Consider the following 72,089-nt stretch of genomic DNA (forward strand, 5'->3'; position numbering starts at 1 on the left):
TTGGTACAGATAATTGCAGTCTCTTGACGGACTTAAGGAATCTGATAAACCAGGGATGATCAGCGATCTTCTGGCCAAACAATGCCCCTAAAGCTGATACATGAACTTTGAGAGTGGCCCTTTCAATCCCTTCTCCATACCTTTCTGCGGAAATTAAAGTAAATTTTAGACATCACATCTTTTCTACTGGCTTCTATAGTGGAGATAACCGCATCAGACAACCCTTTACCCCTTAAGGTCTGCCTCTCAAAAGCCAAGCAGTCAAATGGAGATTTCATACCTCTGGATGACATATTGGGCCCTGCATGAGTAGATTTGGAAGCTCCAGAAGGACCCAGGGATCCCCCAGAGACATGACCCCCAGACAGGAGAACCAAGCTCTCCGCGGCCAGAAGGGAGCCACCAGGATGACTTTTGCTCTCTCTTCCTTTATCTTCTTGATTACCCTGGGAATAAGTGCCAGCGGGGGGGAAAACGTATGCTAGGTCCCAATCCCAACTCTGAGATAGAGCGTCCACTGCTAGAGGTCTGTCTGCTGGCGATGGGGAGTAGAAATTGCTGACCTGTCAGTTTATCCTTGTTGCGAAGAGATCCACCTGAGGCCTGCCCCATAAGGCCGAGATCTTCCGGGACACTTCTGGATTTAACGGCCACTCTCCGAGATGGATCAGATGTCTGCTAAGATGGTCCGCCCTGAAGTTCAGATCTCCTTTTATGTGGGTCGCTGATATTGAATTTAGCTGGGATTCTGCCAGAGAGAAAAACTGAAAAGACAACGACATTAGAACTGGACATCTGGTAGTTCCTTGGATACATTATCTTCCTGTAACCACCAACCTAAGGACGAGATTACCTCATTAGACAATCTAATTTTCCTATCCAGGTCTAACCGAGTACCAACCCAGGTATTTAACTATTCCAATTGCAACCTCCTGGAATGCAGCTGACCCCATGGAAACACAGGGAAAGCGGCGGTAAAAAGACCCAACAGAGACATCCCTTTTTCTAATAAGAAAAAAGGGAACAGAGGAAACTTCCTGAACTAAAGAAAAAATCTTTTAAATTTTCTGCCTGGGAAGAAAGGACTTCTGAGCCGCAGAATCTAATAAGATTCCCCAAAAAACTTTTTGTTTTGTAGGGAGAGGAGAAGATTTTTCCCAGTTGATTACCCAACCCAGCTTTTCTACAATTCCCTGGGCATGAACTAGGAAATTTTGTACCTTTTCTTTGGATTCTGCCACCAGCAAAAAATCGTCCAAGTACGGGATAAAGATGCAGATTCCTTCTTTGATGTGAGCCGCCATCTCGGCTATGATTTTTGTGAACACTCTCGGAGCAACAGCAATCCCAAATGGCAGGGCACAAAATTGTAGATGCATCAGATGGGAATTTATCTCAACTGCTAACCTCAGGAACTTCTGGATGTCTTTCTGGATGGGTACATAGAAATAAGCGTCTCTTACGTCTAGAGACGCCATATAACAGTCCTTTGTCAATAGATTTATTGCTGACCTTAGAGACTCCATTTTGAACCGATGGTAAACAAGAAACTGATTCAGAGGCTTCAGGTTTATAATGACCCTGAACGTTCAATTTTTGTTTTTACAAGGAACAGAGTGGAATAAAACCCCTGACCTACTTCCTCTACTGGAACCGGAACCCCTTTTTCTATCAAGGACAAAACCTCAGAGTCCAGAAGAGACTGACCTGAGGGCCCTGAAGAGCACTTTGTGACTATGTAACGGGTAGGTGGCAGACTGATGAACTCGAGACGGAGACCCTCTTTTATGGTCTCTAGAACCCACGAACTTCCTGCTATCAACTGCCACTGCAAATAAGTTTTTCAGTCTGCCACCCACCCGCAAGACCCAGTCATTGTGAACTAGGTTTCTTGAAGGTGGAGGAGGGTTGGTTGAACATAAGGCCACTACCTTTATGGGGCCCTCTCCATCTGTTACCTGCTTGGCCTCTGCCTCTAACCTGACCCCCCCCCCCCCCCCACCTTCCCTTAGGACGAAAGGGCCAATACTGTCTAGAGGGCTGAGGAACAGGGAATCCCTTCTTTTTATCTCCTGCTTTCTCCACTAATTGAGAACGGATCCAAAAAGGAACTTGCCCTCACGTGGGATAGAGCATAATTTATTCTTGGAGTTGAGATCCCCTGACCAGCTCTTCACCCAGAGAGAGCTTGTCTAGCAGAGTTCGTTAAGGCCACAGCCCTAGCTGACAGTCTGAAGGTATCAGATGAGGAATCTGCCAGAAAAGCAGCTGCCTTCTTAATTGCAGGGAGGAAGGCCAGCAAGTGATCCCCAGGCACATTATTTTGGATGTCTGTTGAAAACTGATCAATCCCCATCATGGACCTAGCCACTGAGGTACCCGCTATGCTTGGTTTAAGCGCTGCCCCAGCAGTCTCCCAAGCTCTCTTAAGCAACCCTTCCGCCTTCTTATCCATGGGCTCTTTAAGAGTCCCCAAGTCTTCAAAAGGCAAGGAACCTCTTCTAGAAATTTTGGCTATAGCCACATGAATTTTAGGTGGATGATCCCAAGTTTTGGTCTCCATCTCATCAAAAGGGATACTTCCTTTTGATGGCCCTGGGGATAAACAACTTCCTGTCTGGGTTCTCCCATTCTGATTTAATAAGTTGGGACACAGTCCGGTGAATAGGAAAAACTTTTATTTTCTTTATCTCAAGTACTTCAAACATGATGTCCTGGATAGACTTCTGTTCCCTAGCCTCTTCTAGCCCCATAGCTGATCTTACTGCCTTGACCAACTGATCCGTATCTTCACACTGAAATAACAGTCTTCCTGATAAATCATCCTCAGACCCCTCTTCTGAGTCTGACTGAACCACATAATTAAATAGTCTTCTTCAACATCAGATGGTACTTGCGACCGAGGGAGCAACCGCCGGCTGAGGTATAGATGTTACAGGCGCTGACCGAAAACCTCTTAAGGAGGCCTCCACCTGATTTTTGACCATCTCCTGCATCTGCAGCAGCAGTGAAGGAGCTTCTTGTGCCATAAGCTTATTAGTACAACTGATACAATTAGGTTTGCTATAGTCAGCAAGACTGTCTCTGCACTCCTTACTTCTAGACCTTTTAGATCTTCTGAAACCCTCATCTGTAGATGGGACCTTGGAGGAAGATTCCGAACGAACCTTCTTGGAGCTCGTATCCTCGCTGGAAACACTCATTTTAGACACAGCGCACCCCTCTCCTGGAAGCAGATAACACCTAATGGCTGTTCCTTCACACACGGAGGCCGACTGCAGCAAAAGGCACTTACTTTTATATCTGCTGCTGAGAGCTCCAGGAGACACGGCGTCTGACGTCATGATTCTGCGCCATCATCCTCCCGGCTATCATGTGATTCAGACCCCGCCTCCAGATGGCCACACCGCCAGAGCTCCGGACCCTCTCCTAATTCCACCGGCCTCCAGCTTCTCACTGGAGACTCCCCAAAACAGGTGAGCTTACCTTAACTGCCGCTGTCTCCCGCGGAACCATGAGCGGGCCGCAGTGGTAGAAAGGAAGGGGCGGGAGGCAAGTACAAGAACCTGCTGCTGGGGGTGAAGGAGCCATACGGGGGGGACCCAGCCACCCTGAACCACAGGGATTTTTTCTGCCTCCCAGTTCCCCCAGCCATATATACAACACAGCCACCAGGCTATGGAACACTCCAGGCTTCCTAGGGACAGGAAACCACTGATATTAGGAGGGAAGTACTTCCTTTTTGTACTCTAGGTTTCCTGTCCCTAGGGGAGTAGTCCATCTCTCTGGTGGTGCTGTAGTGACATGGGGCAAAAAGTAGTTTGAACACATATGCAAATGTGTAGTCTGGAGCACTGAGGGTGGGCCTGTCCCCTGGGTGCAGCGTTGCTCCACTCATTAAGCCCCTTCTATCGCTTGGCAACTGACAGGGTCAGGCTTCTGAGAACTGTTCCCGTCTGACCCCTGATCTCACTTGCGCTCCATGCACAGTACATTATTACCACCTGCCCTGGAAAGTGCTATGCCATGCATGTTCTAATAACCTGGCACACATACGATATGCAGAGTGCCCCCTCCTCTGGGTTGGCCATCAATTACACTCAACGTGAATGATGAGGTGGTGTAAAAAGACCCTCCTCCATTTCTTCCTTGCCTCTTCTGACAGTTGCATCAGGTGAACCCCCATCTCGCTTCAAGCACTTGCTTGTTACAACAGTCACTGTGGTCACCTCAGGTCTGTCTCCTCTTATGTCTTAGACCTTCAGGCGAGCATCTTTGGTTTAAAGGGGTTTTCCATTTATTTATTAATTTTTATTTCCATCCCACCCTGCAGTACCGGTGGAAAAATCTATACTCACCTGCTCCCCCTACTTCATTCTGGCTCTCTTCCCTAAACTTCCAGATGGTCATGGCCACACGCCTCTGCAGCCACTGACTGGCCTCAGGGTGACATGTCTCCAAGCAGCATGTGACCCAGCAGTGAGGTGCCGCTTTTTAAGACAAATCACCACTGGGGTTAGTCATTGGCTGCAGCGGTCCACATTATCGCGCCCATCTGGACCCGGAAGACCAGTGATGAGAGCCAGAAGAGACTAGCAGGGAAAATAAAATAAAATTAAAATAAAATCATAATGATAATAATAAATATAAAAAAGGAAAAGCAGGTTACAGTGCAATCATTGGAGTTTATTCATAGAAGCACATATGAGATATACCAGATGTTTTACTAAACCTGTATGACTACATTAAATTGTACAATATGCACTTTTAGTAAAGTTATTTTTTTCTGCCCGACAATGTATTATGGTCATTAAATATTACTTCCCATGCAGGCAGAAGACAGTAATAAGTAGATTAATTCTTCTTGTGGCGGTCAGTTTTTGACAGGCTTTTCCCGGGAATACCTCCAGATGAAAGAAACTATAATGTTAACCTTACTGGCACCAGCTAACAGGTTTTGAGGAAAAAGTTGAATATTAAAAGGGGTTTTCCCCTCTCAGACAATGGGGGCATATCGCTAGGATATGTCCCCATTGTCTAATAGGTGCGGGTCCCACCGCTGGGACTCGCACCTACAAAGAGAACGGAGCAGGAAAATGGACGGAGGGCGCACTGCGCATGTGCAGCCGCCCTCCGTTCATTTCTATGGGGCTGCCGAAAATAGCCGAGCACTGGCTTGGCTATTGCCGTCTGCCCCATAGAAATGAATGGGAGCATGGGCCGTGCATGCGTGGTGCGCTCCCATTCATTTCTATGGAAGCAGCGCCTGGTGGTGGACGGACCCCAGGAAATCCGGGGTCCTCCAGCCACAGCGCTCCCCGCTTCGTTCTCGTAGGTGCGGGTCCCAGCGGTGGGTCCCGCACCTATCAGACAATGGGGGCATATCGCTGTCTGAGATGGGAATACCCCTTTAAGAGCTTTGATTTCTCAAAATCCAGTCATCTGAATGACAACTTCTGCCTCATGACGCGCTGCTCATTACATGACGTCTTCTGTGGATGCGTTAGACATTATCAGTTAAATAAAAAGGTAATAAATAATAAGGCCATATCTTCCCCATCATGTCCTCTATCCAGTATTGATCAGTCTGCTGTAAAAATACGAGAGGAGATATCATCCAGTAACCAGTCTATCCCTATGAGGAGGTTTTCTCCAGTCACTGCACTGCACCCTTGTAAGCACCAGTGATGTGTCTTGATGTTATCCAACTCCAACGCCTATGGAAAAATACAGACAAGTAAGAATTGTCCCCAGAGCCACACCGTACATGAAAAAGTGCCAGTAATACCTGTGTCTTTAGATTTCATACATACACATATGGTACGAAATTACAAGGGAATGTCTGGGAAGGGGGAATCAAAGCAGGCAAGAAAAAAAACAAAAAAAAACAAAAGAAAGGATACTGTCACAATCACCATTTCTCATGTTCTGACACTTACCGGGTCGCTGCTCCTCTCCGCTTCCTGATCTGCTCTCAACACACAGTAAATATCTGCTCAGTCAATCAGTCCCTGGCTGAGGCAGGTCACCACTGTGGCCAGTGACTGAACAGGCATCCACAGGTATTTCCTGTACATCAAAATGGGAGCTGTGGGCAGTCAGGGTATTCTTTCTTTTATTATTTACCCCATAAACACCTTTATGCCAGGTTTTAACATCACTGAAAATCCAGCGTAAAAATTGCGGTTTTGGGGGCGTTACCACTGCAAAAGCCAATGCATTGGGAAGATCTCTCCTACATATGCGTACATTGCTCATACAGCACATTTTATTTAAAAAAACAAAAACATTTGTATAGGAAAGCACAGACTGATGTGCTTTCCCAGACAGCTGTAAAAACCTTTTTTTATTAAAATGTTGTTATTTTAAATTGCAAATCGAGTTTTCATTTTTGTTTCCGTTGACGTGTACACTGTGCAGGAAAAATATTTTATACTTTAACAGTTCAGACTGCAATACCTGCTATGTTTATTATTTAAATGTTTATTTATTTTTATATGTAAAATTGAGAAAAGGGGGTGCCTTGAACTTTTAATATTTTAATGTTTTTTTTTTACATAATTTTTATCCCCCTTAGGCTACTTTCACACTAGCGGCAGGACGGATCCGACAGGCTGTTCACCCTGTCGGATCCGTCCTGCCGCTATTTCGCCAGACTGCCGCTCTGTCCCCATTGACTATAATGGGGACGGGGGCGGAGCTCCGGTACAGCACGGCGAAAGGCCGCCGGGCTAAAAGTACCGTATGTCTGACTTTTTAGTCAGGCGGCCTCTCACCGCGCCGGAGCTCCGCCCCATCCCTATTATAGTCAATAGGGACGGAGCGTCAGTCCAGAGGCACAGCGAAATAGCGGCAGGATGGATCCGACAGGGTGAACAGCCTGTCGGATCCGTCCTGCCGCTAGTGTTAGGGGGCTAGAACCTGGGATATTTTGATCCCTTGACCTGCGATCCCTGTGATAATAATTCATGTAGCAGCCGCCGGAAGTAGATGCACTGTGCGCTGTGAGCCGGCTGCTACATGAATTATTATCACAGGGATCGCAGGTTAGTGAATGTTACGGAGCATTAGATTGCATAGAAAGGGGCAATAGAAATGTAATTTTAACTCCTAAGACTCCTGTGCCCAGCCTTCTGTCTCCCAGGGAAGCACGAGTCAGAAGCACAGCGTCTGCACAGCCCGTCTTTTCTAATGGACGGATGGCCCTTAGCAACGCTCTTTTGAAGAGTGCTGCTAAGGGCCATTTCAGCCCCAGTTTTCTACCAAAAATAAACGTTTTGGCTAAATAAAGTCTATTGCAAAATTGTTACCCATCACTTGCCCTACACTTTAGCAAAAAAAAAAATTTGAAAAAAAATATGACAGTTATCCTTTAACAATTTTGAATTATGAATTGCTGAAATGTGAATAATTCGGACCAATTACATGACATTTGTCAAGGATATGAATCAATTGTACATTGGGGTGATGATCTGCGTCAGAACGCCACATGACAGAAGGATGAAGAACCCACCTCTCGGATCGCATCTTTGGACAGTGCACCAGGTAAATCTTGTTTATTGGCAAACACCAATAATGTTGCTCCAGACAACCTCTGAACAAAAAAGAAAAAAGACACAATGATAAGGAGTATCCTGTCAGAACATGGCCAATATGATCACTGCAGCCCATTTTGCATATGGCATCTGTCTACTAATCTGAATTACCTGCGTCTTCTCCACCCCCTATTCATTGGACAGTGGCAAAAACCTTGTTTTGGAACGTCTACCTCCAATATAGGGGTAAACTTCCCACAGCTCTTATATGATCAGGAGTAAGAAGTAACAGACATGGGTTCTTACCTCTTCCAACAAGAGCCCGGATAGTTCTTGAGCACAGTCTTGTAAGCGAGCGCGGTCTGCGCTGTCTACGACCCAAATGAGACCATCTGTGCTCTCAAAGTAATTCCTCCAATATGATCGCAAGGACTTCTGGCCGCCAACATCCCACATATTCAGTTTGAACCTACATGAACATATACATAAAGCACATAAATAAGCAATGGATAAAGTAAGATCAAAAAGGCCAGGCTGGAAAATGTGCGTATGGTCAGCATATGATGTAACAGTATTGATCCAGCAAGATCATTTCATAATGTTCCCCTTAGTTCACATGCTGCAGATTTGCAGTGGATTTCATGCCACAGAATTATAGTATAATACATGTAGAGGTGATTTTCAAAATCCCACCCACATTTATCAGTAAATCTCCCAGGGAAAAAACATGCATGCTGCAGATTTTCAAATCCATTAAATTCATTACACTGCCATGGATTTCACAGCTTCAATCCACAGGGGTGAGATCTGCGGTGAATCCAGAGCACAATCCGTGTGTAACACATGCAGGTTTTGCTGTGGTGTTGCCACGGATCTGTGGCTATATCTATATGGGTTTTCTACCACTATGTCTGGACGCAGCCTTAGTTTGATACTGCCTAGAACTTATACTGCACAAAGCTCACAATTTAATTAAAGTTGGACCACCAGTCGACATGGAGGAGAGAGTACAGTCCACCACCCCAAGAGAAACTTCTCCTCTCTGCATCCAAATGTATGTACAATATTATAGTTAATGCCAAAATGACGTGTATATGGCAGAACTGTTTATTGCTGTGCGTAAACCCCACATACATCCCAACTGTCCCGGATCTGGCGGCTGTCCCGTGGTATGCCCTGATTACAGGTGAATGCAATGGTGAAGCAAGGAACCATCAGCTCCCTGCTCCACTATTCACCGGCCTGTGCTCTCCATAGCAGCAGCTGCAATGTGGTGACAGGAAGAGCGTACAGGATCATTCCACAAGCTCAGCAGGCGCAATAATGTCACTGCATCGCACCTGCTGCTGGGGAGAGCAAGATGTGCTGTGATCCTGGAGGGAATGGGGCTAGGTGAGTATTACTTTTTTATTTTATTAACACAAAGGGGCAACACTGCTGTAAGGGGGAATTGAGGGGACAGCACTATGGTAAGGGGGGCATAACTACTGTGTGGGGGCACTTGGGGGTGCATAACTACTGTGATAGGGGCACTAAGGGGACATTCTTGTGTGTGGGGCACTAAGTGGGCATCAGTACTGTCAAGAGGGCAATAAGGGAGTACTTTAGCAGTGTGGGGGCACTAAGGGGGCATAACTACTCTGTGGGGGCACTACGAGGACATTCTACTGGTGTGACGCACTAAGTGGGCATAACTGCTGTCAAGAGGGCACTAAGGAGGCATAACTACTGTGAAGGGGACACTAAGAGTATTCTTCAGTTTGAGCGCACTAAGGGAGCATTCTGCAGTGTGGCGGCACAAAAGGTCATACCCATTATGTGGCGGCATAATTACTGTGTTAGGGCACAAAGGGGGCATAACTACTGTGTGGAGGCACTAAGGTGACTGGACGGGATTGGGCTTGCATGGATAAGTATTGGGAAGCGGTAGAGGCAATTGTGCTGCTGCTATAGTTCCTCTTTGGGATTTTCTAACGCTGGGAGGTATGCCACCATAGTAGATCTCGCCCTTCAACTTTCTTTATTGCATCATTCTCCAAAGTACAAGACCAGCCATATACAGGAAGCTTACCCTGCTATATTTGTATAGCCCTTATTCTCCCTATGTATTTCCCACTTTGATACTAAGAAGGATCTGCATAGCCACCAGGTATCATGAGAGATCCCTGATTGCCATTCCCATCCAGGTAGGATGGGAATGGCAATTAACGATAACTGATAATTATGTTCCATGATTAAAACCAGCTTAGGCTACTTGCCCATTTGCATTGTTGTTTTCCGGTATGGAGATCTGGCAGATCTCGCAATAACAGAGAAAAACGCTTCAGAACTGAACAGAACAAAATGCTCCAAAATGCATTCAGTTCCGTTTGGTTGCGTTCCCATACCGGTGAGCAAACTGCAGCAAGCAACGTTTTTTTCTGTCTGGCATGGGATGTGGAGCAAAATGGATCCGGCATGACACACAATGTAAGTCAATGGTGCAGGATCCGTTTTCTCGGACACAATAGAAAACGGATCCGTCCCCCATTGATTTTCAGTGGTGTTCATGCCGGATCCGTCTTGGCTATTTTAAAGATAATACAACCGGATCCATTCATAACGGATGCAGCCGGTTGCATTATCAGAAACTGAAGCGTTTTTGGTGATCCCTGCCGGATCAGGCAAAAACACAAGTGTGAAAATAGCCTTAGTGCCAAGCCATGGTAGCTGCCATGTGGCTGAGAACCATGTGCCAACAACCTGCAAGTGGTTTGCGAGAAGTTGCCAGGGTTTGGGACCAACTACCGATCATGCACATTTTCTTGGGTCTTTTTATGTTCTTCACTTGTACTTGGTGCCAAGTCATGGTAAACTGTGTGCAGTTTTTGCCAGACAGTTCTTGGCCGTGTGACAATCACCACAGAATCATACAAGATCCATTATGGCCGAATTCACACTGGCCTGTTTACAGCGAACGTCCCAGTACTCCTCCGATACCTAGAGCCACAAGCAGCTGTTAGATGTGTCCTGAGAAGGGGAGGCCACAAGAATGGGGGTAGGGAACACATTGATTTCAAGGGGAAAAATAATAAAAATCTGAGAATATAGAAAAAAGGGAAATACGTGGCTGAATCGTCTATGAATATATCACGGTACGTTACCCTCTGTGTTCCAAAGTTTTGATGTTGAATCCCAGAGTTGGAGAGATTGTGTTTATATCTTCACCATTAAATTTCTTCAGGATCGTGGTTTTGCCAGCGTTATCTAAGCCACTAACAATAAGTTAAGGAAAAAAAGAAAGAAATGCAGACTACTACTACAAAAGCCAGGAAAGTTACGACATCCAACCTCCCAATAGTTTTTTATCACCAGGACATTCAATATTTGGCCCATTCAAATGGTGCAGTACCAGGCAGTGGCTCACGTGTGTCCGTGTGCCCGAGCCCACCGGGGCTTTGTTCTGCTGATCAGTGGGTATAGTGGGTGATAGACCCTCACCAGCACACAATAATGGCCTCTTCCTGGAAAACTCCTTTAGGCCTCACAAACACGACTGTATCCGTTTTGCGGTCTTCAAATCGCGGATCTGCAAAACACAGATCCTATTCTTATCCGCAAAAATGAAAAAAAAATAGGATACTTTTTTTTGTGCAGGGCAGCGGAACGGACATACTGAAAGAAGAGGTCCACAAAAAACGCAGACTGGATGCGTGTAGTGGTGAGCAAACTTGTGGCTTCAAGTTCGGCGTACAAGGTTCGGGTTATCTAAGAATTCCGTTATGGATGCCGCAAACTTATGGTCCGTGCTAGCGGAATCCATAGCGGAATTGTTAGATAACCCGAACCTTGTACGCCGAACTTGAAGCCACAAGTTCGCGCAACCCTAGATGCGGGACAAAAATACGGTCGTGTGCATGAGGCCTTAATAGTACAGACAGATGTCAGGCACGGGAGCAAAGGAGTCATAACCCAGCGGTGGGGACCAGGTAAGTATGCTTCCCATCCCCAAGTCAGGCCATGTGGGGGTTCTGCCTGAAAGTGAACAATACTCCAATTCCCGCATGTCAACATCCGGATTGATGGCTGCTGCAGCCAATCATTGCCCACAGTGGTTACATGTCCCTTTTCCAACATGTGACCCACTGATTGGCTGCCGCCAAACTAGATGTTGACAAGCGGGGACTGGAGCGGGGAAGCAGTGATGAGAAGGAGCCAGACCACGGCGGCAGGGAGCAGGTAAGCATGCTTCACAATTCTAGCCATGTGGAAGAGGTCTGCCCGAAAGACCCTCAAGGATGGAAAATCCCTTTAAAAAGCGCCAGGACACCTGTACTCTGAATAAGCCCTTAGGCTGAGTTCACAAAGTTGTTTCATGTCTGAGCCGGACACAACTGATGACATTTTTGTGCACTGCTCCGGCGTCCATATAGCCAGACAGAAAACCGCTACAAGCTACGTTTTTCTGTCCGGCAGAAAGAAGACATCTGGCGTTATATCTGAGGCCCCACATGGCAGAAACGATCCCAAAGAAAACCATGGGATCCGTTCTGGCATCAGTCTCCCTCTGGTGTTTAGTGCCATGCCGAAGGGGAAACTACGACAGAAGGCTAAGTCATGGGGCCCCCATAGCAAATCTTGCAATGGGGCCCAACGCGATCACTAGCAAGTTCAGAACATGAGCAGCCTATAATTATGTTTTCCTGAAGTACAGGGTTAACGCACACAGTGATGTCACAGCAGTGGGAAAATCTGCCTGTGCTGTGACATCACTGTGCATAATGAGGTCACAGCAATAAGGCTCACAGTGATGTAACAGGATGATACACAAGGTGATGTCACAGCACAGAAAGAATGCAAACAGTAATGTGCTCTTCCATCGCCCCCATATATCATTACCTGCACATGGGTCTGACTGGAGATGGGCCCCTTGGGCTCCACAGCAGCTGCTATGCCTGTATTCCTGGCAGTAACGCCCATGGAGCCAGCCCGACTACACAGGGCCACATAACAGGAAATGCCTCCTGTATGTATCAGAGGGCCACCATAAGTTAGGTCTGTGTGCCTGGCCATACCCCGGATGTCACATCTATCCCCATTCATTCCTGGCCCAGGAGAAAACGCGGCCTCACACCTGGAAAGAAACGCAGCTTCCTATAAAGCCATTAACGCCCTCACAGCGCACGTCCAGGATACAGCATGAGCAGCCGCACCTCCCGCTCCTTCTGTTTCATCTTCTTCAGGATAGTTAGCAGCCCCATGTTGTCGAACGTTCACTTCCCCTGACGGATGATTGTGGAGCAATACCTAGCCAATCAGCTACAGCGTAGAGATCACATGACCAGCCGATCTTCAGCTTCCTGGACTGAGGGGTCCAATTGGACGCGCTGTTATCATGGAGACGGTGCGTTTTTTTTTTTTAACAACTTTATGTGTATTCTGCCATTTCGCTCCTGATGTTCAAAAGCAATAGAGAACGTAAAGATGAATTTATTATTAATTTGGTTCTGAACCAAATTAATAAATAATTCATCTTTACTAATTCATCAGTATCATTAACTCTTAGAGGATCGGGTGATTTTCCATTTTCTGACTCTGTGAGTCATAACTTATTTATTTTTCCGTTCACGTAACCTTATGAGGGCTTATTTTTTGCGGGACAAGTTGTACTTTCTAATGGCACCATTTATGGTTGCATACAATGTAGTGGGAAGCAGGAAAAAAACTCCAAATGGTGTAAAATTGGAAAAAAACGCAATTCAGTTTAGTTTTTTTATGGCGTTTACTATGCGGTAAAATTGACCTGTGACCTTCATTCTCCAAGTCAGTATGATTACAACAAGACCATACTTGTCTAGTTTTTCTTGCATTTTAATACTGAAAAAAAAAAAAATTCAATTTTTTTTTTCCATCACCACATTCTGACCACTATAACTTTTTGGTAGTTATGCATATGGTGCTGTGTGAGGGCTCATTTTTTGTAGGACGGTCTGTTCTTTTCAGTGATACAATTTTTAAATGTGTGTGACTTTTTGATCACTTTTTATAAAAAAAAATTGTGGGGTAGTTAAAGTGACAAATACAATAATAAGAGAAAGAAGATGCGGCACTCGCCAAGCTGCGACAACACTTTCAGGCTTACTTCCTTTATGTAAGGACAACAAACAGGCAGGGGAGCGGAGCAAGCCATTCACTGGGGATCGGCGGTGACGGCCGTTTCGCGATGAACTTGCGCTTCGTCGGACCACTATGACGTCTCTGCGCACCAGACGTGCTACAAATAGGCGTCGCCTCAAACCATCCCCATAGTGACGGCAGGACGCTCCATATACAAACAGAAACAAAGTAAGACCACATCGCTGGGAAGGACACAAATGTAACAGAGCTTGCTCCCCTGCCTGTTTGTTGTCTTTACATGAAGGAATTTTAATGAGCCCAAGAACCAATAATAAAGATTTACACCCCTACAAAAAGAGGGGACACCCCCCAGCCCATTGTGTCTTTAGCAAGAATAACCTTACTAGGGTGGGATATTTGTGTGCTGCTGTTAGGACTAAGGGAAAACAAATTATCGTTAGAAATTAACGATTCTCTTACGTCCTACCAGCAGCACAGATGGGGAGATAGCAAGAAGAACCCCTAGGGAGGGCCTTTATGCCTGGCAGAGCTAAGAATAGTCTGCCCAAAGGCCGAAAACTCAGCTACCCTGGCGTCAAGTCTGTAGTGGGAGATGAAAGTGGAGTCAGAGCTCCAGGAGGCAGCTTTACAAATCATCTCCAGAGGAAGGAGGCTTCTTTCAGCGAAAGAAGTGGAAATGGCCCTAGTTAAATGGGCCTTCACAAACTCTGGAGGATCTAAAGCCTGGGAGACAAAAGATTCTCTGATGGCCTCCTTAATCCAGCGACCAATCAACGCCTTGGACGCCTTGCGGCCTTTAGACTTACCGGCAAACAGGATAAAGAGATTCTTATCTATCCTGAACTCATTGGATCTATCCACATAGATATGGAGGCATCTCGAGATATCCAACAGATGCTTGACAGGATCCCTGGAGGAGGTAGAAGGAGAAAGTAAAACTGTTAAAGAAATCACCTAATTGATGTTGTGAAATGAAGGGACCTTAGGCCTGAAATATGGAAGGAATCTCAGGAGAACCCGGTCTTGAAGAAAAATAGTATAGGGTTCTAAGGCCAAGAAGGCTTGAAGTTCTGAGATTCTCTTGGCCGAAGTTACTGCCAGTAGGAAAACTAACTTCACAGTCATGAACTTGAAATCCACCTCCTCCAAAGGCTCGAAGGGGGGAGATGCTAGACCCCTGAGCACGACTGATAAGTCCCACTGAGGGATGGGCTTCAGTACTGTAGGCTTCATCCTTTCGGCTCCTTTAAGGAAGCGTTTGACGAGTGGGTTCTGAGAATAGGGTCTGTTGATACAGGCCGAGATGGCAGAAATCTGGACCCTCAGCGTAGATGGAGCAAGGCCTCTGTCTAGGCCGTCCTGTAGAAATTGAAGAATCGCAGAGAGGGGCGGATCTGCAGACGCCACCTGCTTAGAAGCACACCATAACGAAAAAATCTTCATAATTCTGGAGTAGGCTTTCTTAGTAGATTCTACTCTTGAATGTGATAACGTTCTCAGGACCGACTCTGAAAGCCCTTCTATTCTGGGAAGGAACTGGTCAACCTCCAGGCTGTCAGGTTGAACCTGTGCAGATCTGGACAGAGGTGAGTGTCCCATGACACCAGGGTCTGTCGTGGGGGGAGCCTCCAATAATGTCCCCGACTCATGTGAATGAGCTGGGTAAACCAGGATCTCTTGGGCCAAAACGGTATGATGGCAATCACCGAGGCCTGATCCTGACGGATTTTCATGAATACCCTCGGTATCATGGAAAAAGGAGGGAAGATGTAAGCCGTAAGCCAGCCTGAACCTCCACGGTATCAACAGAGCATCTATCGCCAGGAGGTTGTCCTCCCTGTAAAGGGAGCAGAACCTCTCCACCTTGGCATTGAACCTTGTTGCCATGAGGTCTACTTCTGGCAACCCCCACCTGAGGATTATCTGCCTGAAAATCTCTGGATGCAGAGACCATTCCATTGTCGGCAGACCGCGACTCAGACGATCCGCAATTAGGTTGCAGGAACCACGGATGTGGATGGCAGACAGGTGGGAAAGGTTCAACTCTGCCCACCGAAGAATTACCCCGATCTCTGAAAGGAGGGGTAGAGATCTTGTGCCTCCCTGCTTGTTGATGTACAGGACCGCAGTCATGTTGTCTGACTGTACTCTCACCGCCCTACCCCGAATTCGGGGGGCAAAATGAAGGAGGGCTAGCCGGATGGCTCGAATCTTGCGGAGATTGGAAGAAAGTAGCCGCTCCTGAGGAGACCAAGTCCCTTGGACAGGGGAATTGTCTAGGTGCGTGCCCCAGCCTACTTGGGACGCATCCGTAGTCAATATGACCCAGAATGGCTGGGTTATAGACTTTCCCTCCGGGAGATGGAGCCACCATCTCAGGGAGGTTCGAGTTTGACAAGACAGGGAGCACAGGCAGTTTAGCCCGGCAGGGCTGCCATCCCACCTGGCAAGGACCTCTGACTGAAGGGGGCGGAGGTGCCACAAAGCCCAAGGGACTGCATACGCAGCCGCTGACATGAGCCCCAACATCTTCATGAGAGTCCTGATAGAGACTTGATGAGGAATAAATAGGAACCTTGCCAGGTCCCGAATCCGAGTTCTTCTTTCTAGAGTCAACTGGAGTGACATCCCAACTGAGTCTACTATGAAGCCTAGATTGGTCATGGTCGTGACTCCTGTAACTGCATGCAGTTGCCTGCGGTCTTGGTGTTGTTGTCAATCACAGGTGAGGGCTGTAGTATGTTGCCTCACCTGTGGTTGCTGCTGGAAACATTGTGTATGTGGCAGCAGAGCAGCCTGAGCGGTGCTAGGCAGCTTGCTGCAGTAGGCATGCGGTTGCACCTGGCAACCTCTCTTTATAGGTGTGCCTTTTATCGGTGTGCACGGGGTGTTATACATGTTGTGTGCACTTCCCCTTTAAGTTGTTGTTTTCCCCTCCCTGGTGTTGGAAGGGTTAACTTCCTTCCTAGTGTGTGTGTGCACTGGGTGTGTCTGACTGTGGGTGTGGCTACTTGGCCCTATAAAGCCTCAGTGGAAGGCAGTAGTCAGAGAGGGTGCTTCAGCCATGCTTGCTGGAGACATCCTCCTGCTTATTTACCATCTGCCAGTGAGGGCCACCCTGGTTGTCATAAACGTTATGTCTGGTGTTAGTTTATGGTTTATCTGTTATTGCAGCATATGGTTTACTGGGTTCCCGTGTGATGTCTGTTGTGTGCTGTGTCCTTTATGTTGGTTGTGGATAGCAGCACTTGCACGTGGGTTCCAGGTTGTGTGTCTGTGGCAGGTAAGTGTGGAACTAGTCTCACTTACCTGTCATTGCCATATGTCTGTTTATGTTCCCCCTTTCTATGTAGCTTGGCCAGTGAGACTCCTGTTCCTCCGTGTCTAGGAGGAACGGGTCGTCTTACCCTGCTCCTAGTCTAGGGCCACCCTGAGGGCGAGCAGGAATATCAGGTTCCCGAGTATGAGCCCTCCTACCTTCAGGGTTGGCTCATACGGATACGAGACAGGGTCAGAGTTAGGGATGTGTAGGAGGTGACCAGCTCCCTAATTCTCTCTCCTGGCCTTGCAGCGACTCCATCTGCTGATACCGCACGGCTGAGGGTTTTCCCCATCCTCAGCCGTGACAATAGGTTACTGAAGTCGACGGGCTCACATTCGACTTCTGCCAGTTGATGATCCACCCTAGGCGGAGCAGAAAAGAGATCGCTACATGAAGATGGCGAGAAAGAACTGGAACCGAGGAGGCTATTAAGAGCCAATCGTCCAGATAAGGAATTACAGTCAGCCCTTGAATCCTCAAAGCTGCCACCACCGAAACCACCACCTTGGTGAAGGTAATCGGAGCAGAGGAAATCCCGAAGGGTAAGGCAGCAAACTGAAGATGCCTGAGGACCCCCGAGACCTGGATCGCGATCCTGAGATACCTCTGGGAGGCAGGATGGATGGGGATGTGAAGATAGGCATCCTTGAGGTCCAGGGTAGCCATCACGTCCCCGGGGTTGAGGACGTGGATGACTGACTTGATAGTTTCTGTACAAAACTTTACCTTCCTTATAAATCGATTGAAAAATCTCAAATCGATAATCATCCGGAGGTCTCCGGATTTCTTGGGAACAAAAAAAAATGGACAATAGATCCCTAAGCCCCGTTCTCCTGCCGGAACATCCTTCAGAGCGCCCTTGAGGATATAGTCCTGAATATAGGCCTCCAAAACTGCCTGTTTGGCAGGCAGGAGGCGCTGATTGACAATAAATCTGTCCGGAGGAGGTGACTTGAGGTTTATTAAGTAGCCCTCGGAAATAACTTTTAGGACCCAAGGGTCCGGAATCTCCTGAGCCCGGACATCCTTGAACTGGGCGACACAAGGAATGGGAAAATTTTCGGGAAGGATGGCAGGAGTAATGGGGGTTAACCGAGAGCCTGCGAGAGGCCCATAGTCAGGAGGGCTTAGCCTCTTTAGCTCCTCTGCAAGGGCGCGTCGAAAATTGACCTAGACTGTTGGCCGGATCTACCGCCACGCTCCTGTCTGGCCCGACCCCGAAAGGGCTGCTGGGGAAGACTCTTCCCCTTTTTGTCAGAGAGATCTTCCATAATTTTATCCAGCTGAGCGCCGAACAGGCGGTCAGGCTCAAAAGGCAAACCACATAGATTGTATTTGGACGCATTATTCGCGACCCATTGTTTAAGCCATAAGGGCCTGTGGGCCTCGGAAACTAAGGCCATCGACTTGGCTGCCATCTTCAGCTGCAACTGTGCCGTACCGCACAAAAAGATACTGATATTAAAAGTTACTTGCATATCTCTTTCCCACTGTAAAATAAATGTTGGTTTATCAAGATTGTGTGACTCTAGTAATTTATTGTAGAAATGCAAGATCAGTTTTTCCTGGGAGTGGCAGAGTGTAAAATGGTATCGTACCATGTCGGTATGTAGTTGTTATGGACCATATCTAAGTATTGTCGGCAGATAGAGCTGAAATGAGAGAAATGGATATGAGACCACTTCGATACCTGGAACGACGCCCAGAGATCACAGACAGGGGGGGCCACTTTATTCTTGAGTATATCACCCACAGTACTATCACCAAAGGAAGACCAGAGGTTCCATGTGTCAACATGGTTATTAAATATGTAGAAAGGAAGAAATCTGATAGGCATAAAAGGAGAGGGACCTCTAGGGAAGTTAAAAAGGGAGGACAATCTAGCCCATGAGGCGTGTAGACTCCTGTATGATAGGGAGAGATTGCGTCCTGAGTCTGGGCCAATAGGAACCCTCCATAGGTTTGCCATATCAGAAGGGTATATTACCCTGCAAGCAATTTGGCAGCCTAACTTACTATTGTTAGGGCTTAATATCTCGGAGTAAAGGCAGAGTAGGATAGACCAGTAGTATGTTTTAACATCTTGTAAGCCGAATCCACCTTTGCCCTTGGGTTGCGCTAATGTGGCGTAAGCTATTCTGGGTCTAGATTGCTTCCAAACAAAGGAGGAGAAGAGTCTGCGAATAGATAATAAATATGAGTCAGGTAATGTTTGCATTATATAAAGAAATTTGGGGAGTAAGTATGTCTCGACCAGATTCTTCCTACCTATCCAAGACATAAATGGAATATGTAAGTCCCTTATCTGTTGCTTAATATCGGACAACAGTTTGGGGTACTTCAGGCTGAACAACAGAGAACCGTCGCGAGGGATGTTAACTCCGAGATAGTTAACATGAGAGGCTGCCCATTGAAAAGGATAGTCGTCTGTCAGTTTAGATATGATGCTTGAGAATACATTTATTCCCAATGCAGTGCATTTGGAAAGGTTAATCTTGAAATTTGATAAATGCCCAAATGAGTCTAATAGATTGAGAATGGCCGGAAACGCCTCCACAGGGTCAGACAGAAATAAGAGCATGTTGTCTGCAAAGGCTGCTACAGTGTGGGTAAATGGCCCCACTGCAAGGCCTTTCGTTTCATCATCCTGTCTGATGGCCTGAATAAGCGTCTCTAGACACAAAATAAATAAAGAAGTATGAAAGGAATAGCTCACTCCTATGCAAAATAAGGACCAGGTGCTCTAGGCCAGAAAAACTGTATCACCCATACAGACAAGTATTAAAAAATAGATGAATAAATTGGACTGGCACTCTGTATGTGTGGTAATATGGAAAAGATTAAAATGCAATAAAAGTGATCACAATTTAATTCAAAATCAAAATACAATAAAATACACAATGGAATAAAAACATATATGGACACTAAAAATTAATGGATAGCAGCACTGATATGTATTAGTTCTTTTGGTATTTCATGATATAAAGTTTGTATCATATAAAGAACCAGGATTAAATGGATAGGGTAATTGTCCTTTTGCTCACAAGGTTATATGGAGGATGCAAAAAACGTGAAGTCTAATAGTTATGCGTCTTGTGCGCAAGTTCAACACAGATGTATTATCTCTTGAATAGCGACTTCCTTCAGTCAATATAATACTGTATACTCCGAGGTAAGAAAAGATTTTTGTCGGGTCTTACCTTAAACCAGCTAAGGTGAAAAACAAAGTCACTCACGCTTGCTTGGCTTCTGTAGTGCGCGTGGTCCCGCGTTTGGAAGTGGACGCCGGAGTAGTGCGGTCTATGGCGTACTGCTGACTTGGTTGTCTGTATCGCAGAGTACGCTGCGTCTCACGTGGTCTGTGACGTACCTCCGGTCCGGGACTCTGACAAGGTATCGCGAGACCTGGTGTACTTCTGATCTGCTGTTAGTAACGAGAGCTGTGCTCAGCAGATCTTGAATGAACAAAGTTTTCACTGGAGCGCTCCAGATTTTAGGACAGATTATTCACAGATTATTGTATCATCTGTGTTTTCTAAGAAGGCCTTGGTCACGATGGGAGTATGTCAGCTGGTTACGCCAGACGCGTTTCGGGGACCTCTTCCCCTTCCTCAGTGGCAGCTGATCTCCCAAAGTTTAGACTGACTTTATATAGACCGCATAGAGAGACCCAAAAAGCGGTTTGGATTACCAATTCCAGTTTGGATTACCAACTCCAAACTAATCAAGTTTTTAATCAAGTTCTAACTAAACATTACATTGGATGTAACGAAAAAAGTCCGAATGTGTAAACTAACGCATTAAAACCGCACAGAGGAGCACCTATGGTAAATGGAATAAAGAACAAAAAACTGGAATTGGTAATCCAAACCGCTTTTTGGGTCTCTCTATGCGGTCTATATAAAGTCAGTCTAAACTTTGGGAGATCAGCTGCCACTGAGGAAGGGGAAGAGGTCCCCGAAACGCGTCTGGCGTAACCAGCTGACATACTCCCATCGTGACCAAGGCCTTCTTAGAAAACACAGATGATACAATAATCTGTGAATAATCTGTCCTAAAATCTGGAGCGCTCCAGTGAAAACTTTGTTCATTCAAGATCTGCTGAGCACAGCTCTCGTTACTAACAGCAGATCAGAAGTACACCAGGTCTCGCGATACCTTGTCAGAGTCCCGGACCGGAGGTACGTCACAGACCACGTGAGACGCAGCGTACTCTGCGATACAGACAACCAAGTCAGCAGTACGCCATAGACCGCACTACTCCAGCGTCCACTTCCATTACGCGGGACCACGCGCACTACAGAAGCCAAGCAAGCGTGAGTGACTTTGTTTTTCACCTTAGCTGGTTTAAGGTAAGACCCGACAAAAATCTTTTCTTACCTCGGAGTATACAGTATTATATTGACTGAAGGAAGTCGCTATTCAAGAGATAATACATCTGTGTTGAACTTGCGCACAAGACGCATAACTATTAGACTTCACGTTTTTTGCATCCTCCATATAACCTTGTGAGCAAAAGGACAATTACCCTATCCATTTAATCCTGGTTCTTTATATGATACAAACTTTATATCATGAAATACCAAAAGAACTAATACATATCAGTGCTGCTATCCATTAATTTTTAGTGTCCATATATGTTTTTATTCCATTGTGTATTTTATTGTATTTTGATTTTGAATTAAATTGTGATCACTTTTATTGCATTTTAATCTTTTCCATATTACCACACATACAGAATGCCAGTCCAATTTATTCATCTACAAAATAAATAAAGACGGGGACAACGGGCACCCTTGGTGTGTGCCATTGGAAATCTGAAATGAAGGGGACAGAACGCCATTAACCCTAATTCTAGCGTGTGGGGAAGAGTACAGGGACATGATTGCGGCAATAAAATGGGGAGGGAAGCCAAACTTATCAAGAGTGGCTTGCATAAAATTCCAATCAACTCTGTCAAATGCATTTTCAGCATCTGTACTGAGGAGTGTGAGCTGTGAGTTTTTCTGTATAGCATATTCAATCGCCTGCTGTACACGGAATGTACTGTCCCTGCATTCTGCCCCCCCCCCCCCCCCCCCCCACGAATCCTATTTGTTCAGGAGAGACTAATTTCGGAAGGAGGGGAGCAATTCTGTGTGCAAGTAGTTTTGCCCATAATTTTATATCCGCATTTAGGAGTGAAATAGGCCTATAACTAGATGGGAGTTCAGGGTCTTTGTTTTAGGAAGCAGCGCTATGTGGGCCTCTAGGGTTTGTTTTGCAGGCAGGACACCAGAAAGTAACGTATTAAAATAGTTAACCAATTGAGGACCCACTATTGGAAAAACCTTTTTGTAATATGAAATTGGCAGTCCATCTGGGCCAGGACTTTTGCCCTTAGGAATCGTGGAAAGGACTTTGCTGATTTCTTCTGCAGTGACTGGAGTCGTTAGTGGTGCGCCTTCCTCTCTAGAGATGGTGGGCAAGGTAATATTGGTAAGGAAACATTTTATTTTCTCCAATCTAGAAGTCAAGGCGCCCGGGGGTTCATGAGAACGAATGTTATATAACGTTTGATAGTAGGAGGAAAAGATCCTCGCTATTTCTGGAGTGATATTATAGGTCTTACCATCGTGTGATCTCATCTGAATGATATGAGAGCGTTTAGTTCGTTGTTTAACCAACGCGGTCATAATTTTATTACCCTTGTCACCGTGCGCATAATGTTTGTGCTTAATTCTTAGGTAAGAACGTGCTGCCTTAGCGTTCAATACGTTTTTAAGCTAATTTCTCAGTTCAGTGAGAGCTGCATGGCTGTTTAGGGCTAACGGCCGCTTATGTACGCTTTCTAAGGCAGAAATGCGTGTGATTAAATCTGTAATCTGAGTTTGGCATTTCTTTTTTAAAAAGGAGCCCAAAGAGATAAATTTTCCTCGGATGACGGACTTGTGGGCTTCCCAAACGGAAGCTGGTGAGGCCTCAGATGAGGAATTTAGTTCAAAGTAATTTTGAAGTTTCTTACTTAAGGAGGTTATGTGTGCAGAAGTGTTAAGGATAGTAGGATTAAGTTGCCACGACCATTCTCTGCCGCACATTTCTGGGAAATCTAGTGAAAGAAAAACAGGGGCATGGTCAGAGACGGTTATGCCATGTATGACAGCTCTGCTCATCAGGTTAAGATATATGTCTTGGATAAAAAAGTAGTCCAACCTCTGGTATGACCTATAGGGATTCGAGTAAAAGGTATAGTCTTTACTATCTCCGTGATGTGACCTCCAGCCGTCACTCAGGCCCAGCTCTCTCAACTTGCCGTGCAAACTCCTAAGAGTCCTGTAAGAAATAGCAGACCCCCCAGTGGAAGAGTCTAAGGTGGGGTGTGTTGTGCATTTTCATACGTATACAATATTATCTAATGACATTATAATCAAAATGAATGCTCATCTCATTGCCTTTAAGAATAAGATCAGCCTGAACCAAAGTTGAGCCAAAGCTGAGCAGCTCCTCCAGAATTGCCACTTCATTTCTGTGTTTTTGTCTTGTTAGATTTGGGTGTGTTTGGACACTCTGTTGCACCTGGTAACCTCCATCACATGGTCTGGTATAGGTGTGGCTCACGGCCTGGCCTCATTCACATTGCACTGCCACAGTATTCATGCTGGGCCTTTGTGTGGAGGCTTGGCTGTGTGCTGAATTACAACACCCCCAGACTGTGTTCACACCATAGTTAGAGCAGCGGCTAGGACCCTCTGCCATGCTGAGTGACTGTGACGTGGTGCAGTGATGGGCTCTGATATCTTCCTTACTGGAACATATTGGCGGAAGTCTCAGCTTTTAATACCTGCATGTATGACTCCCCTGTTTAGTCAGTAGCATTTCTTGTTGGTGCAAATCCTCTCTTTGTTTCCTATGTTTATTTACTACATTCTGTGTAGTTTGCTCTTGTGGTGCATGTGGACCGCGTCGACGTCCTCCATTGTATGCATATTTTGCTGGGGTTAGTCGATTATTGCGGTCCACATGCGGTGGGGCTGCTCCTCCATTAAATAGACACGCCACAGTGTCAGGGGCTGAGCAGCTCCTCCAGAATTGCCACTTCATTTCTGTGTTTTTGTCTTGTTAGATTTGGGTGTGTTTGGACACTCTGTTGCACCTGGTAACCTCCATCACATGGTCTGGTATAGGTGTGGCTCACGGCCTGGCCTCATTCACATTGCACTGCCACAGTATTCATGCTGGGCCTTTGTGTGGAGGCTTGGCTGTGTGCTGAATTACAACACCCCCAGACTGTGTTCACACCATAGTTAGAGCAGCGGCTAGGACCCTCTGCCATGCTGAGTGACCGTGACGTGGTGCAGTGATGGGCTCTGATATCTTCCTTACTGGAACATATTGGCGGAAGTCTCAGCTTTTAATACCTGCATGTATGACTCCCCTGTTTAGTCAGTAGCATTTCTTGTTGGTGCAAATCCTCTCTTTGTTTCCAAAGTTATATTATATGGCTGAGGAAGCCAAGATGAGTTCATGGCAAGTTCAGTTTATATTAAAAAAATAATAATTGTGAACATAAACAGACATTGTATTAAAAGTTATTGCTAAAGATATGAGACCATCTGTAAAGAGTATGCCAATTCCCTAAAACATGTCTGTCTGGAGGGAACAAGGTTACTTGATAAGGACTCATGTCCGTATCACACACCTGCTGTATGAGGTTCAATTTATATATTCATAATTATATTATATATATCTTTGCATGGTATATTTAGTTTACAACATATGTTAATCAATAATTCATATAATGTGTTATCTATGTGTAATAATGTATCGATTTATATATATGTTATACCATGTATTTACCATTTAGAAGGTACAGAAACAAGTAAGTTTAAGTTAATTGGATTTCAAAACAATAGTCATTCATGGATGTAGATAAATAAAATGTACAAGTTCCAATGCCAAGCATCAAAGCCGCTCAACCTATATTTCAAAAAGATAGGAGAAGACAGTCAACTCCAACAAGTCCAGGATATAGGTAATTAAAAGTGTCAGGAAAAGACCTTCCTCAATGATTTATATAGAAAGGTCAACGAAGTCATGAGAACGTATTATTAAATATTTAATTTTAATGCTTAAAAGTTGTTATGTTCATCTACAATACCGCAGTGCCATCTGGAGGCAGATGGACAATATTATATTATTTCATTATTTGTTCTATACCATATTAGGAGTTGATACAACGTCATGATGTTATTAGCATGCAAATACACCCACCTTACCTGATTGGGAATCCCTAACCTAAAGGGGATGATTCTTAGATAAGGGGGGAAATAATTACTCGTGTGCGGAGTAGCATGAAAGTTAGCAAGAGGAAAAAGAGAGCTAGAGGAAAAGATCCATATATCCATTGATCCATCCATTCATTCAATCAAAAAGAAAAACTTTACCAGAAGAAACTTGGATTATTCTTTTTGGATTACTAGGAAAGTTCTTCAGAACTGGTCCCATCCGAACTCTGTCTACCTTTGACCCGGTAACGTGTATTTTGTTTACTACTCGTGATATTAATAAGATATTTCTCTCGGTATATAACCAAGAGTTCCCATATTGTGGGAATATATAGTGTTAGGTGCCTCCATAATGCTGATTATTCTCTTAGCAAAGATGCATATTGTTAATGGAAGATCTGACATTATTTAAAAAGAGGACTAAACCCTTGGAAAGTTATTTTCCCTAGTCTGATTGCCGAGTTGAATATTTTATCATATTAATATCATATATTTTTGATTGGTCGTAGGAAAACAGAGTCAAGGGATAACAGTAAATTTTCCTGTAAATCCGTGTTTTATTGTTATAGCCTGTTTGATAACAGAAGATCCTAGGTTTCTCTTGGTATTTTGAGTCCGTTTGTTAAAAGTATGACACTGGTAGTCATAAATCATTAAATCATACTGTGCTGATCAGATAGGGGTGTGTTAACACCACCGTGTGGTACATTTTGGATGTTACGTTGTAACTTCATCATTTGTTTTGCAGTTGTATTGTTTTTATATTCTTTGTTTTTCTAATAAACGATTATATATTTTTGCATATACAATTATTCCTTTGTTTCACTGCTTGCACAAATCAAATTAAGATACTTGATAAAAAGAACTTAGAGGCGTTTTTTATGTCCGCCTGAAGGATAATATATTTTAATTTTTTTTTATCCTCTCTTTTATATGAAGATTCTTTTTCATATAGAAGATATATGACAGGTGTAAAACCAGGTTAAAGTCACCCCCGATGATCAGCAAGCCAGAGGAGATTTTGGAGATAGTGGTAAGTACATTACACAGCCACTTGACCGTACCTGTGTTGGGAGCATATATGTTACAGAGAGTAATCTCCATATTAAACAACTTGCCTTTTAAAATCAAGAATGTACCCTCGGGATCAGCCACTTCCGACAGAAAGGTAAAGGGCGTATTTTTGTGGAGCCCTATACTGACTCCTCTAGATGGACGGTCATAGCAGGCATGAAACCATGTCTGATAACAAGAGTTAGACAAGGAAGGAATACACCCTTTTTTTAAAATGGGCTTCTTGTAACATAAGTATATCAGCTGACTCTCTTCTAAGTATCTGAAAGACTCGACTCCTCTTAACAGGGTTATCACAACCCTTTACGTTAAAGGAGGCTAGCTTCAAGTTTAAAGGGGCCATTTCAAACACCCAGATGAGTAACAAAGGCCATGTAGTCTATCTGCTAGTATAGCGACCCAACTAAGTGAATAAACAAAAAACGGAGAAATAACAGAAATAAGGTGTAGGGCTCCAAAAGGAGCTCGGTGGAGGGTGGTAGACACAAACATACGTGTAGCTTGATCTGCCCAAGCTCCTAATAATTAAGCCTACAGAAATAAAATAAGGATAAACTATCTCTGATGGTGAATTGCTATGGGTAAAAAGAATCCAGACATATTGCACTCTCTGGGGGAGAGGGGGAAGGGGGGGGGGGGGGCAGGATGCAGTCCTGACTACAGAATGTGATTAATGCCGTCCTGACAACAGCACAGCCATGTAAGCAAAATAGTGGAAGGGGGGATTAAGTAACATTTTACTGTATTGATTAAATCAGAGCAAAGTGAGACCTAGGAGAAAAATCTACTTATATAACACATTAGCAGAGACACTAGTACCGCCAACAGAAATGAACTCCTCAGTCATTGGCATCTACTCTGGAGGCCCTCTTGCTTCTAGCCGATCTCTGTTTCTTGAAAGTAGACCATGAGGGCGGAATCTTCATAGCAGGTAAGTCTCCGTCTAGTGGGATTGGCATCCAAGAGGGGACTTTTATAGGTGTGAGGTCCAGGGGTTCCCATAGTTGTTGCAAGTCCTCTGGAAAGAGCTATCTATAAGGAATTTTTGCCTTGTGAAGTGCCTCGGTGAGGGGCTTCATTATTCTCCTCTTCTGAAGTGTGGAAGGCGAAATATCCTGGAATACTTGAATATTGGAACCGGCCAAGGTAATTTCTTTCATGTTCCTGGCTTTGTATAATAGGGCTTCGGTGACCTGTAACTCAACAGGCTGCAAATGATGTCTCTAGGATTCTCTGAGGGAGGCGGTTTGGGATGCAGGGCCCTGTGTACACGCTCCACAACTGTGGCGGAAGCACATTCAGAGCCCAGAAGGAAAGTAAAGAGATCTTATATAACCCCGAACAGATTTTCTTTGTCGGCAACTTCAGGAAGACCGCGTATTCTAATATTCTTCCTGCGATTTCTTTTCTCCTTATCTTTTATTAGCATAAGGGAGTTATTTATGGCTTCTTGATAACTGCCCAGAGTATTATTTACTGCAGTGTTAAAGGAGCATATATCATTGTGGGCCTGCTCCAGCGCGTCCACTCTGGTACCAATATGGCGAATGTCCGCCTTAATGACCGTGAGGTCTGCAGCAATGGGGGCCAAAGCTCTATGCAAGACCCTATCAAAATAGGTTGTGGTGAGGGGTGTATCGTGACGCACCGATTGTTTAGCAGGGGGAGCCTCCGTTTCTATGTCGGATCCCTCGTATGAATCAGCAGCCACCAGGCCCGTTGTTTCAAGATCTGCCGGCGCCATCTTGCCCAAGCCAGCAGACGGCCAGGACCACGATTTACTGAGGTATTTCTCCATGTTTTTGCTCTATTTCGCAGGTTTCCCGGCTCCAGACATTTCCACCTGGTGGGACTTAGGTTGGATTTTCACCATCACAAGGAGAAGTTTGCTTAAATAAGGCTTAAGAGCAGCTTGGTGGCGGGAGCGCTACTCTGAAGCAGCCGCCATCCAGCGAGGTCCATACTGGGTTCATTCTAATGGTAATAGGGCCAGTTATCTCGTCATCTGGTCCCACCATGTGATCCCCTGCCTGCACTATACTGTACACCCTCAGCGCATGCGCAGTAGTCTTCTATGTGGTGTACATAAAGAAGTCCGGTATTTGTGGACTTCCTGAGTACAGCGGACGCAATAGCCACTTGTTTCTACTGTTTCATACTGCAGGCACCCAGGGCTTATGTCTGAGATCGCGAGAATGATGATCGCAGACATTTAAGCCCTTAGATGCCGTGATCCTTGTGACCACTGCATCTGAGGCAGCTTTCCCCAGGAGCGCTGCACTCCTGGGGCCATAACGGCAGGTTGCAGGGCTCCATAGTAAAATAACGAATTTTCAACACATTACAATGTTAATTCATTGCAATGTATTGGAGAAGCCTTCCGAAGATCGCATAATCAAAGTGTAATGACCCCGAGTGCCATTACCACTCCTTTTGCACCTCACTACGACTTTTTATTAGCTAATTTATATCATCAAAGCTATTTGATTCCATCTGTGTATTGTGCATATTTATTCCTATGCAACTGTATGGTTCAAGTGTATTAACCTGGTCTACCACTGGGTGGCAGATACACTTGGCAGAGCTAGTTACAGGGGATGGACTGGTTTGTCCATTCTCTCTCACTAGAGGCAGTTAAAAGAGAGGAGGGGTTAGCTCGGTAGCTAAGTTAGTCTAGCCTTTCCCCTCCTGGGGAGAGGTTGTGTGAGGAGTCCGTCTGACCTAACCCCTGTTAGGGGAAGGCAGCAGGCCTCGTCCTGTCTGGACAGGTTTTGTTAGTTCTACACCAGCCTTATCACTGGAGGTTGGGCAAACCCAAGCATAAGTGAGCTTGAGGTACTCCTAACTAGGACAAGAAGTTCCTAGAGTTTTCCACAGCGAGACTATTGCGACTAAACATAGCCTAGCTCCTCACCATCGCGATCCTCTTCATCCTGCTGTCGGCTGTGCTCTGTGAAGCGGCGTGCACAGTGTGAGGTCACAGAGCGCCTTCACGCTGTGTGCGGCCCTGCACAGACGACAGCCAAGGACCAGGAAGCAGTGAGTACAGAGCATTCTTCAGTTTTACCATATAGGGAACTTCATAAAAATGAAAAAATTTCATTTTTTTACTATTGTATCCCGTTACCATCCCACTACATTGCATGCAATAATAAATGGTGCCATTAGAAAGTACAACTTGTTCCCCCAAAAAACAAGCCCTCATATGGAAGTTCATGGAACTATACAGTCTGCTGATAATGTGTCTAGGCCCTGGCTCTTTTTCTGCATAAACCGTGGATATCCATAGATATAGAGGCAAATATATTCTGGAGACAAGGCTTCCAATGTAGGAAATATTTGTTGATGTAGCTCTCATCATGCCAACGTTCCTCAAAATTATTTTCCTTGTTTGCTAAAATGGCATGGGCAACATGATTATCTTTCGCATGGATGGATTGGCCATGGACCTTTCACTGAAATTTCCTGGTGGGCTGACGCCCAGGGGGCTGCCCAAGCCCTCCTCATGGCCACCAGCCAGCTACATAAAGATCTGATGCTCTCAGCATTAAGGTAGAAGCCTCAGGCACTTATGTGCTTGGCCAGCACCCGCAGGTGCCCTCCTGAATTCAACTGTATTACTGTCCTCTGGACGAGGACACAGTTTCATACTGTGGGGCGGGCGGCAGAATTTTTTGCTGCACTGTGGTATCTGGTTCTGCTGGGGTGTTATTTTGTTCTGCGCTGTGGTACTGCTGACCCTGCCTACTTCTGTTATCACTGCCTACATGTGTTGACCCCTCCTTCTTGTGTTGTCCCGCCTTCTGTCAATTTGACCCACCTACAACATGGGACCACTTTTTTTTCTTTTTTTTCCAGGGCCAGTTAAAATTCCCAGTCTATCCCTGTGTGGTTTTTGTGGCACAATATGTCCCAGCTAGGGTTACCACCAATCTCAACACATGGTCATCAAAGGGAGGAATTATTTAGGGTGTGTGGCTTAATCGGAGGTGTAACGTAACGTGAATTCAAAAGATTTGAGAATGAATACGCTTACGCAGGCTAAGTGAATAAATATATTTACTAAGTGTGATTAAATATACGATGACACAAACAAATCACATACTGAATAATAAAAAGTAAATACATCACTAGCCTAAATATGGAACATGCAATATGGGGTGAAACTATGGGGTGAGACTTCGTCGGTCATGCTATAACACATCGCTGTCTACCACGTTATAACACATGACCGACACCCCAGGGTGTACAAAAGATAGGGCAAATTAATACTTACATCCTACCTAGGATGCAGTCCAAGCTGGAGTCCCCATTAATTGTTAGTGCAGGCCACAGTTATTCCCATCAGCCCATCCTCCAGTTTGCATCACGCATGTCTCTGAGATCACTCAGGAATGTGTTCTTATCAGCACAATGGGTGATGGGTACTAAATTATAAGACACATCATTACACAGAATGGTAATAATAAAAGGGAACAAATTTAAAGGGACAGAATCAATCCGTACTTAAAAAATACCCTTACAATACAGGGGGTAAACATCAATGATGGGGGGTCCCAGCGGTTAGACCCCCTACTGTGGATGGATGATGATAAAAGTTATTTTGGAAAAACCTCTTTACAGGCCCATTCACACAGCGGATTTTTGAAGCGGATTCCGTACAAAAATTCCACCGGAGGCCACAAGGTGTTAGAATCTCATTTTTTGCAAAGGGGAGGCAGCGCTGCTGCTCACTTGGTGCAGTGTCTAGGGCAGGCAGTGTCCTTAGTGGTAATGTCCAAGAGATTCTCTTGGACATTACCATTAAAATGGCATCCAGTGTAATAGCAATCTCCATCATCATTGGGAATAAAAGCTTAGGACCAAGCTCCACACTCATAAAGATATTGGGGCACATTTATCAAACCCTTTATGCCACTTTTATGGTGTAAAAAATTCAGAATTGATGGCACATGCCCTATTTGCACCATAATTTGTGGCTTTTTGACCCCCTAGTAGCCTCATATAGGACAGCTGTACAGACATCCAAGCCAGCAATTTCAGTCAGTATGTAAGAACCTAAAAACATATGTGTCCATCTCTTCTCAGCTACAAAGGAACCCATAGAGGGTGGATGGAGTAGGCCCCAAGCCAAATGACTAAAGTGACCTCCATATACTGGTGGCATGAGATGGCGCTATGTGCTGTCATTACATATTTCATACGGAACATAAATGGATACAGAAGTTTTTTTTCTCATACATCCGTCATGTGGGTGCTGGTTTCAGTCCTGCCCACATTTTAAAGAAGGACTAGTTACGACGAATGCTGCAGATGGGGGTCTAATCTGAGGCTGATGGGGGTCTGATCTGAGGCTGATGGGGGTCTGATCTGGAGCTGATGGAGGCTGGAGGGTCTGATCTGAGGTCTAATGAAGAATGGAAGTCTGCTCTGCTCTTATTTTCCTCTTCCACATCCTTGGGGTGTCTTGTAGTCCGGTGCTTCTTATAGTCCTACCCCTACCTCCCATCTAGAGAATTATTTAAGAGCTTTTTTTTGTGGAGCTGTCTTTTTTTGGGGAGTTCATATGACTTTTTGGTCATTTTTTATTCTGGTTTGTTCTGGGATCAAAGTGACCAAAAACAGAGATTCAGGCGTTTTGATTTTTTCCTGTTACCTAATAGTTCGGACATTTTTGGATGCAGCAATGTCAGTTATGTTTATTTTTTTATTATTTATTTTTATATGTATATTTGGGAAAGGGAGGATTTTTTTGTTTATAAAGACATTTTTCTTTACTTTAAGTTTTTCCAAGAGACTTGAGTGTTCAATAACTTATACTATAGATTAATTCTTTAGTATAAGGCTTTGAGAACACGACCATGTTCTTATTTCAGTCCACAAACAAAATATGCATTCCTTCCGTGCACATTCCACATTTTCCCCACTCCATTTTTTAGAAATGACTTCCCGTCTTGCAATACAGACAAGAGCAGGAAATGTTCTATAATTTGCGGAACAGCCACAAGGATTTGCAAAAATATGGATGTGTGCATGGCTTCATAGAAATGAATGGGTCAGTGTACTGTCTGGAAACAATTTGAATAGCACACAAATATAAAATATGGTCATGTGCATGAGACATTACAGGCAGGGCTTAATAGGAAGATTACCATAACAGGCCTCGGAGCCTTAAAAAGGTCCCAGTTTTCCATAATAACTGACTGTCATCCAGCGATTTCAATGTTGGTGAAGAGGGATCAGAGACCTCTTCCTTTGACTAAGTACTCAGATACCATGGTTGCTATTAGAGCTATCTCCAATCCCTGTTACTGTGGGCGGGTGTCAGCTGTATTACACAGCTGGCATCCACCTTATATGGGCCAGCTTCTGAGCCCAGTCCATACTCCCCTTCCGCTAGTATGCCATAAATATAGGAAAATGTTGGTAAAGGGTTAAGGGGGAAAAAATTGACAGCAAAAAAATTATAAATGGCTTAAAAATAAAATACCGGTATTTGCCAAGATAACTTACATTTGCACAGAATTGGCAGTGCCCCTAGTTTTTCTAATACAGTATGTCCTGAATTCTGCGTACACCTTTACCGGCAGGCACAGGAGGACATGCATTCACTGTGCCACCAGTAGATCTTAGAGCTGAACAGGTAGACCTCTATTTGAGATGTCAAGATGTCCCTGACTGAACTGTGCATGTAGTCTGATGGTGCACATGCAGACACCCAGGAGGAGCGCATGGAGGTGGATGGGTGTGGTGGTAGTTGTACTCACACTTCACAGTGGCATTGGGATTGGATCCTAGAGGTATCAGCCTCCAACCTGTTTATATTTCTTTACAGACACCATATTTAAAGGTATATAAATATCAGCATGACATCATATGGCCTTTGGCACCACTGCACCCCCCCCCCTTCATCAATCAGCAAGCATAATTGTCCTCTGCCACATATGCGGATCTTTTTTCCTGATAAAGGCATAAGGGTATGACCACACAGCATGATCGTGTTGTGGTTACGAAGCAACTGTGGTCGAGTACAGCGTGGCCATTAACAATACAGACCGACTAAATAGTGTGGTCCTCATTAGTTTGACAGTAGTTTCATACCCTGAGAAGATAAGCAATTTCTATCTGCAAAAGACATTTTTGCTGACTGTCACCATAAATACCATATTTTTCGCTCTATAAAATGCACCTATGTTTTAGAGGAGGAAAATAAGAAAAAGAAAAAAATTTGACCTCAGATCAGACCCCAGTATTATTCAGACGTCAGATAAGACCCCCAATCATCATCATAACTCAGATCAGATCCCCAATCCTCATCAGACCTCATATTAGACCACCAATCCTCATCAGACTTCAGACCAGACCCCCAATCCTCATCAGACCTCAGATGAAACCCCCAATCCTCATCAGACCTCAGATCAGACCCCCAATCTTCATCAGACCTCAGATAAGACCCTTAATCCTCATCAGACCTCAGATCAGACCCCCGATCCTCATAACTCAGATCAGAGCCCCCAATCTTCATCAGACCTCAAATCAGACCCCCCAATCTTCATCAGACCTCAGATTAGACCCCCAATCCTCATCAGACTTTAAACCAGACCCCCAATCCACATCAGACTTCAGATGAAACTCCCAATCCTCATCATAACTCAGATCAGACCCCCCAATCTTCATCAGACCTCCCCAATCCTCATCAGACCCCCAATCCTCATCAGACCTCAGATGAAACCCCCAATCCTCATCATAACTCAGATCAGACCCACAATCTTCATCATACCTCAGATCAGACACCCCCAATCTTCATCAGACCTCAGATCAGAGCCCCCAATCTTCATCAGACCTCAGATCAGACCCAATCTTCATTAGACCCCCAATCCTCATCAGACTTCAAACCAGACCCCTAATCCTCATCAGACCTCAGATGAAACTCCCAATCCTCATCATAACTCAGAACAGACCCCCCCAATCCTCATCAGACCTCAGATCAGACCCGCCAATCCTCATCATACCTCAGATGAAACCCCCAATCCTTATCATAACTCAGATCAGACCCCCCAATCTTTATCAGACCTCCCAAAATCTTCATCAGACCTCAGATAAGACCCTCAATCCTCATAAGACCTCAGATCAGACCCCCGATCCTCATCATAACTCAGATCAGAGGCCCCAATCTTCATCAGACCTCAGATCAGACCCCCCAATCTTCATCAGACCTCAGATCAGAGCCCCCAATCTTCATCAGACCTCAGATCAGACCCCCCCAATCTTCATCAGACCTCCCCAATCCTCATCAGACCTCAGATCAGACCCCCAATCTTCATCAGACCTCAGATGAAACCCCCAATCCTAATCATAACTCAGATCAGACCCCCCAATGTTCATAAGACCTCAGATTAGACCCCCAATCCTCATCAGACTTCAAACCAGACCCCCAATCAGATCTCAGATGAAACTCCCAATCCTCATCATAACTCAGATCAGACCCCCCAATCTTCATCAGACCTCCCCAATCCTCATCAGACCCCCAATCCTCATCAGACCTCAGATGAAACCCCCAATCCTCATCATAACTCAGATCAGACCCCCAATCTTCATCATACCTCAGATCAGACACCCCCAATCTTCATCAGACCTCAGATCAGAGCCCCCAATCTTCATCAGACCTCAGATCAGACCCAATCTTTATTAGATCCCCAATCCTCATCAGACTTCAAACCAGACCCCTAATCCTCATCAGACCTCAGATGAAACTCCCAATCCTCATCATAACTCAGAACAGACCCCCCCAATACTCATCAGACCTCAGATCAGACCCCCCAATCCTCATCAGACCTCAGATGAAACCCCCAATCCTTATCATAACTCAGATCAGACCCCCCAATCTTTATCAGACCTCCCAAAATCTTCATCAGACCTCAGATAAGACCCTCAATCCTCATAAGACCTCAGATCAGACCCCCGATCCTCATCATAACTCAGATCAGAGGCCGCAATCTTCATCAGACCTCAGATCAGACCCCCCCAATCTTCATCAGACCTCCCCAGATCAGAGCCCCTAATCTTTAATAGACCTCAGATCAGACCCCCCAATCCTCATCAGACCTCAGATCAGAGCCCCCAATCTTCATTAGACCTCAATCCTCATCAGACTTCAAACCAGACACCCAATCCTCATCAGACCTCAGATGAAACTCCCAATCCTCATCATAACTCAGATCAGACCCCCCAATCTTCATCAGACCTCCCCAATCCTCATCAGACCTCAGATCAGACCCCCAATCCTCATCAGACCTCAGATGAAACCCCCAATCCTCATCATAACTCAGATCAGACCCCCCAATCTTCATCAGACCTCCCCAATCCTCATCATACCTCAGATCAGACACCCCCAATCTTTATCAGACCTCAGATCAGAGCCCCCAATCTTCATCAGACCTCAGATCAGACCCAATCTTCATCAGACCTCCCCAATCCTCATCAGACCTCAGATCAGACCCCCAATCTTCATCAGACCTCAGATAAGACCCTCAATCCTCATCAGACCTCAGATCAGAGCCCCCAATCTTCATCAGACCTCAGATCAGAGCCCCCAATCTTCATCAGACCTCAGATCAGAGCCCTCAATCTTAATTAGACCTCAGATTAGACCCCCAATCCTCATCAGACCTCAGATGAAACCCCCAATCCTCATCATAACTCAGATCAGACCCCCCCAACTTCATCAGACCTCAAATCAGAGCCCCCAATCTTCATCAGACCTCAGATCAGAGCCCCCAATCTTCATCAGACCTCAGATCAGAGCCCCCAATCTTCATCAGACCTCAGATCAGAGCCCCCAATCTTAATTAGACCTCAGATTAGACCCCCAATCCTCATCAGACCTCAGATGAAACTCCCAATCCTCATCATAACTCAGATCAGACCCCCCAATCTTCATCAGACCTCCCCAATCCTCATCAGACCTCAGATCAGACCCCCAATCCTCATCAGACCTCAGATGAAACCCCCAATCCTCATCATAACTCAGATCAGACCCCCAATCTTCATCAGACCTCCCCAATCCTCATCATACCTCAGATCAGACACCCCCAATCTTTATCAGACCTCAGATCAGAGCCCCCAATCTTCATCAGACCTCAGATCAGACCCAATCTTCATCAGACCTCCCCAATCCTCATCAGACCTCAGATCAGACCCCCAATCTTCATCAGACCTCAGATAAGACCCTCAATCCTCATCAGACCTCAGATCAGAGCCCCCAATCTTCATCAGACCTCAGATCAGAGCCCCCAATCTTCATCAGACCTCAGATCAGAGCCCTCAATCTTAATTAGACCTCAGATTAGACCCCCAATCCTCATCAGACCTCAGATAAAACCCCCAATCCTCATCATAACTCAGATCAGACCCCCCTAACTTCATCAGACCTCAAATCAGAGCCCCCAATCTTCATCAGACCTCAGATGAGAGCCCCCAATCTTCATCAGACCTCAGATCAGAGCCCCCAATCTTCATCAGACCTCAGATCAGAGCCCCCAATCTTAATTAGACCTCAGATTAGACCCCCAATCCTCATCAGACCTCAGATGAAACCCCCAATCCTCATCATAACTCAGATCAGACTCCCCCCCAATCTTCATCAGACCTCAGATCAGAGACTCCAATCTTTATCGGACCTCAGATCAGACCAAAACAATAATCAAAATAACTCACCTTTCCTGCTGCAGACGGCGCTGCCACTTGGGATATCCAGCATGCTCTTCTTGCAGTGCTGCACTGCGACTTGACGTCGCCCAGCGTCAGGCCATAGTGTGCATCTACGGGGCCTACGTCCTGACGCTGTGTGCCGTCAGGATACAGCACAGTGGGTGCCCAGAAGAAGACCAGGGAGCGGTGAGTAAAGCCAGCACCAGAGGTGCTATATTCACCACTCCCCGGTCCTACTGTGTACTTGTGAGCACTTCCATATCGGAGTTGCCCATTTAGTAACAGCTAGATGTTAAAATTCTGGCCCTGGACTGCTCTGTTCTCTTTATAAAGACGCACGGCCATTTCCCCCTAATTTTGGGCGTCTTATAAAGCGAAGAATATGGTAATTGTTTTCAATTAGTTTAAAAAAAAAACAATAGGGCAAACTGGGCTCCAGCATAGGGCTCAACGGTACAAGGGCTGCATCAAAATAGGTTTAGGGAATGTATATTTCCTGGCTTTGTGATTATTTGCTTCTTTATACGCTCACCTGTTCACACATTTACATAATTTTTGGCTGTTCTTTATTTTAATAATTTTTTTAATTAAGATATCATAAAACTCAAAGCACAAACAAAGCATTGGTAGCAAATAACAAATCTCCCCTCAACCCACACCCGTGTAAATTTGGCTGGTATTTTTTGTCAGGAAATGTGGCGCCCCTAGGAAGGTGCCCTTTGACCGAGGGGCAATTAACCGCTTTTCATGAGCCTAGGTGTTTAGATACAGAACCAAACCTTGCCCCAGGTGAAGGAGAGCCTAGCCAGGGCTCTGGGGGCCCCGCACCTGTCACACATTTATGGTACATATGGTTGGTGTGCCATAACAGTAATGCCTTCAAGGGGTTTTCCACCTTCAACCCCAATTCTTGCTGGGGCCAGGACAGCATTGTAACTAGGGTGGAGCCAACCCAGTAATATATGTTGTATAACTGCTCAGAGTGAATTCTGCAGAAGCAGAGAACTCCTTTATTCTTTCTGATGAAGGCAATAGCGGCAGATAACAGAATGTGGCAGAAGCGTTTTCCCGCCGGCGGCCCCCCGGTCACGTGACCTCGACAGAAGAATGCGGTTTGGCTCGACGCCTCGCGCTGCTGGTAAGGTAAATAGAGGAATCAATGAGGTCGTGCAGCGTCCATCAGCCGGGTACCGGCAGGCCGTGATTGGCTGAGCGTTGCCATGGCGATGCAGCGTTGCCGGCGTGTGACCAGGCTGGCCGGCCATCTTTTGTGTGTCGGATTGTGTGGAAAGCATTGAGTGGAAGAGAGCGGAGGAGCGGGTGAGTGATCCTGGGGGGGGAGGAGGACGCGTCCCCGTGACGGAGCCGCGGTTATAGCCAGGACATAGCAGGTGTGAACCGGAGGCCGGCGGGGAGGGTCGTGTCCTGGCGAAACGCACCAGACACAAAGAAGGCGCGGACCGGAGGGGCTGGGGGGATCCGGGCAGCAGAAGAAAACTTAAGATCCAGCGCTGAGAGAACAAAGGAGGGCGGGGAGATGCCAGCTACCTGAATGGCTGGGGAGGGAGGTGGGCACAGGAGGAGAGGGCACCGACATGGAGGAGGAGATGGTGGTGGCAGTAGTAGGGGCGCTCACCATAGGGATGGAGAGACATGAAAAGGTTATAGTGCAGGAGATGATGGGGGCAGTAGTAGGGGAGCTCACCATGGGGATGGAGAGACATGAAAAGGTTATAGTGCAGGAGATGATGGGGGCAGTAGTAGGGGAGCTCACCATGGGGATGGAGAGACATGAAAAGGTTATAGTGAAGAAGATGATGGGGGCAGTAGTAGGGGAGCTCACCATAGGGATGGAGAGACATGAAGAGGTTATAGTGCAGGAGATGATGGGGGCAGTAGTAGGGGAGCTCACCATAGGGATAGAGAGACATGAAAAGGTTATAGTGAAGAAGATGATGGGGGCAGTAGTGGGGGCGCTCACCATAGGGATGGAGAGACATGAAAAGGTTATAGTGCAGGAGATGATGGGGGCAGTAGTAGGGGAGCTCACCATGGGGATGGAGAGACATGAAGAGGTTATAGTGCAGGAGATGATGGGGGCAGTAGTGGGGGCGCTCACCATGGGGATGGAGAGACATGAAGAGGTTATAGTGCAGGAGATGATGGGGGCAGTAGTAGGGGAGCTCACCATAGGGATAGAGAGACATGAAAAGGTTATAGTGAAGAAGATGATGGGGGCAGTAGTGGGGGCGCTCACCATAGGGATGGAGAGACATGAAGAGGTTATAGTGAAGAAGATGATGGGGGCAGTAGTGGGGGCGCTCACCATAGGGATGGAGAGACATGAAGAGGTTATAGTGCAGGAGATGATGGGGGCAGTAGTGGGGGCGCTCACCATAGGGATGGAGAGACATGAAAAGGTTATAGTGAAGAAGATGATGGGGGCAGTAGTAGGGGCGCTCACCATAGGGATGGAGAGACATGAAGAGGTTATAGTGAAGAAGATGATGGGGGCAGTAGTGGGGGCGCTCACCATAGGGATGGAGAGACATGAAGAGGTTATAGTGCAGGAGATGATGGGGGCAGTAGTAGGGGCGCTCACCGCGACTTGGTAGTGTCCATTGTTTCAGTATGAAAAGGCAGAAGGCGCCCGGTCCTCTGACCACCTGGATTCTCGCTTCCATCTATTACTGTTTGGTTTATATAGGAAAAGTAGTTCGTAACCAGCGGATGTCTGTCCGCCATTCCTCCGGTGCAGCCTGGGAATCTGCATAGGAAATAAGCATGCGCTCTCCAGGAATGCGTCTCATGTGCCTCCCCGGAGGACCGCGACCACCCTGCCCGGAGGACTCTTCTGCTGGGTCCTGTGTAGCCGCTGACCAGCTTCTCACTATGGCCATCCATGTGACACAGTCTAGTGTACGTTTCCTCACCGGATGCCTCTGCTTAGAAAGATGTAGTCAGCTATGCTTTCCTATCTAGTAAAAAAGAGGGAGTGCCAGCCTGATGAGGTGAAGGGCACCCTCCTCTCAGGGGTCTATGGGTGCATTCGGCATATGCGGTGGGAGCTTTCTTTTACAGTTCTTCTACCAAATGTGGACATAGCCCGTAGGCCTAACCCCAGCTGATCACTAGGGCGGATGCGCGTGCATTACAGGCCCTTTGCAGGGAATCCGAGATTTCCAAATCTAGTCACTTGGAAGAAAGCGGTCGTCCTTCCATTCTAGAGATCGCTAGGGGTTAGAGGTCAGGCAGCTGTTTAAAGGGGTCCTGCCTCTGGAGAGTAAACCTGTCTCGAGAACTCCTCCCCAAACCCAATCCAGTGAGTCGGCCGGTGGCCGGAATTAGGGAAACGGCAGAGCTTGGTGTGGTAACCCGCTTCCCGACCTTGGGTGTAGGTTTGGGCCATTTTGGCCAAAAAAAATCATCTCAAATTTTCAGTTTAAGAACAATTATTGATTTTAATCTTCTTTTTTTTTTTTTTTTCCTTGTGATAATGTTTGTTTTGCACTTTAATTAGACTTCACAGTGACTGCAGTATATTTAGCGTGTTCTTTATATTCTATAGGTCAGTGTGATTACGGCGACACCAAATATGTGTTGTTTTTTACTACTTCTCATGCAAAAAAAAGTCGGCACATTCCAAGAGTCATCATTTATTCATTTTTCCGTATGTGGCTTCTTTTTTCAGCGATGGGATGTAGTTTTGATTGGTACCGTTTTGGGGTCCATGAGACTTATTGATTAAAATGTATTAATTCTTTTGGGGGGCAGGAAAACACAATTCCATGTTTTTATTTTTTTCCTATTTTTAAGATGTTCATGGGGTGGTTTATTCTTTTTATTGCGATATGTACGTCAGAAGCGTTAAGGGGAAGTATAAGGCAGGCTCCGTACTCTGTGTGATACAGCAGACACTCCACGACTGACAGGGAATGGAGATGACTCTGATCTTGGTCATTTAACCCCTTAGATGCTGCTGTTAGTAGCCACTAGGGATGAGCGAATCGACTTCGGATGTTTCACATTCGCATAAAACTTTGTTTCAATATTATTAGAATGTATTGGCTCCGATGAGCCGAAGTTATTACTACGTGAAGTCTCGCCAGACTTCGCATAATAACTTCAGAAATTGACGTATACTGTAAAAAACCATTTCCCGAACTCGGGTTCGGTTCCAAGGTACCAGTTCTGGAAATGTTTTCTTTTTTACAGTATAAATCAATTTCTGAAGTTCGTTATGTGAAGTCTCGCGAGACTTCTCGTATTAATAACTTCAGCTCATCGGAGCCAATACATTCTAATACTGTACAGTATTGAAACGAAGTTCTATGCGAATCGACTTCGGATGTTTCACCCGAAGCTGATTCGATCACCCTAGTAGCGACCATGACATCTGTGGGATTAGACAGAGGGACGGGGCTCTCTGAGTGGAGCCCCAGTGGCAAAATCACTGGGCTCTGATAGGTTGCTATGATAGCCTGGGGCCTTGTGACGTCTCCCAGCCCTGTCATAGCAAGCTGCCTGCAAAGCCATACCCAAGACGTGGCCTTACAGACAGACGGTGAAAATCCCATAGACTGTAATGGATTACAGTCTATGGTACAAATGATAAGCAGAATGCAAGTACAAGTTCCCTAAGGCCTAAGACGACTAAAAAAATACTTTTGGAAAAAAAGTGAAAAATTCCAATCGCCCCCTTTCCCAATTTTACATATAAAACTAAATAAACAATGAACATCAATATTATCGTCATGTGCGGTGAATGCTCTAACGCAGTGTTTCCCAACCAGTGTGCCTCCAGCTGTTGCAAAACTAAGGCTGTCCGGGCATGCTGGGAGTTGTAGTTTTGCAACAGCTGGAGGCACACTGGTTGGGAAACACTGCTCTAACGGAAAAAAAGAAATAGTACATATACGATCTGTTTATGTGACTAAAACATCATAATAAAAAAAATTGTATGTACCTGAAAATTTCACCCTTAATAAAACTCGCCTTGCAAAAATTTAACCCTCACAGCTCTGTAGGCGGGAAAAAAAAGGTCACGGGTGTCAGAATATGGCGACACAAAGAAAATTACATGGTATTGCTGTAAACGGACTGACCTGCAGAATAAGGTTGATTGGCGGGGGTCCCGGGTGTCGGACCCCCAACCAGTCAGGTACCGATGACCTATCCAGAGAATAGGTCATCAGTTTAAAAGTCTCAGAAAACACTTCCAAGCTCCTGACATTTTCTCCCACCTTTGGGCCGGTGTGGTTCCTTCCCTTAGTGTCGATCCTGGAGACCATACAGACATGTGTCCAGTAGGGCTGGATGTTTGGGTCTTGTTCAGACAGACTCCTTGATTCTGTGTACCTGCAGAGCAGGATCGTTCACTTAGATGGCTATCGCTCATGGAGCCTAGCAGCTTGGGATCCTTTTGGTTTTTGGATGTCATGATTCCTTCAGCATTCATTTCTATGTAGGGTTTGGATATATAATCTATAGGAGCAATTGTGAAAAAAAAGTTCAGCTTAAAAAATTGAGCATTGGTCATTGTTGGGAAATTGGTGAGGAATAATGAAACTGGGTTAAAAGATAAACCGCTACCAACCTGTTATCCTGGATGGCGGCAGCTCCACGAAGATGTTCTTCTTCTTAGCGATTTGACATAAGTAAGAAAAAGCACTTTGGTTGCTGTATTGTAATCCATTCAGGAGTCCTGGGAGAAGAGCCGCTATTTGGAAGAGTCATGCCTGCCGGTCCCCGTCCTGGCTCGAATGATATTTCTCAGATGGGGTATGTCATCACAAGCATAGTGAAGCGAGGGGCACTACCCCGGCTCCGTACGTGCACTGTGCATGTGCCGGATGCCACCGGAGGTCGATTTGTGATGACATATCTGGCCTTCCTGGTCAAACAAGCCAGGAGGGTGACCGAATCACTAAGAAGATAAAAGATCTTCATTATGAAGCTGCCGCCATCCTAGATAACAGGTAGGTGGCAGTTTAGGAGCCTGAATCCTGATGAATAGAAAATTAGTCAGTGTAAATGCAAATTGTCTATTTCTCGGTAATGTCATTGGGGGACACAGAACCATGGTATATGCCCGCTACCACTAGGAGGCGACACTAGATATCTATATGGCTATACCCTGTCCACAGCCACTAGGCTATTCAGTTTTAGTGTAGTGTCTGTAGGAGGCAGACATGACCTGCTCTGTTTTTTGCAGGTCTTGCTGCTTTTTATTTTTTATTTTATTATTTTTTCCTTTCTTCTGCAGGTCTCGGCCTGCTGCAGGATGGGGCTCCATCGTGGATTACCACTTTAGTTGCACCCTCTGCGGGCGCGTACTTGAAGTACCTACGCCGGTCACCCAGTCCCCCATTACTGCATCTGCAGTGGCATGCCGGCAATCCCACGTAAGTGTTGAGTTTGCCGAAGGGGTGACCCTGCGGCGCCTGAAGACGCCGGACAGTAAGTATTCTCCCCTGCGTCCCTGCCCCAAGAGGTCCCCCTGGCCAAGGGATGGGATTCATTTTATTTGTGGGGCCTGGTTAGGTCCGTCCTTTCCCCATTTTCTTTCCTCCCTTGGGTATCCTTCACCTCCCTGGCGGCCTCTTCCCCGGCCTGTTCTCAGGTCCCTGGTGCTCCTTTTGCCACGGTTTTACCCTCCCTGAGCATCGCTCCTCACCCGTTTTTTTTTTCATTCCGGGGGGCCTCAGGTCTCCCAGGGTTCCAATTCGCCAATGGCGCACCTTTTCCGGCCTCCTCATTAATCAAGGCCCCGGCTTCTTTCTCGCCTAGGCTGCGTCTACTCCCCCCCCCCCCCCCCCTCGCTTCCCGGGCTATTTCTTGGCCCCTTCTCGTTCCTCTCAGCTTATAGGAGGGGTTGTCTTCCCCTCCTATCCAAGCGCAAGTTTTAACCCTGTGGGGGGAGGTTTCCACTTTACCTCTTTTTTTCAAGAAGAAAGAGCCTCCATCTTGCCAGCAAACCTCCTTGCATGTTTCTGCAGCTGCTGCAGCACCTCTTCGGGGACACGGCACCGGGGGTCCGGTAGGACAGCCTCTGCCTGGCTGTTTTTCTTTTTTAGGCTCCCTATCCTCCTCCAGAGAGGACTCTCATTCCCAGCCCCCGCTTCTGGTCGCCATGTATTTTACATGCGCCCATTGAGATAAAAAGTTGCCATGCGGTCAGCCTTCCCTGTTTGTGCGCAGTACCTTGCTCCCAGGCCCTTCATGTCTCCCTGACCACCCCTTCTGTGTCGCTCCCTCCTGAATGGGCCTCTTCCCTGTCACAAGCCATAGAGAATCTTGTCCGACTCTCCCAATCCATGGTGGAGTGGCTGGACCGCTTGCCTGCCCAAATTGCGGCCGCCTCTGCCCCTCCCAGGGACTCCTCCGCGGACGGGGCACATTCGGACACCAGGTCCCTCAAACGACCTCGGGTTGTCACAACTAAGTCCCGCTTTTCCTCGGCATCCTCGGGTCACCCCCAGGACAGGTCTGAGGCTGGTGATGTATTCTTCCCTGGCGCATCTTATGCCTCCTCGGGGGACACCTCTGCACCGATTCTGACTCTGAACAGAGCACCAGGCGGTCTTCCACAATACAGAATCTCTCTGGGTGGTCAAAGACAAATGTCCACTGAGGAACCTCTCCTCTCCAGGGTTGGTATCCCCTTTAGTGGATTTTCAGATGGCACTCCCCTGACTGCACAGGATATTATCCACACAGGTAAGTCAGCTTGCCGCCTCTCCAGTATGTGGCGCTTTACCCGTCACTGTGTTTAGCATGCCAACACACCTATGTGGTGTCCCAGGTACGTACGCCTTCCCCTTCACAGGGGGGTACTCGTACCACTGCCAAATGCTGTATTCGGCAGACTTTCCTCGTTCCAAGGTATCTCCTTTTCAGCTGGAGTAAATTCTCTATTCCAGGGGCTATATTCAACACACTCTCCTAGTCTGAGAGTGTTCCAGGCCACCGTATTACTTCTCCAGACGCTGTAGCCAGTACATCATCCTGGGGCTGGTGTGCACCACGCAACATATTACTGGGGGAGCCCTGGTTTACCATATTACTCCTTTATTAGGTGAAGTACCTGTATCATCTCCAGAGGCTGTAGCCATTACACCTGTTGGTTCTATTCTGCACCACAGGCGAAGTATGCATGCCATGTTCAGTTGCTATAGCCATGGCACCTGTCTGGCTCTAGTGTGCACCATGCAGCCACCTTGCTTCCTTCTTCAGTGGAGTACCTGTACCATCTCCAGATGCTGTAGCCTTCACATCTGTTTGGTTTTTGGTCTGCATTACACAGCCGTTTTTCTCGCCATTACACATGTCTGGTTCTAGTACACATCACGCAGTCATTCTACTGTATCAGCGCAGTACCTATGCCATTTCCAGATGCTGTAGCTATGTCTCCACTCATTATCGTGTGCACCATGCAATCAGATTACTCCCATTCAGACAGAGTTTTTATAGTATCTCCAAGTGCTGTGCCCTATTGGTACAATCTGTGGCCCATACGGCTCCTGCATTAATGGGTGTATTTTCCTGGCTCTAATGTGTGCTAGGCAATCATGGGGCCCCTCTTCATGCTGCGTGATGGTCCCATCCCCAGACGCTGTATTCATCACCCTTTTCTGGTTCTAGTATGCATCTGGCACCTGATTACCGCCGACAACGACGGTGTACTTGTACTATCTCAAGGCGCTATATCCGACAGGCCATCGTGGTTGGAGTATGCACCTGGCAACCATATGTTCTTCCCCCCCCTTTTTGGACGGAGTAGAGTTGCAATTCTTAGATCCGGTATATGGCTGGCCTCTTCAGATCGGACACCCCGTGCAGTACTTCCACATCTTCTCATTGCCGCTGTACTAGGCATTATTTTTACTTTATTGCTTGCACCAGACAACCACACTCCCCTCGCGTGCGCAGGTTGTTGGCTGTCATGCTAGATTTTCAACCCTATAAAGTACTACTGTATTCCGCACAGTCGCGTTATCTCATTTCATGATGGAGTACTTGCGTTGTTTTTACTGCTTTTCTGCTTTGTTTTCACAGAGTTACTTGGTCCAGTCCTGACATTGTTCCTGGATCTCCACTGAATGCTCTATCCTGCAGGGATACGAAGCATTGTGAGCACTAGCCGCTACTGCAGTTTTCGGGTCATCGCTGGACGTCCTCGCTGAGATGGCTGTGACGGGACTAGTGAGCGCCACACGCCTACTTGGTGGGTGGGATTTTCCGCTGCTCGCCCTGGTATCGGATATGGTCCCGTAGTCCTTCCTTGGTCCGGGTGTTCTTGTAACCCCTTCGATTCGCGGATTAGTGGTGCTACATGACCGTAGTGCTGTCCCCTTGGGCCTTGCCGTTTTCTGCACCTGTCAGTTTCTTCCCCCTTCCTTGGGGGTTTCATTGTGCTCTGCCGGTAGCTGGTTTCTACATGTCCGTGTAGTCTCTCTCTGCTTCCCCTGGCGAATTCTGCATCCTCTGCTGACATATGGATGTCTGCCCTTTCTTTTACAAAATCCAGGCTGCTGTACTTTCCCATTCCGGAGCAGTGTTATCCAGTATGCTAGCCACTACTCTTGGGATGGTTGGTTAACCATGGCTGATGTTTTTTTCCCTATGGTGGATACATTTCATTTTTCCCTTGATATTCTGGCTATTATTGTCCTCATGTGGTCCAGTTCTGTGGACCCTACTTGAGCCTCTGTCTGGGTAATCCTGCTTGGAGTCCCTGCCCCTTTGACCATCTAGCTGGCCAGTTTCCTTTGGGGAATCTACTCGTGGCATCTCTGACCGCACATGCTCTGTATGACAGCTGCTTCTTTGGGCCCAGTTTGGTTCTTTTCCCTCCTGGGTCCCCATAGGCTTTTTCCATCTCCCCAGGTCAAGTACCTGGTATCTGGGAGTTTAATGCTACGGTTTGCAATTTGGATCGTATTGGTCTCTTTTGGGATGGAGCTTTCCCTCATTTTGAGAACTGTTCCTCCTTAGGCTGTTTGGAGTCCTCTCCCTTCTACTCCAATATTTCTCAGACGTGTGTCTCCTCTTGTATTACCAGGGCCTGCTACTGTTTCCCTTTTCCCTGAGACTTCATGTGGCCAGGTATACTGATTCTCTGCTCTTACATTTCACAGCAATATTTTGTTAGTTTTTCGGAGGCTCGATCCTAGCCTCTTTTTTACGGGAACCAGGTCTTTACGTTCCCTTCTCCTGGCCATTACCTAGGACCCCCTCCTCCCCCAGGGGTTGGCTGCTTTCTTTAGCAGGATGGGGTTTCCACCTTCTCATAGGGTTTTTCTCTTTGCTCACATGCCTTGCTGCGGGAAGAGGCTCGCTCCCTTCCCATGGTTCCTCTCTACCCTGGCCTTTACAGACAGGCCATGTTTTTGGTCTGCCACAAGTTAGAGTTTCTCCTTGCTGGGTCCTCTTTCTGGTCGGGTTCCTTTGCTTCCAGGCCTTTATAGTAGCACCTTCCTTTTGCCGAAGGGCAGTCCACAGGGTCTTTTAGCTTGTTTCCAGGAAGTTTTTCTCCTTGGTTAAGGACTGCTCCGTTCCTTTTCCAGGCATTTTTCCTCCTGCCAGGTACCCTCATAGTCAAATTTTCTTGTTGGGTCTGTCCTCTTATGGATTCTCCTCCTGGAGCATCCTTCCATATGCAGAGCGCTAGGCCGTTACCAACAGTCGTTGCTGTGCTACTCTCCTGTTTCTTCAGGAGGAGCCCTGGTTCTTCCAGATCCTTCCTCGGGCTCTTTAGTGCGCACTTGTTCAACTCTTGGTTCTTGCTCAGGACATCTGCCTTGCTCCCTATCCCACCTCGAGAGGAACCGGGTGTTTCCCCTTGTTCCTTCTTGGGCTCTTTTCCCAGGCACTTGTCCTTGGAATCCTGACGGTCTCCTATATTTTTTTCTTTGGAACCATTTAATGCTATGGCCTCTCCCGGTCCGTGTGGGTCACAGAGTTCTCCAGCACCTGTGCGTCCAACTTTTTGCATGAGATTTCCTTCCCGCCCTCGGGGACTGCTTTGGGACGTCCCATGGTGCTGTGTTCCCCAATGACCTTAACGAGAAAATTGGATTTTTGTACTTGCCGTAAAATCCCTTTCTCGTTCAATTCATTGGGGGACACAGATCCCACCCTTTGTTTTCACTTCTTTTCCTGTCACCGGGCTGCTGTTCTCGTTTCCTTTCCCGGTCCAGGACATGTTGGTTCTTCGCTTTTGTTTCTCTCTCCTACTGCTATTGGTACAAACTGATTTAGCCTAGTGGCTGTGGAGAGGGTATAGCCCACCTGGGCAGAGCCAACCTTTTTGATATCTAGTGGTAGCTGGGCATATACCATGGTGCTCTGTCCTCCAATGAATTGAACGAGAAAGGGATTTTACGGTAAGTACAAAAATTCAATTTTTGTTCTCGTAAATATTGTCTATTAATATTTGTTTTCTTTGTTTCTGCCTAAAAGGGGAGCAAAAGTATTGGTATAAACCTGACCAGAACCCCAAGCCATGGTGAAGATTTTTGTAGGTGGTGTATCACCATCTACTTCTCCTGATGAACTAAAGAAGCTATTTGAGAGGTACGGGCAGGTAAATGAGTGTGATATCCTCAAAAATTATGCCTTTGTTCATATGGAACGCGAGCAGGATGCCCATCGTGCCATTGGTGAGCTGCATAAACAAGAATTTTATGGTTCTCATCTCACTGTGGAATATGCGACTTCAAAGATACGTAACGCTACCAAAATCTATGTGGGAAATGTATCAAGCAGAGCAACTACGTCACAAGTGAAAGAGTTGTTTGAAAAATTTGGTAAAGTTGTAGAGTGTGACATTGTCAAAAATTATGCTTTTGTGCACATGGCCAAGGAGAGGGAAGCCATGGATGCCATTTTGCACCTTAACGACACTCCACTGGAAGACCAGAAGATTTTCGTCACGCTGTCTAAGAGCAATAATGCCCCCAAGAACTCCAAGCTATCTTCTGCAACTGTGGTGGCGGCCTCAGCTGCACCTCCCCCACCACCTCCCCCGCCGCCACATGCTTACTATTTCCACCGTGGACGCATACCACCGCCCCCAGCTCCCTTTTCCCCATTTTCACCTCGCTCATGGTACGAGAGGGAATACTATGAGAGGTACACGTATGACTTCTACGACAGAAGTGGGCTTGGTGCTCGAGCTACATATGACAGAGCCCTCACTCCGGCTGCCGTGGTGGCTGCGGCGGCTGCAACCCTGCCCGCTGCCCCTGTGGCCGCTGCGCCCCCAGCACCACCATCAATCAATGCAGCCTTGGCTCCTGCGGCATACAGGGACAGAAGTCCAGTGGGGAGAAGAACGGCAGCAGCGGCAGCAGTGATGGCACAATATGCAGATCCCTATGGTGCATCTCAAGCCTACAGCCAGAGTTACAGCCAAGCCTACGCATCTGCATTCTCCCAGTATAGCTTAGGAGCAGCAGGTTACAGTCCCGCCGAGTACTACGAGAAATATGCTAACGGGTATGCAGGCCAATACAGCCAAACTTATTAAGCCGCACAAAACCACCCTCGCCTCTATTCCCAGTCTGCTTCCTTCTTTACAGAGTTTACAAAGAAGTTACCTGACAGCTAACCGACTTGTGGGATAAAATCCTCTGGGGGCGCAGCAAATGGGAACATGGTTATTATACTGTTTTAATGCTAAATCTAGTCAGTGACGTAGCTCCTGTACTCTACAGGCTAGAGAAGCTAAATAACAGCATGCTTCTCCAGAATAAGGACTTACCTTCAGTGATTATATATATATATGTCTTTGTACTTCAAGTATATGAAGGATTAGTAGGGACCATGGCACATGGGAAACACTAATTAGTATTAATTACATATGATTTAATAAGCTTGGTACTAACATGTGCTGAGGAACAAAAGGGGTTATTCCTTGAAAAGTATTTATCAGATTGCAGGGGACCCCTCGGAGAGATCTTGAGAATCGGGTGGTCCCGAATCCCTTCTGTGGATGGAGTGGTAGTGCGCAGGGTGGTCCGCTATGCCATTCACTTCTACGAGGACAGCGATCTGTCAGTCCCATGGGTGGACTAACATGCGCACTTGGAGCCCCCCCCCCTTTCTCAGGATCGCGGGGTGTCTCCCAGAGGTTAGACACATCAGGTTCTGAATTTTATCAGCCATCCTGGTGCATAGGTGACAAATACGGTCCTTGGGTAAAACCCGTGAGGGCACAGCCACATGGGGAGATAGTTATGCAGTGAAATTTCCTCTCAAATTTGCAGCGTTTCTAAAATTTGTCAGAATCTGCAAGGAATGCACAGCAAAATGCGGATTTTGCGGATGTGGCTCTAAAATCTGCACCACAGGTCAATTTACGCTGCATATTTTTTAGTGTCTAGATTAAATTTCTTAAAGGGGTTGTCTCAGACAATGGGGGTATGTCGCTAGGATATGCCCCCATTATCTGATAGGTGTGGGTCCCACCTCTGTGACCCGCACTTATATCGTGAACGGAGCCCTGTAAGGTGGTGGCTGGAGGACTCCAGTCCGGCCACCACCAAGTGCTCTGTCTTCATAGAAGTGAATGGGAGCGCACCGCATATGACCGGCCACCGCTCCTATTCACTTCTATGGGCCCAACGGAAATAGCCGAGCCAGTGCTCGGCTATTTTCGCGCTGCCCCATAGAAAATTAATGGAGGGCGACTGTGCGTGTGCAGTGCTCCCTCCACCACTTTTGAGGCTCTGTACTCGATATACAGTACAGACCAAAAGTTTGGACACACCTTCTCATTCAAAGAGATTTCTTTATTTTCATGACTATGAAATTTGTAGATTCACACTGAAGGCATCAAAACTATGAATTAACACATGTGGAATTATATACATAACAAACAAGTGTGAAACAACTGAAAATATGTCATATTCTAGGTTCTTCAAAGTAGCCACCTTTTGCTTTGATTACTGCTTTGCACACTCTTGGCATTCTCTTGATGAGCTTCAAGAGGTAGTCCCCTGAAATGGTTTTCACTTCACAGGTGTGCCCTGTCAGGTTTAATAAGTGGGATTTCTTGCCTTATAAATGGGGTTGGGACCATCAGTGGCGTTGAGGAGAAGTCAGGTGGATACACAGCTGATAGTCCTACTGAATAGACTGTTAGAATTTGTATTATGGCAAGAAAAAAGCAGCAAGTAAAGAAAAACGAGTGGCCATCATTACTTTAAGAAATGAAGGTCAGTCAGTCAGCCGAAAAATTGGGAAAACTTTGAAAGCAAGGGCTATTTGACCATGAAGGAGAGTGATTGGGTGCTGCGCCAGATGACCTGGCCTCCACAGTCACCGGACCTGAACCCAATCGAGATGGTTTGGGGTGAGCTGGACCGCAGAGTGAAGGCAAAAGGGCCAACAAGTGCTAAGCATCTCTGGGAACTCCTTCAAGACTGTTGGAAGACCATTTCAGGGGACTACCTCTTGAAGCTCATCAAGAGAATGATGGGGGCACACTCTTGGCAATCAAAGCAAAAGGTGGCTACTTTGAAGAACCTAGAATATGACATATTTTCAGTTGTTTCACACTTGTTTGTTATGTATATAATTCCACATGTGTTAATTCATAGTTTTGATGTCTTCATAGTCATGAAAATAAAGAAAACTCTTTGAATGAGAAGGTGTGTCCAAACTTTTGGTCTGTACTGTAGGTGCGGGTCCCAGCGGTCCGAGCCGCACCTATAAGACAGTCGGGGCATATCCTAGCGATATGCCTCCATCGTCTGTGATGTGACAACCCCCTTAATATCTCATCCTCTTTATTGGTAACGTAAAACGTGGCAGATTCACAGTGTAGCCACCCCCTATGGGCACAATATACTACATCTAGGCTGGACCACCTGAAATCCATAGAGAGCACGCTGCTCATCCATGACGAGCTGGCATATAGTACGTCAGATTGTATAAAGCGAAAACTAGCACCTAATCAACTTCAGGCTTATTTTTATATAAGACGTAAGGAATGTAAGAAAACATTTTTGAACAAAGACTATCCATCGTGGATACTTGAGAGTAAAGACAGATTAGCTTGTTAGATCAAATGGCAGGACTGGGATTGTATAATGCAAATTCTCCCCGACTTTTCCAATGACGTGTACTGAGAGTATAGAATAATTACAGCAATCGTCAGTATGCCCCAGACCTGGCGTTACAATGCTAATACATAGTCTATATGTGATATATAACATGACATCCATATACCCTGACAGAGTAAATCGTATATAGTGTATGGGGATTGTCTTGATGAGGCAACCCCTTGAACCCTCCTGGAATAAGACCCTTCCTTCTTGAGTATAGCTAGGAAAGCTCTCCTTACCAGTGCTAGAAATGAATAGACTGTTACTTATTTTTCAGAAATGTAAAATATATGAAAATATCATTATAATCTAAATGCACTGAAGCGCTCAACAGGGTAAAGGCTCCATACATACACACTACAGTTCTAATGTTAGCCGATCTCCCTGTAGGATAATAATGGATCTTAAAAATCTAATTAAGAAAACTGTATAAAGCTGGCTTTCTTCGTGGAGCACGCTGATCCAGCAGATGCTGCTTCCGTCTTACTTGTAGTCGTTAGTTTATTTTTTATTTTTTTGCATGAGCTGCTCACGGAGCTTGGCCATGAGTCTAGATGGACGTCAATAGGAGACATCGCGCATTTACAGGTTTGATTAGAATCAGTTTTATTTACGGTCTCCCCCCCTTCCCCCAGGAGGAGACCCAGTGCCCCAATTCTACTGTGTAATTATGTTAGCAGTACTCATTTTTTAATTTTATTTTTTTAACCTATGTACAATCTATGAATTAGAGAGGATCTTTTGGCTAGTAAATACATGCATTCTACATGGAATAACCTGAGAACTATGCATGGTACCCCTCCTCTGTTATTCCTCCTGGAATGTAAAAATGTGTCCGTGCACACTGATACTGTACAGTTGTTGCTAACAGGGTTAGTGTACACATCCTATTGAGTGGTAAAGAGGTTGTCCGGTTGGTAATTTGCTCAAAAAGTGTCTGGCTTAAAACGGGCATGCTCAACCTGCTGCCCTCCAGCTGTGGTCAAACTGCAACTCCCACCATGCCCTGCTGTAGGCTGATAGCTGTAGGCAGTCCGGGCATGCTGGGAGTTGTAGTTTTACAACAGCTGGAGGGCTGCAGGTTGGGCACCCCTGGCTTAAATTTTTTTTAAAAAACAAGCAAAAAAGAAAATTAATATTCATCTATTAACCCATTGCTCCCGTTCCAACACTTCCCAGGTTCCCAAATGGTCTTCACGTCTTTCCCATGCGTCTTGAAACGGAAATGTGACTGACTGGTTGTGGTGAGTCACTGCGGTGGCCAGGAGACCATGGGGGGACACAGGAAGCATTGGCATGGAAGTAGCAAAGAATCTCAAAGTATTACTTTATTTTTTATTTTTAAGCCTTTCTGATTTTTTTTTTTTAAACAATTTTTGCTAGCTGGACAACTTTATTTTTTTTTAGCGCCCAGTTGTCAATTCATTCTTATATTTTCAGAAGGAGTAACAGAGGAATGAGAAAAAGATGGAGAAAAAATGTCCAGCAAAAGGCAGACTTTTAAAACGTCCATTTACTGATCTCCATTAAAACTACAATTCCATGATTAAGAACCTGTGGGTGTGAAACTGCGTAGACGGTGTTATTAATGGAATTGTAGTTTTAATGGATGTCCGTAAATGGATGTTTTAGAAGTCTGCCTTTTGCTGGACATTATTTTTTTCTTCTCTCCTTTTCAAGTTCTCCCTACTCCGGGTCCGTGCAAGGCTTTCTATCAGCGGGGTGCGGGCGTGCGTTTGTGTTTGCTGATTTTCAATGAGAAAGACGCTCCTGCTATTTACTAAAGTGTCAGGAGAGGTGACAGGTCCTCAGTAAATGAAAAGGGAACCATACTTGGATTGCAGCTGGCCACGTTTTGTTGTAGGTGCTAAGTTGTACATCGAATAGTGTACCCATTGCTGTGTATGTGTGTGTGTAGAGAGAGATATATATGTACACACACAGATAAAAATCCAAGAGTCGGGGCCAGTGACAGCCAAAGGGTTCCAACCATCTACTAAGTATTAGGGCATCTTCATTCAGGACCTAAGGAGAGGGGTTCCTACAAATGTAAACTTCTGATGTCTAAAGCCTCATTCACGTGTCCGTACTCAAATCCATAAAAAAGGTGGTTAGTGATGCCTTCGTGAAGATGTCTGTGAAGGATCCACGTGTGGTCCTTGTGTCCATTCTCTGCTCTCCATATGTCATCCGTGTTTGGCTACTTTCACACTTGCTTTTCAATTTTCCGGTATTGAGATCCGGCAGAGGATCTCAACACCGGAAAAAAAAAACGCTTCCATTTTGTCCTTATTTATTGCCAATGGGGACAAAACGTAACTGAACAGAACGGAGTGCTCCAAATTGCTTTCCGTTCCCTTTTGATTGTGTTCCCATAACGGAGAGCAAGCTGCAGTTTTCTTTCCGTCATGGGATGCTGAGCAAAATGGACACAATGGAAAACAGAAACTTTAGACTTCCGTTCTAAAATCACGAACCGTGGTAAAACACGGATGTGTGAATACACACATTAGAACGAATGGTTACGTGTGCTGTCAGTGGAGAACATGTATAGCGCACGTGTGTGGAACGCTGATGTGTGAATGAGGCTTAAAGGAGAGAAGTGAAATGATTCCACCCTTGTGGGAACATAGAGAAGTTCCTCGACAAAACCTTCCGAAGAATCTGATCCTTTTCGCTTCTATGTTTCTGGCAGAAGCACAAAACTTTTCCTACGCTGAATGAGTTTCTGAATGTACAATAGAAATAAGGACATGTCTTCCTCTAGTAGTCTATTAAGAGCATGCCAGTTGAGCGCACTAGTCGCTCACACAACAGTGTAAACCATAGTAAATATCTGAATATACTCCATTCTCCTATTCTGATCAGCACGACTTACCATTCCATAGTTTGTGATATGTTCCAATCTACTGGTTGTTATAATGTATAGCTATCTAGTGTTGCATAAAAATCTGTACAAAGTTAAGATGTGTAAGTAACCTTAGCTTACTGATAAAAGAATGACGACTTTATGTGTAGGAGACAGAATGCATACATATATTAAAGAATAACTATATAAACATAGGTAAAATGTATTTATTAATGTCACTGTTTTGATGTATACTTTTTCCAGTTTTTCAAGAGTTGTTAAAGAAGTGGATAGATGTCTTCAGGGTAAATGTCAGTCCAGATACGGGAATGCATCGTTATTAGGTACTTTATACGGTCCACGTGCCGATTCTGACATAAAATACAAACCACCGCCTAGAATTTTATTGCAAGAGGCTGTTTGATATGATACAATACCCAACCTCTTTAGCCAGTGCCGGTCAGGGCCAAAGGACAGTAGGACTTGCCGGAAGGCTCAGTTCTGTTCCTAGCGATACCCCTTATAATTGGACTGGTACTTCTACACTGTTAGAAGGACAGCTTGGATATTTCAGCGTATAGTTCAATGGTCGATAGAGAGTAAAACATCAAATGTAATAGCAAAAGAAAAAGCAAAGTCTAATGGGGCCTCACCAGTGGTTCTGGATAACCACCTGCATTGGCACAACTGCCCAGCTTTAGGCTAACCAAAGCAGTTGTATGTCAAGAGGTATCTAGCCAGAAGGGCACTATATACAGCACATATCCAAAATAGAAAGAAGTAGTACTCTACAGCTAATAAAAAGTGTTTCATCTCCAACGTTTCAGGACCCTTTTTCCATTGCTTGTGGAGGGCTGCCGCTTTCTGCTTTGGATAGTTACAGATGGGGCTACGTGGTTGAGGTCCTTTTGACTTTTTTCCCTTTTTGTATGGTATAAACAGCAGGGTTTTTAAGGGGTTGTGCAGCCAGCACATATTGATGGCTTATCCTCAGGATAGGTCGTCAATATCTGATCGGTGAAGGTCCGACACCAGGGACCCCCGCCGATCAGCTGCATGAAGAGAAGTCGCGCTCCATGTGCTATGTCTATGGCAAGCAGGAAGAGAGACAGGAGACGGCACACGCGCCTTCCCTTCATACAGCTGATATGAAGAGGTGGCCCTCATACGAGCTCTGCTTCCTCTTCAAGATTACACTGCGTGTCGTCTCCCTTGCAGCGGCAGTGCAGTATAATTACAGGTGCCCGTCCCATTCATGTGAATGGAACAAGCACTTTTAATTACAGGGCACCTCCAAGGCGATGCAGAGTAATCTTGAAGAGGAAGTAGCGCTCACAGCGCCTCCTCTACAAACAGATGATTGGTGGGGGTGATGGAAGTTGTACTCCTACCGATCAGATATTGATTACCTATCCTGGGGATAGGACATCAATATGTACTGGCTGCACAACCCCTTTAATACATTGCTGTCTGTAGGGCATTGCTTCCCAGTGTTACTTTTTGTTTTGAGAACAGCCAGTCTAGAAGTTTTAATTGACAATAGTATGGCGGACTCTCCACCCAGTTCGTAAAGAGGTTGTCCCGTTTCAGCCTTTCATGGTCGAGATGGGAATAACCACCGGCCAGGGGTGGATGGACTTATGGAAACATCCAAGCGGCCAGTGCTCCACTGTTTCTGCAACTCCCAATTTACAGATCAGCGCAGCTTGCTGTGCAATACTGTTTGCATAGCTTACATACACTAGTGCTATGGGAAACAGTATTGCACAGCAAGCTACGCTGGTCCGTAAATTGGGAGTTGCAGAAACGGTGGAGTACTGGCCGCTTGGATGTTTTCATAAGTCCACCCACCCCTGGCCGGTGGTTATTCCCATCTTGATCATGAAAGGCTGAAATGGGACAACCCCTTTAAAGGAGTTGTCCCATCTCGGGAAGGGGAAGGCAGAGTTATGGAAATGGACGAGCGGCCGGCGGGTCGATGTTTCCATTACTTCCATAGCAGTGAATGTAAGCTATGCAGTTATGGAAACATCAACCCGCTGGCCGCTTGTCCATTTCCGTAACTCTGCCTTCCCCTCCCCGAGATGGGGCAATTCCTTTAAAGGGGGTGTCCAGGATTAGAAAAACATGGCTACTTTCTTCTGAAAACAGTACTACGCTTGTCCACAAGTTTTATCCGATATTTCAGCTCAGCCCCATTCACTTCAGTAGAGCTGAGCTCCTATACCTCACCTTTTTTTCTAAAAAGCAACCATATTTTTCTAATCCTTAACAGCCCCTTTCAGAAGTGGGTCAAAAGTGGCACGTCCATGTGAATTTACATGTGTTTTACAAAAAATCTGTTAAACCTGTTCCTGAGAGTACTCATGTATGATTAAAGACAGCGCACTGGTGAAAGGTGTCTAGGGAGGCGATCAGGCGACTGTACTGCTTGTCTCGAAGCTTCATGTGTACCCTGCATGCTCTATTTCTCTAACCTCCGTTTTTATGAAGTTTTATCCTCATTTGCAAAAAATTCCGAACTAACTGTTCCCTCCATCGTTATTTGCCGGAAAAAAATAACCGTTTGCTACCCTTCCGCCTACGATCCGGGCTCTTTCCCTTTCCTCACCTTTATTTCTCCCTTACCTTTCAACAACAGTATTCCATATTTCACAAGACTCTGATGAGAAAGATGCAATGAACCTAATCCTGAAGGACACCACGCAATGCTTTTCCCGTGACGCTGCATTGTTTCAGTATGACGTTGCATCCGGTCTTTGTCGAACTTTCTGCACCGTTTCCCATAACTGGTTTTCCTCCCTTCCTTTTGCCTGTCAATGTGGAAAACAAAAGGCCATTCATTCTTACTCAAGACATAACATTCTTAGCCTTTCTTACACAAGGATTGCAATTTATAGCTAATCTACCCCCAAAAATACTAGTACATGTAACAAAGTACAAAAAAAAAATGCCCCTAGCCACCAATCAGAATCCGACTTTCATTTTTGGTAGTGCAGGTTGGAAAATGAAAGAAGTGATCAGATTGGTTGCCAGTGGTTTCACTAATTTTTCCACGTGAAATCCAGTGTCTTTCCTAAAAAGAATTTAGTATTCAGAAAGCCAGATATGATCCTCAATGAACTGAATAGGCCTTAGGAATATTGGGATGACCACAAAATGGCTGCCTCCACCGTGTATGGAAAGGCTCATCATAAATTCATCTTATATACTACATACTAAAATGGCTCTTCGGAGATTATGTCAAGATAGTTTGATCTAACCCCCCCCCCCGCCGCCAAAATGTGTGGCTTCTTTTTGGTTATAGATGTCCCATACTCATGACAAAAAATCAGTAATAAAGTAGATTTTTGGGTATATCGTTAAATAAAACAGACTGGATTAAGAATGAATGGACCTTGACTATAAAACTTGGTCGTTAAATATCCTATGTTGAAGTGGAATGTGACAAATTGCTTTGTAATTAAATAGTTGAGTCGTGTACTGAACTGTGTTTGAGGATTCCGATTCCGTGACGCTCCTCACCCGCACCCTTCCGCTGTTATTCCGCCTCGTCCACGCTTTCTCCGCTTGAAAAGATGGATGCAACAACCTACACCTTTGTCTTCTTTTGCAGACAAATCTCGAACTTTTAACCCCTTTGCCCCCCAAAAAAATCATGGTTGAATGCGTGAAATAGCAGATAAAGTTGGGTTCTAACAAGAGGGGAAAAGCGAGTTTGTGGGAATCCCTGAAAGGTGAGTAAACAGGTCACTACACTGTTAATACATTATCTGTATAATTGTGTTATCACAGGCGCAATGAACTGTTAAGTGTCCGCACAGCTTACATCAGCCGAATGCGTGTTCCTCCCGACACTCATCATAGAGTCAGGACACCTCCATACACATTAGATGGATGACTGGTCCTGCCAAAATCTATGGGTTCTGCTGTCAGCCTTCAGGTTTTCAAATAGGCTTCAAGAAGTGCCACCTCACAAGCTGACGTTGCCAAAATACACTCCAAATACATACAGTTGCAAGAAAAAGTATGTGAACCCTTTGGAATGATATGGATTTCTGCACAAATTGGTCATAAAATGTGATCTGATCTTCATCTAAGTCACAACAATAGACAATCGCAGTCTGCTTAAACTAATAACACACACAGAATTAAATTTTACCATGTTTTTATTGAACACACCATGTAAACATTCACAGTGCAGGTGGAAAAAGTATGTGAACCCATTGATTTAATAACTGGTTGAACCTCCTTTGGCAGCAATAACTTCAACCAAACGTTTCCTGTAGTTGCAGATCAGACGTGCACAACGGTCAGGAGTAATTCTTGACCATTCCTCTTTACAGAACTGTTTCAGTTCAGCAATATTCTTGGGATGTCTGGTGTGAATCGCTTTCTTGAGGTCATGCCACAGCATTGAATCTGGTTGAAGTCAGGACTCTGACTGGGCCACTCCAGAAGGCGTATTTTCTTCTGTTTAAGCCATTCTGTTGTTGATTTACTTCTATGCTTTGGGTCGTTGTCCTGTTGCAACACTCATCTTCTGTTGAGCTTCAGCTGGTGGACAGATGGCCTTAAAGTTCTCCTGCAAAATGTCTTGATAAACTTGGGAATTCATTTTTCCTTCGATGATAGCAATCCGTCCAGGCCCTGACGCAGCAAAGCAGCCCCAAACCATAATGCCCCCACCACCATACTTCACAGTTGGGATGAGGTTTTGATGTTTGTGTGCTGTGCCTCTTTTTCTCCACACATAGTGTTGTGTGTTTCTTCCAAACTGAACTTTGGTTTCATCTGTCTACAGAATATTTTGCCAGTACTGCTGTGGAACATCCAGGTGCTCTTGTGCAAACTGTAAACATGCAGCAATGTTTTTTTTGGACAGCAGTGGCTTCCTCTGTGGTATCCTCCCATGAAATCCATTTTTGTTTAGTGTTTTACGTTTCGTAGATTCGCTAACACGGATGTTAGCATATGCCAGAGAATTTTGTAAGTCTTTAGCTGACACTCTAGGATTCTTCTTCACCTCATTGAGAGTCTGCGCTGTGCTCTTGCAGTCATCTTTACAGGACGGCCACTCCTAGGGAGAGTAGCAGCAGTGCTGAACTTTCTCCATTTATAGACAATTTGTCTTACCGTGGACTGATGAACAGCAAAGCTTTTGGAGATTCTTTTATAACCCTTTCCAGCTTTATGCAAGTCAACAATTCTTAATCTTAGGTCTTCTGAGAGCTCTTTTGTGCGAGGCATCATTCACATCAGGCAGTGCTTCTTGTGAAAAGCAAACCCAGAACTGGTGTATGTTTTTTATAGGGCAGGGCAGCTGTAACCAACACCTCCAATCTCATCTCATTGATTGGACTCCAGTTGGCTGACACCTCACTCCAATTAGCTCTTGGAGATGTCAGTCTAGGGGTTCACATACTTTTTCCACCTGCACTGTGAATGTTTACATGGTGTGTTCAATAAAAACATGGTAACATTTAATTCTTTGTGTGTTATTAGTTTAAGCAGACTGTGATTGTCTATTGTTGTGACTTAGATGAAGATCAGATCACATTTTATGACCAATTTGTGCAGAAATCCATATCATTCCAAAGGGTTCACATACTTTTTCTTGCAACTGTATCAATAGTAATAAGTCAAAACAACTTGGCTTCTGGTATTTTTTTTTTCTTGAAGACATAATCATCTGACTGGCCTTCTCAATTAGAAAAACCTATACAAGGAATCTCCAGCATTAAATACTGGCGACTCATGCTTCAGTCAACATAATCTGTATAGCATAATTAACATAAAGGTCAAGAATCTCATGGAGGTAAGATTTTGATTGCATTTGCATGACTGAAGTTGGAGGGGTGATATCTATGGTTTGCAACTGACAATGCTGTTCTCTCTCTTTCAACGTAAATAGCTTCTTTGACCCAAGCTTGAATATATGTGGAGGGGTGCAGCATCTATTATCTGCCACTTACAGTTCTGTTCTAACAACCCTTCCAAGGCACTTCAATCACATCTCATAGCTTCAGTCATGAAAATCCAATCAAAATCTTACCTCCATTAGCTCCTTGACCTTGTTTTGAATATGAGAAACAAGATATGCTGACTAAAACATGAGTCGCCAGTATTTAATGCCAGAGGTTCTTTGTACGAGTTATTCTACTTGAATAAAGCCAGTCAGGTGACCAGAGATACATCTTCAGAAAAAGATACAACAAATCCAGTTGCTTTGACTTATTACTGATATACGATGACCTGGATGAATGAGTACCATCACAGACACACTCCAAATACGCTTGTTTGCTATTGGATGTGTATTTTGCAGGCATTTACACAGCTGAAAAAGAATTTCTTTTGAAATGAGCTCCACAGTAGCTCTGTATTTTATAGATTTAAAATTGCCATGTTAACGTAGCCTAATTATCTGCTCAGCTTCAAATTCCACTTGGCACATGTCGTACCATGTTGTACTTTAAAGGGAACCTGTCATCAACTTTATTCTGCCCATACTAACGGCAGAATAAAGTAAAGACAGGTGAGGTGATTTCAGCGGTCTGTCATTTAAAAGTTAAAAGTAAGTGGTTGCCAAGAACCAACGTCACAATAATTGCAGGCTGGGCCTGGAAAAGAGTCCCGGCCACCTGAGAAGAGTCCTGGTTATTCATAAAGTCCTGCTCTCCTGCCACCTGCTGGTGACTGACAGTCTTCTACCTAGTTTTCTCCCTTTCTCTCTCGGAGAGAACTGCCAATCATCAGCAGATGGGTGAGAGAGCAGGAGATTAGGAATAACCAGGACTCTTCTCAGGTAGATTTGACTCTTTTCCGAGCCTGTGCTGCAATGGTTATGATGCTGGTTCTCAGCAACCACTTTCTTTTAGCTCATGAGTGACACACCGCTGACATCAGCATTTCTGTCACCTTTTTATGCTGCCCTCAGTGAGGTCGGCATAAAGTTGATGACAGGTTCCCTTTTAAGTTATCATATGAAGCCCATCTTAGATCATAACACATGCCAACCTTTGGGCAGTTTTTTTTTCATTACTGCCTTCTACTCATTTTGAGCAAAAATTGTAGTATGATCATTTCTCAGATCAGACTTCTGGGACCACCACCTATGGGAAGAACACATTTTCTGTCTGCTCATATTTAGATGTAGATGCTGGTCATAGTCTGTTTCCATCAATCCCATAGACTATAATGGAGAGAGCAAGCTCTCCAGACTTTTCAAGTCTTTGTGGTCACTGCTGGCTGGCTTTTACAGTCAGTTACATGATCTCTCTTCAATATACTCAAAGTCTAAGGGGCACATTTATTAAGACTGGCGTTTTAGACGCCGGTTTTAATAAAGTCCCATAGCTAGCAGTAGTTCCGCCGAAGTTATGAAGAAGTGCAGGCCTCTCCATAACTTCGGCACATCCAACGCCAGTTCTAAATGTAAGGCTACTTTCACACTGGCATTTTGGCTTCCCGTTTGTGAGATCCGTTCAGGGCTCTCACAAGCCGTCCAAAATGAATCAGTTTTGCCCTAATGCATTCTGAATGGAAAAGGATCCGCTCAGAATGCATCAGTTTGCCTCCGTTCCATCTCCATTCTGCTTTGGAGGCGGACACCAAAACACTGCTTGTAGCGTTTTGGTGTCCGTCTGACGAAACTGAGCCAAACTGATCCGTTCTGACACACAATGCAAGTCAATGGGGACGGATCCGTTTTCTATGACACAATCTGGCACAATAGAAAACGGATTTGTCCTCCATTGACTTTCAATTGTGTTCAAGACGGATCCGTCTTGGCTATAAAAGATAATCCAAACGGATCCGTTCTGAACGGATGCAGACGGTTGTATTATCTGAACGGATCGGTCTGTGCAGATCCATGACTGATCCGTGCCAAACGCGAGTGTGAAAGTAGCCTAAGACAGCTCCCTTGCTGTTTTACATTTAGACCATTTTCTACGCCTAAAACAGGCGTAGAAAATGGTAAATGAGACTGTTGCACCGCAATCTGTGCCTGAGATACGCCTAATTTAGGCATATTTCAGATTGATAAATGCCCCCTTAAGTTTACACTATTTTTTTGTGAAAAAAAATAATAAAAAAAATGAATCATCAAACTGATTTAAAAGTTCAGTCTTGGTAAGTTGCGTAAAAATTATTTTTTTAAAGGGGTCATTTATGCAATTTTTTTTAAAATTAGGATTGTTTTTTAATTTGGGTGATAGACTGATGAAAAATGATGCAATCTGTCAGTGTAATTAGATTTTCAATTTGTTTAGAAAAGAAAAAAAACATACTGCCAACATATAAGTGAATCTACTGTTAGTAGCAGTGCACTGCACCAATCACTCATTTCTATAGCCCAGGCCCTGTATTTCAAAAATGGTCCATTCAGCACCACTAATAAAGAATATTAGCAGTTTTGCCATTCTACATGAATATACAGGTATTAAGAATCACTGCTGCCTCCTCAAGATGAAGAGATCCTAAAGTAGAGCAGGACTCTGGGGGAATGTAAAATTTCCCTGTGTTCGCCCTGAATTTTATTTATTTTTTATTAAAGGGGTTATTCCATAATTGATGTAAACATTGAAAATCGGATATCTTATATTATGACAATCTTTTGTAAAAAAAAAAAAAATAGAAAAAATACCAGCCCTGTATTTCACATGGATCTCGAGATCTAATTCATTGCTCCAGTTCTACTAGATTTATTTCAGGCTGGTAGTTCAGGGAGCATGTCCTTCCTCTGCAGCTCTTTCTTTGTAACTGTTTATAACAGCTTGTAATAGAAGATATGGTTGGTGGCAGCTGAAGGTTTAAACTGAGCGTGTGCGACCACCTCAGTGAGGTGGATGGAGAAATAAGGAAAAGAAGAAACAGCAGGTGGCACTATAGAGATACAGTTTATTGAATAGCTCAGTGGCTATGCTAAATCTTTAAAGGGTTTCTGTCACCCCAATTTTCGCTATTAAACAGGCTGACATGTGAAAATGACACCTGAATTTAACTCTGCAGTTCTTTTATTTAATTATGGCCCCGTTTTTGTGTAATTTTAACTTTTATTATATGCAAATGAGGCTCTAGGAGCAGGGGGGGGGGGGGGGGGGCGTTGCACCTGCTCCTAGAGACTGGGCCTGAAAAAGAGTCCCGGCCACCTGAGAAGAGTCCTGGTTATTCATGAAGTCCTGCTCTCCTGCCCACCTGCTGATGACTGACAGTCTTCTACCTAGTTTTCTCCCTTTCTGTCTAGGAGAGAACTGCCAATCATCAGCAGATGGACGGGGAGAGCAGGAGATTAGGAATAACCATGACTCTTCTCAAGTAGATTTGACTCTTTTCAATGCCTGTGCTGCAATGATTATGATGCTGGTTCTCGGCAACCTCTTACTTTTAGCTCATGAGTGACACACCGCTGAAATCAGTGCGTCTGTCACTATTTTATGCTGCCCTCAGTGAGGTCAGCATAAAGTTGATGACCGGTTCCCTTTAAAGGAGTTATCCACCCCAGGGGGTCTCTCGGGTAGACCTTCAGAGGGAATCATACTTACCTGATCCCCACTACTGGATTCCACCTCCCTCGATTCCCCCAGGGCTGCTTCAGCTCTCTGGTCTCCCCACCTCAACATCCAGTTTGATGGTGGCAGCTGCAGCTTATGACCCAGTGACTTGATGCATGGGAGGCATGTCACCGCTGCAGCCAGTCATTGGCTGCAGCAGCCATGTGATCAGAATGTTTACACTGGTAGACATGAGCACTGTAGCGGCATGGGGGCAGCAAAAGAGCTGTAACCTAGCAGCTGGGATCAGATAAGTATGATTCCTTCCACAGGTCAGGCCATGCTGGAGGTTGTGCCCAAGAAGCACCCAGGCATGAGCAACCATGTTAAAGCCCTTTTACATGGGCTGATGAGCAATATTTGACTTCCTATATGGGGAATATATCTCCTCCTTTCTAGTCTTTCTTGTTCCTGCATTTTTGTTGGCTGTCCTGCTTGCTCTATATACCGTAGCATTATGTACGGTCTGCTCATTCGTCCCTTTTCCTGAGGGGCTTAGACATAAACAGAAGCGAGGATAGGCAGGCAAGTATACAGCTGACTACCTGGGACTACCTCAGGGTATGTACCTACATGCACTCACATCATACATTCAGTAGTAAAGCTGGCCTTGGACATTGTCCGTATTAGGGTCTATTCACACGTCCGTTTTTTCTTTCCTGATCTGTTCCGTTTTTTTCTGAACAGATCTGGACCAGATCTGGACCCATTCATTTTCAATGGGTCCTGAAAAAAATCAGACATTGAGCTGTCCGTTTTTTTCCAGGAAAGATCAGGAAAGAAAAAACGGACGTGTGAATAGACCCTTAAGGTTGTTTTATGGCTCCATACAAGTTCTGAAGTGTATGATCGTATTCTATGGCAGCCATAGAAATGTGGTTCCATGTTCCACTTATTACAGAGGTATTCTCCCATACAATCACTCTGGAGGCACACAGTGCCTACCATTTCTAACCAGGGGCGCACTGTTAAAAAATAAAATAAAAAAAAATGTATAGGAAAAAGCTAAAAGTAGACCCATTTTGCATGAGGAGACAAAATGACAAACGGTTGGGCCAACACAAGTAGGCAGGGTTCAGAAATTAAAATAGCACAGCACAAAATATATCTTGATGACTTCTTTCAGCCAAGTTTCGTCTCTGCGGAGTTTGCAGGTGTCATCCTGCTGCCAATCCCTATAGTGTCCCTGCTGTACTTCTCAACACCCCAATTACTTTACTGCAGAATAAAATAGTGCCCCCAGTAGCAATAATGCTCATCTATAGTGGCCCCAATAGTAAAATGATCCCCTAGAGTGGTGGATATAATTCTCCCATAGTGCCTCCAATAGTTATGAAGCCCCCTATAGTGCTCCCAGTAGTAATTCCCATCTATTGTTATGCCATTTATTCTAATGCCTCCAGTGTTAATAATGTCCCCTATAGTGCCTCCAGCAATAATGCCCCAATAGTTCCCACAGTATTAAAAATGCCCCCTATAGTGCCTCCAGTAGTATGTTCCCCAAGGGGGCAAATAAAATATATTTTTCTTGTTCCATTCCGCAGTGCAGGCCACAGTCCACCTGTGCGGGTGGTTGAGATAATGTTGTACTGCCTGCCACCCTGCGCAGGTGGTCATGATGATGTAACGTAGTTTGCAAGACTGAAAAAAGACATGCGCCCATCTAGTTCAGCCTGTTATCCTGCAAAGTTGATTCAGAGGAAGGCAAAAAACCCAATGAGGTAGAAGCCAATTTTCCTCATCTTTGGGGAAGAAAATTACTTCTTGACTTTAGTCAGGTAATCAGAAAAACTCCTGGATCCACAAATATAATTTAAGTAATTATATAACCTGTAATATTTATTATTATTATTATTATTATTATTATTATTATTAGACTCTCTTAGTGCTCTTACAGTAAAGAACCCACTTCTATGTTGGTGAAGAAAACTGCTTTCTTCTTGATGTAGAAGATGTCTCCTTATCACAGTGCTGGGGCAAATAGAACATAGGAAAGATCTCTGTATTGACCCTTAAAGGGAACCTGTCACATTGAACATGGTGTTTGAGCAGAAGGCAGGATGTTATACAGCAGGAGGAGCTGAGCAGATTGATATATAGTTTTGTGGGAAAAGATTCAGTATAACTTATTTTATTTAACGTATTTTATACGTTTAGATTCCTGCTTATTCTGGTCTTTGAAGTCCAGGACTCGGTCCTATCAGTGACTGACAGCCTTACCTCTATGACTGTGTATAGAGATAGCTGTCAATCACAGACAGGACCGCCTCCTAGACTTCAAAGCCCAGAATGAGCAGGAATATAAATGAATACATTATAAGTTATATTTAATCTTTTCCCATAAAACCATTTATCAATCTGCTAAGCTCCTCCTGTTCTATAACATGCTGCCTGGAGCTTACATTGCATTTCCATGGTCACAGGTTCCCTTTAATATATTTTACATAGTAATTTGATCTCTTCTCAGCCATCTTTATTCTAAATTACTGTAGCCCACCCATTCCAGTTATTACTTTAGTTGCCCTCCTCTGGACCCTCTCCAGCTCTGCTATGTCTGTCTTGTTCACAGGAGCCCAGAACTGTACACAGTACTCCATGTGTGGTCTGACTAGTGATTTGTAAAGTGGTAGGACTATGTTCTCATCACGGGCATCTATGCCCCTTTTGATGCAACCCATTATCTTATTGGCTTTGGCAGCAGCTGCCTGACACTGTTTTCTACAGCTTAGTTTGTGGTTCACTAAAATTCCTAGATCCTTTTCCATGTCAGTGTTACCCAGTGTTTTACCATTTAGTATGTACGGGTGACTTGCATTATTCCTTCCCATGTGCATAACCTTACATTTGTCAGTGTTAAACCTCATCTGCCACTTATCTGCCCAAGCCTCCAATCTATCCAGATCCATCTGTAGCAGTATACTGTCCTCTTCAGTGTTAATTACTTTAGTTTTAGTATCTGTACTGTGCAAGCCTTCCATTATTAAACGCTGGTACACCTTTCTACGGCAGTCATTAAGTAGGGCCTTGGGCTAAGGAGCTGCCTTTTTAAGGTGGGGCTAAAGCCCAAGCTAATGTGAAAACAAAGCACTAAAGCTCTGTGACCTCCAGTAGCTGGGGCTGGAGAAATGATCAGACCGTAATGAGCCCTTAATTTCCCTCCTTAAGGATTAATTCCTAAATTTATAAACCCCTGATTAAAAATCTGTCTGTCAGTGAGTTTTTCAGTTTTAAAGGCCACCTTTCCTTCCGAAAATGTATTCCCTCCAAACGTGCCAGATATGGGGTAAAATTATATAGGGTGTGTGAGCACACGACAGGCTACACCTGCAGTTTTCCGAGGGCAGAGACTCCCAACTGAACCCCCAAGACTGCCCCAACATTCTTGGCACCTTTCCTGCACAAAAGGTTTCCTGTGTACAATGATAATTTTTATACGTGTACCCCTTTTAAAACCTCTCCATGCTGCAAACACATGGACTTGTGAGAGAGTACGCAAAAACAGAGTGGGATTCCCACAACCACTGGTGTCCAAGCACTTGGAGAAAGGAACATCCTTCTCCCTTGCAAGTGACCAACTGCTTTCGGTGAAGTGGAAGGACAGAATGGATGTATATGTGCTGACCACCATGCACACAGTTAGGGAGAGTGGGCTACTACTGACGAGCACAAATTGGTCTGTGTAACAGACTATAACACATTTATGGGGGATGTAGACCTCTCGGACCAGGTGCTTCAACCCTGTCTGGTGAAGAAAAAAAACATCCTGATATAAAAAGTAAGCAATCTATCTCATTCAGATTGCTACCAATACATTTTATTTAAAAAAGCCCAAGGAACGCTCACCTTCTTCGAGTTTCAGAAGAAGGTAGTCCCTCACACCTGGCCAATCCTTTGAATGTGAAGGTGGTCGAAAACTATCAGAATATCATTTCCTTCACACGGCCACTACCAAAATTCCCATTTTGAAATGTACCATAAAATTTCCAATTATTAATTTTATTTATTCCCAAAAAGGGTGGGTGGAGAGGTGGAGTGTCAATTTTGTTTCTTATTTTCGATTTAATTTGTGGGCTTTCCAGGGAGGAATCCTATTTTTTCCAGACAGTGAAACAAATTTTTACCACTTTATGATTTTTCCCCCCACTTGTTAATTCCAGGACTTGATCTCTCACAAACAAATTTTATTAAGGCAGTTTTCTGTGCAGAAGCATACATCTGTCTGTTCCAGAATGTCAACCCCACAAATGTCTTTGGTCACAAAAAACATCAACCCCTTTGAGGAAATAGTCCTGCCTATGCCTCTCCTATGTATTAGAAGTCATGTGGTTCTCGCAGGTTTCGACAATTTTTAGCTTTCACCGAAAAAAACCAGGTTATGATTGCCTGAGTTAATTGAGGCCATTGATTATTCTCCTGATGGAATCATTCCTACATCCCTACATCCCATATATAAATATATTAATGGATGAATTTGTAAAGGTTTCATCATTTCATTTCTTATGACTAAGTCCTGCCACATAAAGTGATTCATTCCATTCACATTACTGTATCATGATATGGGAATTATATTTTTTATTTGGAGGATCTCTGATAATTAAAGGGAATGTGTCATCAGAAATTTACCTGTTTAAATCGCATTTTAAAAGAATTCTGGTGGTTATTTTTGATTTTCCGTGTCAAAATTTATATTTAAACAAAAACCATAAAATCCTGCAGTTTTCACACTGGCCACTCAGCCTAATAATAAGTGCCACTTCTTGGTCTTTATAGATCACTTTACTGTAGTTATCTCCTTATCATTACAGGAAGGATTAGAATGACAAAAGACAGGATCCACCATTCGCAATAGGTGATCGAAGCTTATCTATTCTTCCCTTGTACAATGACCTCTGCACAGGGCACAGCACATGCCCAGAAAACTCTCGTGTAGAAGTCAATGAAGTCCCCTCCTGACCATTGTATCTATGGCTCATGGGGCTGCTGTAAATCAATTCTTTAAATGCTTTCTGAATGCTGTTAACATTAAAATGGCCGCCCCCATAATCATGCTCGGGACACTGAATAAATCTTTACTAATCAGATTAGGAAAAAAAAGGATATGTGTTGCTGTCTGGTTTTAACTTGCAGATAAAAATGTTGGTGACACCTTTCCTTTAAGTTGTTTATTACCAATACACTAAGGGCTTTTTTTAAGGATTTGTTTTTTGTGGACCTCTTAGGGCGGGTTCACATCGGCGTTATTGAATTGCGTTATAGGTTCCGTTATAACAGAGTTGTAACAGAATTCTAGGACGGAATGCAAAACGGAAGCCTTTTAGAGTCATTCTGTTTTATTCCGTCCTAAAGAATGTCTATGGGGACATAACGGTTCCGTTCATTTCCGTTATACATGATAGAAAAAATAGTCCTGCCTTGACGTGTGTCAAGACATAACATTATGGCTACAATAGGGATATTTCTGAAGACAGGAGAAACAGGGTGATACATTTTGGGGTCTGCTTCTTCATATTCATGTTCTGCTTCTTCATATACATTTTAATTGTTTTCACCTGCTTAATTCCTGCAAAAAACTGTGGGGTCAAAATACTAATGACACCCCCCCCCCCCCCCCCCCCCAATGAATAACTCAAGGGGTTTAGGATTCAAAATTTGGTCTTTTCTAGGGAGTTTCTATTATTCTGGCACCTATAAGCCTCTGCAAACTTGGCTTGGTAAAAGAAAAAAAATAAACGTATTTTTAAGATGCACTTTTCCCCCCAAAAGTGGGGGTAAAATGCAGTGTGCTTTATAAAGCGAATACTAGTGAGCACTTCCATTATTCAGTAGGTACCTGTTCCTCTCCGGGCCCTCGCTGCACTGTTCTGACTGAGTACAGCGTCAAGACATAGTGCGTGCATTATGACGTGACACTGTGTGATGTCGGGTCACAATGCAGTGCAGGCCCGGTGAAAAGCAGAGTGGCGGCGCCCTCCGGAGGGGTAAGTTCTTTTAGTTATTTTTGTCTGATATGGGGATCTCATCTGAGGTCTGATGAAGATTAGGGGTCTGATGAATTTTTTTTCTGATTATCCATATTGCTTCCTTTGCTGTCTGGATTCATTTTTCCATTACATGGCTAATTTCCATGGTTACAGACCACCCTGCAATCCAGCATCGGTGGCCGTGCTTGCACAGTATAGGAAAAAGATCTAGCCTATGTTCGCTCCCATGGTCCCGGCCACCAGAGAGGCTGACGCTTTTTCCTTTAGTGTGCAAGCACGACCATCACTGATGGATTTGAGTATGGTCTGTAACCATCGAAGCTAGCAGTGTATAATGTGATGGAAAAATGAATCCAGACAGCAAAGGAAGCAATATGGATAATAACAATACATTAGTAAGTGTCTTGTATTAACTTTCTCTACATGATAAATACTATTTACTGAAGTGAGGCTACCCCTTTAAATACCCAGACACATCAAGTCATTGGCAGGGGGAGCATTTGGCTGCGGACGCAGGCCCTTAAAAAGACAGAGTGCAAGCTTGTGCTCCCTATAGCACAAGTCAGGGGGGCTAATAAGCTTGCAGGCTGCATCCTACTAGAACGCTGTCAGCAAGGAGTGCCGCCAGCAGGAGAGCGGGATAGTGGCAGGACAGCGGGAGGGAACAAGGTGAGGAATGTGGCATCTATGCCCATAGGGAATACCGGAGCAGCCTCGGGCATGGACCACCAGCGTAACATTGTGCACTCACCTCTACAAGACAGGACTACTTCAGTACTCATATATTCTGTGCCCACAATTCCAAACAATTAAAGGGGTTTTCCTTGAGTTTTATACTGATGACCTATCCTCTGGATAGGTCATCAGTAGGGATGAGCGAATCGACTTCATGTGGTTCATCCGAAGTCGATTTGCATAAGACTTTGTTTTAATACTGTACGTTGCAAGTGATCCGTACAGAATTAGAATGTAATGGCTCCAATGAGCCAAAGTTTTTACTTCACGAAGTCTCTCGAGACTTTGTGTAATAACTTTAGAAATTACTTTCTACTGTAAAAAAAAACTTTGTATCAAACTCAGGTTCGCTTCCAAGTGGCACTGCAGTATCTTTTTCTATGTGGCCTGCCATCTAACAACCTTGTGCCCTCTAATTCATCCTAAATTCTGCTGCCTGCTTACTCCACCTCTTACCCCTTGCTACTCCCTCGCCTCTTCCCTCTTTCAATCCCTTCACTGGCTACCCATCGCTCAGCGAATTCTGTTTACATTTTTACAACTACCTACAAGAAGCCATCCCTCGATCCATCCTCTTTTCCAGTTATACCACCATCTCATGTTTACATCAAAACTCCTAGAACAACATGTCCATCTTGAACTGCCTTCCTACTTCATAAGCTAGAACCTGTCTTCATAGTCCACCACTGTACTGATACGGCTCTAAGTGACTAACGATCTGCTGAAGCTTTACAAACGCCACACATCTCCGACCTGATGTCCCAATACATGGCCTGACACAATCTCTGTTACTGCTAAGACCTCCTTCTCTGCTCTCCTCTCACTATCTACTCCTC

General features: G+C 45.0%; 2 protein-coding genes across 2 annotated transcripts; one reads left to right on the plus strand and one right to left on the minus strand.

Annotated features, from left to right (window-relative positions):
- Positions 1-5,556: 5,556 nt before the first annotated feature.
- On the minus strand, positions 5,557-12,844 carry ARL2 (ADP ribosylation factor like GTPase 2). The gene is made up of 5 exons (XM_040410254.1): positions 12,711-12,844; positions 10,679-10,789; positions 7,842-8,004; positions 7,514-7,594; positions 5,557-5,717 (listed from the first exon to the last, which is right to left on the minus strand). Exons 1-5 carry the CDS (start codon positions 12,773-12,775, stop codon positions 5,583-5,585), a joined length of 555 nt encoding a protein of 184 aa, XP_040266188.1. The 5' UTR covers positions 12,776-12,844; the 3' UTR covers positions 5,557-5,582.
- Positions 12,845-38,273: 25,429 nt separating this feature from the next.
- Positions 38,274-49,554, plus strand: LOC120980892 (RNA-binding protein 4B-like). Its single transcript, XM_040410255.1, has 2 exons — positions 38,274-38,342; positions 48,486-49,554. The coding sequence occupies exon 2, from the start codon at positions 48,529-48,531 to the stop codon at positions 49,552-49,554; it is 1,026 nt and encodes a 341-aa protein (XP_040266189.1). The 5' UTR covers positions 38,274-38,342; positions 48,486-48,528.
- Positions 49,555-72,089: the final 22,535 nt, after the last annotated feature.

The sequence above is a fragment of the Bufo bufo genome, chromosome 10 (assembly GCF_905171765.1).
Source record: "Bufo bufo chromosome 10, aBufBuf1.1, whole genome shotgun sequence".
Lineage (NCBI taxonomy): Eukaryota > Metazoa > Chordata > Amphibia > Anura > Bufonidae > Bufo > Bufo bufo.

Excerpts from the sequence above, each read along its gene's own strand:
- ARL2 (XM_040410254.1), bottom strand. The coding sequence starts at position 12,775 with ATGGGGCTGCTAACTATCCTGAAGAAGATGAAACAGAAGGAGCGGGAG. Across the intron at positions 8,005-10,678 it reads AAAACTTTGGAACACAGAGG|GTTCAAACTGAATATGTGGG; the intron begins GTAACGTACCGT and ends ATGTTCATGTAG. Across the intron at positions 5,718-7,513 it reads CCAAAGATGCGATCCGAGAG|GCGTTGGAGTTGGATAACAT; the intron begins GTGGGTTCTTCA and ends ATTTTTCCATAG.
- LOC120980892 (XM_040410255.1), top strand. The coding sequence starts at position 48,529 with ATGGTGAAGATTTTTGTAGGTGGTGTATCACCATCTACTTCTCCTGAT.